The sequence below is a fragment of the Coptis chinensis genome, chromosome 1 (assembly GCF_015680905.1).
Source record: "Coptis chinensis isolate HL-2020 chromosome 1, ASM1568090v1, whole genome shotgun sequence".
NCBI classification, from domain to species: Eukaryota; Viridiplantae; Streptophyta; class Magnoliopsida; order Ranunculales; family Ranunculaceae; genus Coptis; species Coptis chinensis.
The window spans coordinates 20,256,115-20,328,203 of record NC_141456.1 but is presented as its reverse complement, the minus strand read 5'-3'; the positions used below and the strand labels follow the sequence as shown (position 1 = coordinate 20,328,203).

The following is a 72,089-nucleotide window of genomic DNA, read 5'->3' as shown; positions in this document are numbered from 1 at the left end:
TAATTAGTTTTCATTCCTTGTTTTAAATTAGATTATTGAATGATTGTTATTATTCATTGGATTAAATAAAATAGTTAGTCTTGATAATTTCGGTTTTGCCTTATTGAATTACTTAGATCTAAATTCAGTTATTAGTTGTTATTCATTTCTGAGTTGTTAATTTAGTTTTGAATTATTGATTAGAATCTTTATATTAATAAAGTTAGAATCTTTATGTTATGTCTTATTCAATTTCATATGGAAATGATAGTTTGATGAATCAAGGCTAAACCTCAATTAGAGGGGTTTGATGAAGCCTTGATGAAAACTTGATTGTGTAGTATAAAATCGTTGTAAGAGTCTATTCCACTCTAGAAGGTCGTTGATTCGCCATGAGAATGGGTGGACGTCCTCAAATGCTAGTTATAAATTGGTAGAGATGTCATGTATAATTAGGGATTAGAACGACCAATTCTTACCGTAAGAACGTAAGAATTGGATTACAACAATCTATGCTAGTTTCTTAAGTTGGATTCAAGGTGGATTCAATTCCCCCCTAATTCTTATTCTAGATTCAAACCTTAGTATTCCGTAGCATTTCATAGTATAATTCGTAATTCTCTCATTGACTTTGGTAGGATTGATAGTCGTAGGAAACTTGAATGCTAAAGAACTAGGAGTGGAACGAATCTTCTATTCCAACTCTACTTCAATAGTATCGAGAGTAGATATCTTTGATAATCACGAGTATAGTTCAGTTTTTAGTTTTACTTGCGTTTAGAGTTTCATCGCTTTATTTGTAAGTAGAACTATCAATTTAATTATTATCAAATGACGGCTGCCATCTTAGTTGCTATTAGCATTGTTTTCTTTAGAATTGTTAATTTTCCAAAGTCCCATAACCCACCCACCCTTGTTTGATTCTCACTATGGTTGTCCGTTTCAGCACTGAAAATTTTCCTCGAAAAATTACACGAAACGCGACCCGTGCCCAAGCGCCTGGAACTCCAATCTTTGGCTGAGCGTGACCTGCACCTTGCCAAGGCAAAACACGAACGCCCCCCGCGCTGAAGCGCCTGGACCTCGAGGTTTTCCCTGAGCGCTACCTGCGCCTTACCAAGGCTAAATTGAGCGTGCCTGCTTCAAGAGCCTAGAACTCCAAATTAACCTTAGCGCCACCTGCGCCTACTACTTAGGCCTATTCTCGAAGCTACCTGCCTCGTTGAAACCCCCGATTTCCACAAGTTTGTTTCAAATTTCCATTTCTTCATAGTTTTCAGTGTTTTAACTTATTATACACACTGAGCACGCGTAAACAAGACGCTATTTATAAGCGAAGCAAGGAGGCATTCAGCCATTCAGGTACTCTTTTCTTCCACACCTTGCATCTCCTGTTAGAGGTTCATACTAGCATATCAGGATTGTTTAGAGTGTTGTTGTGTTTCGTTAAGATTGACTTAGCCTTGCATGAGATTAAGGTCAGGTCAAAGAAAAACGCCTAACGTAATCAACCGACAACGTTAACAAGCACGCCTTTTTAGTATACCACTCACTATACCTCTAACTAATATATCACACACACCACCTGAAGTAATGGCTGAAGAAAGAGAGTCTCCTATCTCTAACTTTTATAAAGCCTTGAACGATAGCCCTAAATCTTGTATCGTTCTATCAGACCCAGCGGGGGATTTCCAAATCCCCCCAAATATATTTAATTTGTTACCCGTTTTTTATGGGTTAGACCATGAAAAGCATTATCAGCACATGCGTAGGATTGACCAAGTCCTTACTACATTCCACCATCTTACAGTTGGTGCTGAACAAATTAAACTGAGGGTATTTCCCTTCACTTTAGCCGATAAGGTGACATCTTGGTTAACACCCAAGCACCAAATTCTGTGGACTCGTGGGCTAAACTTGTTCAACTGTTTATGGAACATTTTTACCCACCACTGAAGACCGATGAAATGCTTTCCAAGATTCATTTCTTTTGACAGAATCCTCATGAATCATTTTCAGAGGCTTGGAATCGTTTCACCTATCTACTTATAGAGTGTCCACACCATAACCTCGCGAAAGACACGCTAGTTCGTGCCTTTTCAAGGGATCACATACACCACCACAAGGAGGTGCTTGACATAATGAATGGGGGTAGTTTCCTAAGTAAGGGAGCCTCGGAGGCTTATAAATTTTTAGAAGATCAAACTAAGCGTAATAATAACTGGGGAGTAGTGACGATATCTCCCGCAATGCTAGTACTTCTATAACAGTAAAGGCCGCCGGTATGTTTGAGATGAAACCCGGTCCGGAACTTAAAAAATTTAATCGAATCTCTAACTAAAAAGGTAGAGGCTATTTCTGTTTAACAAACGCCTATCCCTGTCATGAATGTCAACTCCAATCCATATAATTTCTGTTTGAGTCCAGAGCATCCCGACTCCTATTGTCCTTTTGCCTATGAACAACAACAATCACAACAAGATAATATTTGTTCCATTAATAGCGAACCTAACGCAGCTTGGCGACAAAACCCCAACTTCGGTTGGCAAAATAATCAACAACCTCCAAGGTTGTTTAACCCAAATGTTAGGCCAACAAACAATTACAACCAAAGTCCACCAAGGCAAGGACAAGGTCAGGGTAATTATAATTATAACAACCAAGCTCAAACACGACAAGGACAAGGTCAGGGTAATTATAATAATTATAACAATAATAATTATAATACTAATAGAGGTATCGTTCTGGTAAATAATAACTACCAAAATCAACTCATTAAAAATTAACGTGACATAGTTCCTGTCACACAACCAGTAGCAAATACTACTCCACAACCGGATCGTTTTGGAACCTTTATGCAATCTCAACAACAGATTTTACAAGCGATCCAACTTTCCTTACAACAGTTAGCTCAAGAGAAAGTGCAACCCAAAGGTGTGTTTCCAGGACAAGCGATACCTAATCCTAAAACACCAAACACAACCTTTGAGGTAAACGGTAATACTAGTAATGAAAATGCAAACGTAGGGGAGATAAATTCCATCACCACTCTCCGTTAAGGCAGAGTGGTGAATAACAAAGGAACTATGTCTATAGTTACCCCACCAGTAGTCCCTACACCAGATATTACACTAGATACCAAAACAGAAACTGAAGATCCTACCCCTATAGAGGTACCAGTTAAACCACAACCTAAGAAACAGAAAAGCAAGGTTAACCATCTTGTTGATCCATATGCTAAATATAGAGAGAAACCATCGTTTCCTTAGAAATTAGTTATGTTAAACAAGGATACAAATTTTGACGAGATTAGGAAAGTTTTTAAAAATCTAACGATAAACTTACCTTTTCTTGAAGCGATTAAAAAGTTACCTCACCATGCTAAGTTTCTTAAAGAGTTGTGCACTACTAGGCGTAAGACAAAGATTCCTAAAGACACCTTTTTAACTGAACAGTTTCCAACTTTAACGGAACACAATGGAATCGTTAAGTACAAGGACTCTGGTCGTCCTACAGTACAATGCACCTTAGGGGATACTCACACGACCACTGCTTTATTAGACCTCGGGGCGAGTGTTAACTTACTCCCTTATTATTTATATAAACAAATAGGTCTACAGGAAATGTAACCTACAACAATGACGTTGCAATTAGCTGATAGGTCTATCAAGTATCCTAAGGGTGTAGTGGAAAATGTGCTAGTTAAGGTTTAGGATTTCTACTATCCTACGGATTTTGTTATCCTCGATACAGAAGTCGCTAACGATTCTGTTCCGATCATTTTAGGGCGCCCTTTTTTGGCAACTGCCATCGCGCTTATAAACTGCCGCGATGGTTCGATGTCCTTGTCTTTTGGCCATCTTTCCATTGCGGTTAATATTTTTAAAACAATCAAACAGTTGCCTTATACGAATATCGATGGAGAGGTTAGCATGATCGAGAGCTTAGCTCATGATTATTTCAAAACCACGTTTCCGAATGACCAGATGCACAAATTCCTTTCCTTTGGAAGTTCCAACTTCGACAAATATTCCTTGGACGTAGAGAAAATTGAGGAAAATTTCTTTCAACTCTTTTGCAACTCTTCCCTGCTACCTCGCGAGTCCCACCCTGCCAACATCCATTTATCCCTTGACGCTATGACGGAAGATGAATTTTTCACCCTCTATCCCAGTGATTCTTTTGACCCACCTATTGAGGAATGTCTGGCATATCTTAAGGCTTCTAATGATCTAGACCTGATAGCTCTAGCTGACACTCATTCATCTTCCCTCACCAATATTCCCCACCTTCCACCCTTTCAAAGGAACCTGGAGTTTGCGCTTGACCCTGTTGTTTCTTCTGTACTTAATGATTTTCTAAATCCTATTAATACATTAATAATTCCCAAGGGAAAGGCACTTGACACCTTTATTTTTAGAATTGAGACAGTTTCCACCTACACCATGAATGAGTTTCGTGCCAAACCTACATTCTCATTTCTTCCATTCCTTACGTCTAAAATTCATCCATATCTACCATATCTTCCACAAACATCCATTTTCTCACGATCATTCACTTGGATACCCTCTCGTTCAAAGGCGAAAAAGAAGGTGCATGCGCGGTTATATTCTAGATCCATCAGACTTCGCTTTCATTTTAATAAGTTGCGTCGTAGAGAATCTTGGTGCTTGATTCTGTTTGGGGGGGCATTCCATGTTATTTACAAGTTATTTGTTAAAGTCTCGAGTATCTGACTATAAACGGCTCATTTTGTTGTTTGGTGTACTTCCTTTCATTTCCATATATTGGTAAGTGCACCATTCAGATAACCGGGCTCTCCTTATGGAGTGTGTGGCTGTAAGTACCGGATCCTAAGTCCACGTTAAACATAATTCATGTTTTCCACTGTCGGATGTTTTCTCGGATTTTGAGTCATGTTCTTCTATGGTGTGAATTATGCATTTATTGCTTTATTATTTTTCTTATATTAAACCTTATTCATAAAAAAAAAAAAAATTGTTAAAATCATTAAAATAGTAATTTAGGAAGTCTTGGGAATCTGACTTTAAAAGACCCGCTTTTAAAACAAATTTTCTAAACTTTATTGTCAAAAATTTGTTTTGGGGTGGGGTGTTTGTTTCTGTACTGGATTGTTCAACTTTTCATTTGTGTTGCGTAGGCCGTTTAATTGTATTTCGATTCGGGTTGACTTTATCTATGAAATTAGAGTTCATTCGTTCGCATAACTTACGTCACGCACACACTTCGAGGCATTTTCCATCTTCTTATATGTCATCCATGGTCAGAATATATTGTTTTATGGATCATTGGATTGGAAATTCTCTCCTGATCATTTCCATAACTCATTCGCAAAAATCAGACCGGTAACGAAGCGGCAAAATTAGTTTGAAGTTGCGCGAAAAATCCAAAAATTCGAAAAATCAAATTGGGCTTGGGCCCAATCTCGCGCACACGTGCAACGCACGTGCGTCTCCATCTTCAACATCACAGTCGCGATTTCACCTTCCAAAACCACCATTACCAAATTCAAACCATAACCTTAAAAAAAAAAAAAATGGAGAAACCTAAATACAACCACGTCCAAATTCAAAACCTTACCCAAAACACTCCCACCACCATCCCCAACATCGGAAATTACAGAAAAACCGCAAAATATTTGAACTGCCGCGCCACAGCTGTCCTACCACCATTGTTTTATTTATTTATTATTAAGTAGGGTTGTTTCACATCGTTTCCTACATCACATACAAACCCCCAAATCAGTTAAAAACTTTCAATAACTCTGACGAAGAATTCTACTGGAACAAGCTTTTACGACTGACCGCTTCGCGCCGTTTTTTCGTGACGAGATGATTAAGAGGAATTGAAATAGGTTGTGGTACTCGACAAATAATTTCTACCACTCCAACTTGGTCAAACAATTCTATAAGAAGAGAGAGTTGGATGGTCGGAAAGTTTTCATGAAGATGGCTAGGGTTAGGAGAGAATTATTGAGAGAGAAGTTGGCTGAGATTCTAGGCATTAGTGCATTACGCCTGAACGCCACCTCGACGCCACCATGCAGGAATCCCAGTATACTGGAATTCCTGCATTGATGAATGACACTCTCATGGAAAGTCAATACAATACAAATTCTCATTGTGTTCGACAGTCATCTCTGCGAACCAACCAATTAGTTGTAGCTCAGTGGATTGGTAAGTGAGCGACATCGGTTTGACATGTACGCATGTTATCTGGATATTGCAAGAGAAGAGGTATGAATTCTGTATCCTCGAGTTTTTGATAAATATGATTAGAGGAGTTGGGAAGAGTATTGCACTATTCCATGCTTTAATTACGAAGATAATGTTGTCTTGAGGGGGGGAGGGCGAAACCAAGAACTGAGAGGACGATGTTGAAATTGCATTCAAACGAAATTATTTATACGGAGTGTATCCAAAAGACTTGGATGTTGCCGGAGGACAGGATGGTTGATTCGGATGAAAAAAGGGAGGACATGACATGTTTGGATGCAGATGCCTTGGAGAGGTGTACGTCTGATTCAGAACGCATGTCAGTGTTGCATACTGGCGTGCGTTGCATTTATGCTATTTGTGAAAATATACGAGATAGGCAGATTAAAATTTGAACGAAACAAAATACCCTTCAGACGAATTTTGAAATGCTCGACAAAAGCCAGTCGGATCTCCATTATAACATGGAGACAAATTCCTGGCCGCCGTGTTTCAGATTATACGAGATGAAGGCAGAAAATGGAAGTACAACCCCGTTCCGAAAGTAGAGATTCTAATGACGATGCCACCCTTGGAGGTTTCTGTTTCAGATGAGTCTGAGAGGCATGAGCGTCATCGTCAAATGATGGATGGCTCGGGCCCTTCTTCATCCCAGGCCCAATCTCCATCTCAGGGTCCATCTTCATCACGTGGCTAGGTTTTCTAAAAATATGTGGTTTCGATGTTATTTAGTTTTTTTTATTGTTTTTCTTGGTTCGGATATTAAGTTGTTTAAATTCAGTAGTTAAATTTTGAATTTGGTTATTAAATGTTGTTTGAATTTCCGTTTTAATATAATACGGTTCTTTTTAAATTGTGCATTGTATTTATCGTTAATCCCACCTTCCTGAATTATTTGGGGGGTGGTATTATGTATTCTAGCATGATTTTTGATATGATCCTCCAGTTTAGAATGTGTTGGAGTGAGGGTTGAGAATATTGCCGATATGGGCATCACTATGAATAGATATTGTGATAGGATGAAATCTCGATGAATTAGGCAGTTTTTATCCTAAATTCAACCTAAAAGATATTAGGTTTGTTTTGGAATAGAGAATATGGGTTGTTTCCGTTTTCAGTTTTGGAAATTTTTGTTTCCGGCAATTGCCTTAAAACTTTTTGGTAACTTCCCGATTCGTTTTAGGAACTTAAAACCTATAAAAACTTCATTCATTCTACACTCACAACCCACACTACACCTCACTTTCATCTCTCACCTTTCACTCCCACGATTCCCATCTTTTTATCCATTTTAGCACTATCAGCAGCTCGGAGCGCGACCTGCGCCCTAAGCACTATCTGACAGAATTTCATCAAAGCGCGACCCGTGCCCTACCAAGCCCTAAGCGGAGCGCGACCTGCGCCCACAATACTGGAATTCCAGTTTTCATCCCGAAGCGACCAGCCATCCCCAGCAATAAAGTGAAGCCTCCACATGCAAGTGCTGGAACTCGAAAATCACCAAGGTGCACCCCGCGCCCAGAACCCCGTGGGCAAGAAAAATTCCTTCGCAGCTATTCTAGCAAGTTTATTGGGGATGACTTTCCCTCGTATCATACTGGAACAGTCTTTTGAAGACTTGTTCCAAAGTGACACCTATGGTGCGTGGTTTTCGCTGGTGATCATTCTAGCAGGATGGGAGCCACTAGTAGTAAGTCCTGATGAACTTTATTCTCCCGCACTTACATCTTATTTTTATGATAATTGTAAGTTCTTTGATAGACCAGATGGAGAACAAGTGTTCTCCATCACCATCAGGGATGAACCAATGGAAATTTCCAGGTTCTTGATAGCCTTTGTGCTTGGACTTGCTATGTCGGCCGAAATACAAGACTCATGGGCCTATTTGGTAGATAATATGTACATGTATAACTATGATGATTTACATAGGCATTACGGGGGAGGAATCTTTAGGATAGAGGACCAAGGGGATTATAACGTCGCCCTTGGTAGCCTGTCTATGAATGTGGGCACTGTTATATTTTGGATCATGCTAAACATTAGAGGGAATGGCGTTATTCTTCCGTGAATGACGAAACTTGTGATATTTTCCTTGCTTTAGCTGGGGACGACACTCTATGATATTCCCGGACCCTAATGTCTAGTTTAGCCCGAGCCCATAGCAAGAGGCATGAGTACCTTCTTATGCCTGCTTTTAATTTGTCAGATAATGCTATGTTTCTTCCCTCGCTTTTTGTGCCCGCTTCACACATTGGGTTGGGGGGGTCACATTGTGAGACCCACCAATTATATTATTCGATCATTCCGTGCAATGACTTGTCAAGGGTGGAGGATACAACCTCATCGTTAAGCCTTTACACCCCATCCATCCAAGTGGCGGCGCCACAAGTTAGCTATAGTAGACAATAAGTGGCGTGAAGCCTGGCAAATTACCATGGCGTGGCAGGATGCGAAGGAACCTCATTTCTTTATTAAGGATGAGGAGGGAAATGCTTAAACGGGAGTTAATGTTAGTTTTTATTTCAGTTAGTGTCTGCTTATGTCCCAAGCAATTTGTTTCTCATTAACCCCATTACGGGTGGAACTCTTATAGAGTTGCGTCAGTTTTTCTTTTCTATATTAGTATGTTTAACCTTATTTTGCAGATGTTCCAGAATTTAACGCGTTTCAATGGTATTTCTCTATCCTATTTATTTAAATACTTTGAGGACAAAGCATGCTTCTTGTTTGGAGGGGGGGGGGGCATAGACAAACATGTGTAATTAAGGCATCTGTTAGGATATAGATATGTATAATATGCATTTGTTTTCTAGTTAAAAAAATTCAAAAAATTTAAAAATATAAATAAAAAGTATGCTATACACTTAGGAATATTGGTATTGTTTTCTTTCTCTATGCTCTCAATAATCTAGAAGTCTCACATAGCTTTTACATTAGAATAGTTTTTAGAAACTTAGGCTAATATGTAGGTAATAATATTTGCATCTATCTATAAATATGTTACATGAGTATCTATGATTGTTGGCAGTAAGTTTCTGAAATCTAGGCTAGAGTACTTATTCTACAAATCCTGTGAGAATATAGCCTAAAGCCTTATATGAGTGAACATTTGAGAAATGACACAAGGGAGAAGTAAAATTCGGATAGAGAAATCACACGTCCACTTGCTTGATTACTATATCATATCCTAAGCGAGAATTTAGGCCCTCTTTGGATCGATATAGCCAGAAATTCAAACCTATGAATTATTTTCCGCTAGTCGCCCCTCTGAGCCTTTCTTGAGCCTTTCACAAACCACAAATCATTTACCCTGTTACAAAACAAAACAAAATAAAAAATCAACCTACCCAATTCTTTGAATAAGTTTGAGAATAGAGATGAAGAATAGAAAAGAGAAGAACCTTTGAAATCAAGAATTCATTAGTCGCTTCAGAAGAGAAAAGTAAGTTTCCATCCAAATAAAAAAAAAAAAAATAAAGAGTTAGAACTCCAAAAATATAATCAAGGAGTCAAAAGCCAAAGAAAAAAAAATATATATGGCTAAGGATGGAAACAAAGTGTAGAAGCAAAAGTAAAGAATAAGATTTTCTCTAGTTACATAATATGAAGATTCTATTATCTCAGACTTGTCCTCTTTGAATATCCATTTGCTTCCTTCTTAAACCATCTCCTAATCCCCGCAACACCTAATAAAGACCTCTAGCTCAATTAGGAATAGGTTAGTGTGATAGTAAGTGGTAGATGTGTTTGATTGACTCCGGCTTCCTTGTGTGTCATTGAGATTAAGGCAAAGTGTGCCCACCGCACACCGGAGTAGCTTAAATTTGAGCGAAAAATCGAGTGGTTTTGTCTTGACATTTATGTGAGGACCTATTTAAGGATGTTATTCCGAAGTTTTCATAAATGGACTCGCTAGTTCATCTCATAGTATTACTTATTGTATATATGTTTATTCGTAGATGATTGATTAGGGTTAGTTAGACTTACCCCATTAATAGTTACAATTAGTTTTACCCCATTTTCAAAATATTAGTGATACCCCCATTGCAAGATCCAACGACTACGATGATGATTTTTTTTCGATGAAGAAATCTCGACCGTTGGATCTTACAAATGGGGTAACAACACTAATATTTTTGAAAATGGGGGGGTAACACTAATTGGTAACTAGTAATGGGGGGGGTAAGTCTATCTAACCCGATTGATTATTATGCATATATTAGCTTAGATTTCGACTTGATTATTCTGTATTCATTGCTAGTGAGATGTATAGATAATTGAGACATAGATAAGGAAACAATAGTTTATTTCTGAGTTGTTGTAGTATAGATGAAGTTTGTGAGTACCTTCACTGGAAAACTCTCACAAGGCTATAACTCGTCCACTAGGGAATTTCTAGTGGTTTAAGGCCTTGTTGCATATGGTCAATGCAATCGCACTAGGCGAAACGAGATTAGTTAGAACTCCATTTTTTGGTCACTTATGCTAATTCTCATATTTTCTTGAGGACAAGCAAAATGCTGTTTGGGGGTGGTTTGATAAGAGCCCAAAACTGTAGTTTTAACCCTTTAACAACAATACTTTTAGACCAATTATGCGAGTAATAAATAAGAGTTAATGCTAATTACGTGTTTTTATGTATTTCAGGCATTGAAGTCAATTATGTGCATAAATGTGCCACTTTGGCAATATAAAGGAGCAAGGGTTGGTTGCTAAGAAGTTCTGTGATTAAAGGCCAAGACGGGCAGAAACAGCATACAAAAGTCAGTAGAACTTTCAAAGACCGTATCTTTGGACTCAGGCCTCAGAATTTGGTATATCTTATGTCAAAACGACCAGCTCGGAAAGAGCTTTCCAATGGTCCAAACCTTGACCCAATCAGAGGAGTAGAAGTGGACGAAAAACCTGTTGAAGTTAAAGCTAGTTGAAAAGAGCCCTGTGGACTGAAGAAATTGCGCTTTGGGCTCGATTTTCCAGCTCAAAACATGGACCCTCAGCCCATGCACGAAAATGTGGATCTGGTCTCCTCCATTTCCACACACAAGACTTAACTCTTAAGTATCAATTAGCTTAGGTTAGAAAGTAGCCATTAAACCTTAGTTTTAGATCTAGTTTTGAAAATTTTAATTAGTTTATTAATTAGTTTTCATTCCTTGTTTTAAATTAGATTATTGAATGATTGTTATTATTCATTAGATTAAATAAAATAGTTAGTCTTGATAATTTCGGTTTTGACTTATTGAATTACTTAGATCTAAATTCAGTTATTAGTTGTTATTCATTTCTTAGTTGTTAATTTAGTTTTGAATTATTGATTAGAATCTTTATATTAATAAAGTTAGAATCTTTATGTTATGTCTTATTCAATTTCATATGGAAATGATAGTTTGATGAATCAAGGCTAAGCCTCAATTAGAGGGGTTTGATAAAGCCTTGATGAAAACTTGATTGTATTGTATAAAATCGTTGTAAGAGTCTATTCCACTCTAGAAGGTCGTTGATTCGCCATGAGAATCGGTAGACGTTCTCACATGCTAGTTATGAATTGGTAGAGATGTCATGTATAATTAGGGATTAGAACGACCAATTATTACCATAAGAACGTAAGAATTGGATTACAACAATCTATGCTAGTTTCTTAAGTTGGATTCAAAGTGGATTCAATTTCCCCCTAATTCTTATTCTAGATTCAAACCTTAGTATTCCGTAGCATTTCGTAGGATCACTACAACAGAAGGGGTCTTTAGCAGCGCACCCTTTTGCAACGCCGAAAAATTGTTGCTACAAGTCACGATTCATGACGCCTTTTGGGGCTGCAAAAATTTGGCGGCTATCAATTTTCTTGTAGAGGGATTTATGTACAGCAACGCCTCTTGCGTTGTAAATGGTTGTAATTATATTTTCTAAAAAAACAGAAAATACAATTTAAAACGCGGCTGTCGCTGCTAAAGCTTAATGGATCATTTGCGATGTTTGTTTTCGTTGTAACAATTTTTTAGGAATGTACACGTTAATCTGGTATAACCTTCATTTAGATGCAAGTGGCGTTGTTGGTGGGCCTAGTTTAAATTGGCACTCGAACTAAAACTAAAAATTGAAATACCAAAATTAAAAACTCAAGTCTCAACTAAAACCAAAAATTGAAATACCAAAACTGAAAAACCAAAAAAACTTTCTTTATTTTCTCTAACCCTTACTTCAACCAAAGACTTCCCAAATTGGCAACGAATCAAAAGTCCAAAACACTCCTCAGTCCTCACATCTATTGACAAGTAGCTAACGATCTCTTTTTCACCCTCTCTCTCCTTTGATTTTGATAACCCAAGCTTTGATTTTTCAGGTTCGTTCTGTTACTCGGGCATAATTGACTTTGGTTCTTTTTGGGTTTATTTTACAGGTTGATTTGAAGTGGAAATTAGTTATGGATAAAAAAAAAATTGGAATTTTTAATTTTGTAGGTTGGGTGCTATTTTCATTAGTATTCTTTTGCATTTCGGGAAATGAATTAGAGTTTTGGTTTTGGCGTTGGGCTACTTTTGGTTGTTCTCTTATATTGTTTGCCATCTAATTCTTATGTCTATGTTTTTTTGGGTCATTTGTTGTTGGATTTTGGTTGCATCGACCTTGACAAGTGCTTCAAGTATTCTTCCTGTTCTTTTTTTTTAATTGACAACGATTGCACATTTCGAATTCTATTGCATCCCCAAAAAATTAATATTTTATTTTATAATCTAGAACTTGTGCTTGATAAATATGTAAAGGCATGTGAAAAGTTTCATCCAATTTGATACACTCTAGAAAGGGTCTTTATATTTGCAAAATAATACTCAATAGTATTCACATATGTACAACGAATAATAATTACTTAGATGGTTACCTCAACTTTTGTTATGTTTGCATGATTTTAGGGCTTAGCTTTTTTTTCGCTAATAGTTAAACTTTTTGCTATTTTTTTTCCCGAATAGATAGACCTTAAAGTCAAATACAATTGCTTGTGAGCTTAAGCTCAAAACAATGTTGATGTTTACAATCACACTCTTGCGACGATGACACTTGTGCAATTTGCTTCGCAGAAGTCCCCTTATTGAATTTTCTATTTTTTTTCCCCGAGTTCAACCCGAAAGTGAAGAAGTGTTTGGTTGGAAAATGGAGAGGCCTGATTATCTTACTGCCCCTTGACATTGCGATGGATATGTTAGTTGGGACTCGGGTATCAGGTCATAGTGTCTTAATAGGATGCTTAACCTGCAGTTGATGACTGGAGACATGGTGCTGCATCTTGCAGGTTTACAAGTCGATTTAAAGAAATTTACGCCATCGGGTATTTTACGAGGTTTGATTGATGAACAAATTAGGAAGAAAGAATGGATTGATTTTGACCTTTTAGTATCTTTTTGTTTTATTCCAGGAATACTATAAGGGATATGGTGGTTCATGGGGCACCTGCAATTGCTATATCCGCAGCCCTTTCCCTGGCTGTGGAAGTGTTTAACATGGAGCCGTTTGTTGGAACATCCGAGAATGCGCTTCTTTTCTTTTCCATAAATTAGACTATCTTGTCTCCGTGTACCTCTTTTTTTCTTAAGATGTCGTTTCATATCCCAACCATTATATGACTTATGAATTATTATTTGCAGCCGCCTAATCTGGCCGCCAAAACCCGCCGATGCCAGCATAAAAACTTAAAGATGTCATAACAAAGAGTGCTTTGCTTCGTGGGATTCTAAATCTGTTTTTTCGTAGTAGATTTAACTCTAGATTCTAGTCTTAGAATGATTGGAAAACTGTTACACTGATGAGAAACAAAAACGATGTATTATCATTCTTCAGGCTTACATAGAATCTGCTGAAACCATGGTTGAGGATGATGTTGCTTCAAATAAAGCTATTGGTTCATATGGAGCAAGCTTTATTAAGAATACTCTAAAGGATTCTAAGAACATTTCTATTTTAACTCATTGCAACACCGCAGTGTGCTCGGATTTTGCAATATTGTAGACTTTCGCGTTATTCTATCGATCTAGTAAGAGCTTATGTAAAATAGGTTCTGATACATTCACCCTGTACATTGTTTCAATAGTCTTGCAACAGCTAGATATGGTACTGCCCTTAGAGTTATCCATGGACTTCATACTGATGGGGTCCTTGAAAAGATCAACTAGTCTTGACATTAAGTTTTACACAGGCATGTCATACACTGAGAGTCTCGCGGGATGCGATTTATTGTCAAATCTCTCTCCCTCTCTCTCTTCTAGTATCCAAACGGGGGTCATTTTATTCTATTTTGCAGGGAACCTGGGGCAGAGCAAAAATTCAAGGACATTAGCAATGCCTATGAGGTAAGCAGTCAGTTTTTTGACTATCATATCCTGTGATCAATGTTTCAGCCATGGAAGATTTGCCTACACTACACCATTTGGGTGATTTTGCAACATTTGAGATTTCTTATTAGTAACAGATACTCATCCGTTAGGTAATTACTCACATATATTATCCGTTAGAAATGTTTATAACCGTTAGTACTCATCTATGCAAATACTGGAATTATTATGTAACGGTTATTGGATATTTTTTAACGCTTTGGAATGTGTTACAAACTAACATATCAAACTAAATCGGTAGAAAAAGAAAATAATCACACCAAAACTTAAGTGGAATTTATTTTTGTTCTCGCGCCCAGCGTTCCAAAACATAGCACATGCCTTAATCCCTAAAAGGAAAAAAGAAAAAGAAAAAAGAAATGAGTGAAGAGAGAAAAAGAGTGGTGTTTCGCTGCCGCAGCTAGGGTTTTGATTACTCTTGGTAAGTCGTCCTCTCTCACTCATTTGTTCTCCACCTTCTCTTCTCTCATCTTCAACAATCTATCTTTGGTTGTGATTTTAACTATTAGTTATTTGGTTTTTGATTTCTAAGATGCAATTTGGTATAAATTCGCCTCAAATATCAAACAAGCTTTGCGGACTGAGGGTTCAATTTGCTCAAGGTAACAAATTTATGTATTGATTTATTGCAAGTTTGGGTTTTAGGTCGTGGGTTTGGTTACACTTTGAATTATTGGGTCAAAGATGCATTCTTTATGGATGTATTAGTTGTTTGATTTGATTATTAGTAATAAGCTTGATGATGAAGATGAAAATTAGATCTGTTTGTGTTTTCTTTTTGATTTGATTAATTCAAAGTCAAAATCTGTTATAGTAAGCATTTAGATTCATAAAGTGATTTCATTGATCGTCCGATCTCTGTTTTTAATAGTGATATTAGTCGGTGATGTTTGTTAATACCGATCTCTGCTTTTAATAGTGATGTTAGTCGGTGATACTCCACCAATGCAAACTTATGAAAGTCTTTTATTGCGGGTTCCCAACCAATAAAGGAGGAAGAAGGGGTCTCTTGGAAGTTTATTTCTGTATAAAGGTAGACATGATGGGCTAGTGATCCATTTCAAGAAAGCTTTTGGTGGTGGCGACTTTTCAAAGGTAAACATGGCTCGTCCAATTTTATTAGTATTTGTTAAGTATATAAGCTTTTAATTGCTATATCTTTAGATGTATTTGATGAACTTGAGTGTAGGCATCGGGCGGCTGGGCCGTGTTATTATCTTTTGTTTCAAAATGGGAATGAGACTCAAAAACTATAATCTAATAAGAAAGCCACTCAAGCTAGCAGGTGACATTCCCTATCTTTTTTTTTTTTTTTCAGTTATTTGTTTTAGTTTTTATAAGTGGATGTGTTTAAGATTTGGTTTGGCTTCTTAGGTTCACTTTAGTTTTATTTTTTTTCGACATACTAAGCTTTTATCACTTCATGAAATTTTGAGAAGAGCCAATGAACTCATCAATCCATACAGCCAATTCCCAAGGACTTGGATTCAAATTTAGTATGGTTGGATAAAGGGGAAATTCTTTCTTTAAGAAAAAGGTAGATCAGGTGGGTGCTTTAATACTTACCTTTTGGTAAGGAAAGGAGGCTCTAGAATAGCGAGTAATAAAGGGAAATGGAGAGGAGCAGCTTGGCTAGAGGGAACAGACAACACCCATTTCCTTTATGCAAAGTTAACATAAAGATTTCGGGTAAGCATTTCCAAAACTAATTTCAAGGTTGTACCCATGTTACTTGTGAAGAGATAAGTGTCTTTATAGCATGAGCAAGGATATCCACTATTAGTATCACACATGATCGACATGGTACTTACATGTGTATATATAGGATGATATAATTCCAGCTACTTTAATATTTCCTTGCTCTAATTGTCTCCCTCAGACATCACCTTGTGATTGTACACAAGTTTCTCATATAGCTAGTTGTGATTGTTGTTAAGTGTAATGCGTTTTTGGATGGACTAGAACTTTGTTGAGTTCCCTCATTGCATCTTATCTCTTGGTCCCAACATTGGTTGAGGAGGATAAGGAGTTTTTAGAGAAGAAAAAAGTTGCGCAGGAATCTTGATCCGAAAGCAGGTAGTTTGTTTATTCTTTACTATTTATGACATCAGAACTCATACCTTTAGAAGCACTTTGCTAGATGTATATGATTGCTCTATAAAACTGAAGGTGTTGATCCGGCTACTTTAGAAATACTTGCCTTTGTTTTGGAAAGTAAGTAAAATTGCAATAATTCACTCTAAATCAACCTCTTGTCGCTCCATTCTCGTGTGTTATTATGTCTTTTAGCTTCTACTTTTGTTTGCAGAAAGCAGGAGATTTTCTCGCTTGGCCTCAATGCGGAAAAAATGAGATAATTCATACACTTGCATTCCTAGGAGTTCTTATGATCTGGTCACAGGTGTGATACAAGTGACTTCATTTCACTTGTATTCAAAGACAAAACCTTTACCTTCAAAGGAGTCTGCAAGAAGAGCAAAAGCGCTGCCTTGTGAAGGATTACATCCACTTTTTAAGAACCTACTAGAAGGTAGCGAGTTGACAGCTCTTGTCTTCTCTGAGCGATTGAAAGATTTCAGGTGAGTTAGAAATTAGTTTCTTTGGATTTGGAGTCCCAAGATATGTATTGTTGTATTTTTCGAATAGTCAGGGTAATTGTCAGTAAGCTTTTGTTCACGCTTATCCAGTTTGATATTCCTATTGATCTTATGAATGATGTGCACTAGGCCAAAGGCATAATTTTGGAAGCGGAAGGTGAAGCTGCTAGGTGAAAACATTTGCAAGTAATCTTCTCAACTGTTTCATACTTTTTATCATGAAAAGTGTTTGATGGATTCTGAGTTTCATTCCTCTTCCGAATTCTTGCTTCCTTTTAGCTACTATTTCCAAGCAGTTTTTATTTTATGGTGTCAAACTATCAAAGGAACTTAGATAAGCGCACTGAGCCAGTACTTTGGTATTACAGGGTTCATCTAGTCAATGGGTTGACGTCATGAAGAGGAAAAGAGCTGTTCATGAAGAAATAATGAATCTGGTGCATCAGAAACGATCTAGTGAACAAGCAGATAAGGTAAATATATGTTATATCCAAATCATGCTAATTATTTATTTATTTTTCATTATTAATTGCTTTATCATTATCTAATGTTGTCAGTTTACCTAGAAGTTGTCTAAACTGCAGAAAAAATATTGACTCGAACATTAGCATGTTATTTGCATGCAAGTTATAATTTTCTAGTTTTTCATTTAGAAGATTAACATGCTGATCTCGTTACTATTTTTCTTTAGGATGCCAGGGAGGAGGATGAAAAAGTAAACACAGTTTCTGAGGAGAAAAGGAAAAAAGGTCTTTTACATCATCCTATCTTTTGTTTAAGTCCAACTGGTTTTAAATTCTTTTCTCAATATTCTCTCCATTCCCTGCTCATATTTCTGTTGCCAATTATTGAATTATTTCTGTTTGAATGTTGAGGCTAATGATGTTGAAGTGAATGTAACATACTTGGGTTCTGATTCACTATTATTGTTGTTTTACTTCAATGCTGGAAGGTCGGGGATACAAAAGAAAGGCAGAAAGCTTCAAGGACGAGGAATTCTACATAAGCTCGGTCCCAACAAATCAAGTAGGTTCCAATCCTTTTATTCTCCTCGGTTAGAACTTCGCAGTGTAGTTGTGTAGAGTGTAGAATTTGGCAATGAATATCTTCTAAATACTTAAAAAACAACCAAAGTTGAAGAAGAAAATTTCATAGGTTTAGACGGAAATTAATCAAAATAATAGAGGTTGTATTTTCTTTAGATCTGCCTTTTTAGGGACACTTTAGCTGCAGAGCTTTTATGAATGAAATATTTACATAATCACTCAGTCTCACAATGAATATGACTTGTCCAGCATTACCAGAAGGGAGTGGCCTTCTTATATTCCTACTTGTTTCGCTATATTTTTTTTAAATGTTCGTTTCAAAAAGAAAAAAGGACGGAATTTCCTTTTTTAAAGGGAGCTACTGATTTCAGCCACCGCCCGGAGAGTTTGTAATATCATGTACTCACAAAAACCTCTCTACTAACTAGGTTTAACTATCTGCGCGGTATCTGCTACAAAGTGAATCGTGGTGTCCAAACACCGGGGTGATGACATGGGCACCGGGTGATGGCATGGGCACCGGGTGTGATGGCATGGGCAATCAGGGTGAGTTCATCATCATTTATCACTTGAAGAAACAGTCTCCAAATATCAAACGCTACTATCGGTTTGCATTTCCCACTCATAGGGAGATTTATATTAATTGCGGATTTCAAGAACCCCTTTGATCTTTTGAGTCTTTATTTGAGAACATGGGTGGTATGGGCGCGCATGGGTGGAGGAGGACGAGGCACTAGAACAAGAGCAGTGGATGGTGAGGATGAGGTGTACAATCTTGTCTTGAATTTCAAGGAAGCAGTTTTTGGGTTGAAAAAAGATTGAGATAACCTTGGAGAGCTGTGGCACTGTAATGGGTCCGTGCCAAACCCGGACCAAGGCATCCAAACGTAGTACCCGTGGGGGCAAGGTTAGGTCATCCAATCAGCAAGGACTCCTCCTCGGGTGTTTTCCAAACAGGTAATGACGCGCCAATCATGCACGAGGGATTTGAATTTTCCACCCCCCCGTAATACTTGTAATGTGGTGAAGAGTGAAAGCTGATTGAAGAGCTCGCCGATAAGACAAAGAAATGCAAGAAGATAGTTATTAAGGTGCCACTACCTTCTCATTTCTATTATTGACATCCCCGACCTCCCCGGCAAAAATCTTTGTTCTCTTGTAATGGGGCCCGAAAGGTTGTTCGATGCCGTAAGTAGTGGAATCAAGAAGAAGTCTCGAGTGGATGTTGCTCAAATTAGCATGCTATAGACATTAATTGTGGAATTTTAGTTTTGAATAATTCGCCTAAATTTAGTTGAACGTTGTTAAGATTATGTGAGATGGATGTTTTTCACAAAAAATAGTTATGTGAATTCTTTAAAGATCTTTTTATTGAATGATTTAGTAATGAAATTCAATTTGTTATGATTTGTGGTGAATTGTTATAGGTTACCGTGTTCTATAAAAATTGTTTTGGGGAGTGATTATGTAAATGAAAATGTACATGTATATGCATGAATTGCACTATTTGTAATGCTAAATCGTCCCCAAATAAAACGCGTGTGCTTTTATGGAATTTATATCATTCGAACAATTTTAGTGTAGCTAAAAGATTTAATTCTACCGTAACGTAGACACCTTTTGCCACACTTGGTGTGTCGCTAAATTTATGGACGTCTGTTGCCACGCCAAATGTACAGCTAAAAATTCAAACTTTCTGCAATGGAAATAGTGTAGCAAAAGGTTGCCTTTTGTGACGCCTAGTTGTGCAGCTAAAGGTATCACTTTTGCAACGCCATCCTAGTTGTTACAAGCTCTTTTTATGGCGTAAGCCGCAAAATAGTTTGAAATAAATTTGTAATTAATTTAATTTTCATAAATGAAGTAGCAACGGAATTAGTGTATTAGCAGCGCCCATAGGCGTCGCAACAAACTAGGAACATTTGCCACGCCACTTTTGGCGTTGCATTTGAGTTTTTGAGACGCACTTTTTAGCCACGCCTTTGCAACGCCATCTGGTGCGTTGCGACAGATCTTTGCCACGCCAAAGGCACCTTTAGCGATGGGGTATGGCTTTGCTAAAACATGTTCTACATTGTAGTGTATAATTAAGTAATTCTCTCATTGACTTTGGTAGGATTGATAGTCGTAGGAAACTTGAATGCTAAAGAACTAGGAGTGGAACGAATCTTCTATTCCAACTCTACTTCAATAGTATCGAGATTAGAAATCTTTGATAATCACGAGTATAATTCAGTTTTTAGTTTTACTTGCGTTTAGAGTTTCATCGCTTTATTTGTGAGTAGAACTATCAATTTAATTATTATCAAAATCCCTCCGCTCTCAGGTAATTTCCCTATCTCATCTCTTGTGCTCTCTAATTTTCTTTCTACTTTAATTGGTTTATTGGCGAACGAATTAAGAATGGCAAAAAACTGGAAGAGTCGATGATTACTCTAATTGAGTCATTTTGTCAATTGGCGGTACTATTTTGTAATCTATTTAAGTAATGGGAATGAGGTAACAGTAGATGATTTGGTGGAACAGAGTTTTTAGCATTGTTGCTGAATAACATTTAATATGGTGTTTTATTTTTATTTATTGCTTTGTGTTTAGAAAGGAAGGAAGAAAATAAAGAAAGACTTATTGAACCTCTTCTGGCTAATCTCGGCGAGTCAGTTATGTGTTATAGTCATATATATTGATATTTGTTTCCCATTTTAAGATAACAACAATTGAAAAACGCACCAATAGGAAATGGTTAGACAATCTGACCTTCGCTTCTGTATTTTCTCCAATTGAAATAGTTATATTCGAATACTCTTACATGTTTTTGAATATTCGATCTATAAATTATTGAAGCTTGCATGCAAGGCTAGGATAGCATCAGACGAAGTCCTACAAAAGTCCTACAAGGCTAGAACAAATTCGAACTAAGGTGACATTGGGTTTACCATGACGAAGTCCTACAAAAGTGAAGTAGCAAAATGATAGTTGGTCAATAATAGGCCTCATTCAGTGCGTTCAATGTATATTCCGATACCTTTTGAATAATGTTAATTAAATTAGGAGAATTACATTGCTTCTCTCTAGCCACTCAAAATTTGGCTTGACTACAACTTCTTTGTTGCTTTAAGTAGTGTAGTCGTGTAGCCTTTTTACTTGATTTTGTATATGAATTCCGAACCTACTGTTATGAAGTTAACGATTTCGGTATTTTCATTTTGCGCTCAACTTATTCTTTCGATTTTATATGCTTAACATGATAATCTTAATATCTTATGTTAACCACTCATTTTTTATGCTTATTTAACTTTGAACTTTGCTGATAGCAAAATTTTCATTTTGAGGAATCGAGATCTGAGGATAACTGATTTGGGTAATGGTCGTCATTTTATTTCTTGCAATCATTAGTACTCCATTCGGGGGCATTTCCAGGGAGGGTGACGTGTGAAACTTTGATCATATTTTCTAGGTTGCTTAACTTGTGTTTAAATGGTCGTTGCTACGTAGTCATGCTTCTTAACCAGGTATATGTTTGTATACCTTTTTTAGTAAGTGTCCAGTAACCCACTACTAACACCCACTAAATACTAATTTACTGTTCAATATACATTTTCATACATTTACATCTTATAACTATCTAAGATTGATGTATTGGCTACCATTTGGTGATACTAGCTCGGATGCTTTGTTGTGATTTTAAACTTTAGTCATTGAATGTATAGGTTCTTTGGTTACATAAATAATAACGAAATGATGTGTGGTACCCCTGAATGATGCAATAATATTATTGTTTGGACTTACTTTTGCTTAATTAGACTTAAATATATATCCAACCCTCAAAGTTCTTTCTATAGTTGAATTTTCTGGTGGTAGAAAACAAGCAAAGGGAGATAAGTTAATCCACGATATGAAGGAGAGCAAGCAGTAGAGCCTAGATGCCTTGCTCTACTTGCTCTCATTTCATTGGATTCTCTTTACTTTACTTTACATATTTGGATGGTATATGTCCCAGATTTACTCAAACTAAGCAGTCCTTATTAGAAGCAACAATATTTGCATGGTTAAACCATGTCTAAGCTAACATCATTATATGTTTTTACTGCAAGTTTGAAAAGGGAGTGTAAGTTATTGTTCGAGCTGTTGAAAACTTGAAATCATGAAATGTAGGCATAGTCGCTCATGGACTTCATGGAATAATAATAATTTGGTTATGCAAGCTGGTGGTACTAAAGAGAAACCAGTGGTTTTCTTATAGCTAGCGCTGTAATTGAAAGTTTGAAGATTCTTTGTAATTATTTTATCATATTAAAGGAAGGACGTTGTACCTATAATAATTTATTGTGATAATTGGTTTTTGAGAGTTGTAAATGTCTCTTTTATCATATGCATTGTTGTCGTGATCAGCTTGGTTGTGGCAGTTTAGACAACATTTTTTCTATGGGTTCTCTTTCAGTAAAGATCATTTCCCATTCCCAATGGTAAATCATTCTTTCTTTGGTATTACATTATTATTATGAGAGACTATTGTTAAAATTTGATTGGGATTAAAGGTTATTTCTTCTTTTCAATACTGAAGGATGGGTTGGAATGCGATCTATTGGGCATGGGTAGATAAGTACCTCCCAGTTCATTCATGGATGCGTAGAAACAAACAACAGAAATGATTACTATTAGTGCATCTGTTAATTGCAAGTTTTTTCTCAGTTTAAATTTTGAGATAATAGACCTCCTAAATTCTACTCACTAGCAGCCAGCTCTTAATTGTGAAGTACCTTGCTTAACTTCTCTGACCATGGTAGCTAACCTATTCAAGATCAGAATGTGTTTTTGGTTTTATAGAAGAGGGACAACTTCAAACCAACGCGTCTATCTAAGAGGCTCTTAGGCCTCCCAGCACTTTCAAACATCTACTTCAAATGGAAATGTTGAAGATTAGATTTTAAAAGTTTCATTTGACAATCAAACACCACATGCATGTAGTAGCTTATTTAGTCTACACAAATCCATAAAGAGTATTCGTGCATTTCGGCACGGGCAATCCCTAGTCTTTTAATAAAACAAGGCAACTAATAAGGTGAGAACATTCTCTCCTACAATTAGCTTAGTGCGCACTTTGCTTATAACCGTCCAAAAAGACAGCTCATACCCGAGTGGGATTTAAAACTAAAAAAGATATGACAAGGCAAACCCAACATAATAGAGTGGGGAAAACCCAAAAAATCTAGAGGGGAAAAACTTATGTTCCCGCCATAAGTTATCTCTTTTAGTTTTGGCAACTAACCCAGATTATTCGAAGAGATTTACGGAGATGGAAATTACAATTATTGATGAAGCCAAGGATGGTGTTGTTAAAAATTAAACAATATACATGGGTATCAAACTATTGAAATAGATGATGATGGAGATTATAAAGATGAAGCGGTGCTAGTAGTTCCTTGAATTGATATGAAAATCCAGTAGTTCAGTGGATCAGAATTGGCAACGAACAACACTCATCTTTTCATTTTCTCTTCAATTTCCCATACTCACGCTCTGTTTATTGCTGACGAGAGAGAAGACTTTGTATTTTATTTTCTCTTTTTTATTATCTGTAGATGGCTTGTCAGACTTTTTTAGTTTTCTAAGCCACATGGATTCTCGAGATAATACTCATCTCTATTTCGACGGTTAGTAAAAGTTGCGCTCTAATTCAAAAGAGAGAATGATCTCTCCTTATAAGGACTCTTCAATAAATCCGACTCCCGGTACAATAGTACTTAAATATTATTTTATGTGTGACTCTTAGTTCATTTTTTGTGACGGTTTTGCCTTTTATTTTATTTATATTTTATAACTGTTTTGCCTCTCTATTGATTGAGAGAAGGGTTTAATCCACAGTTGCACAGCACATGTATCATGCTAGTGTTGATTAACTTGTAAAGACATCTTCATGGTACATTCTTCACACCTTAAGCAAATGTACATGAATTGAATTTAAAAATAGGGTTAACTAGTATTATCCCCTCCCAACTAGATAAGCAAATTAGGTCCCCCAAAATGCACAAAAAAAAAAACAAGATCAACTTAATTTGATTTTGTTTTTTTTTGTGTATTTGGGAGGGAGACCCTAATTTTCCACTAGTGGGAGAAATCCTAATTTGCTCATATATAGGGAAATACTAGTTAACCCTAAAAAATATGCTCTTAGCAATTTTGTAGAAAAGCATTTTGTCTCAATACATCCGTTAAGCTCTAGCATTTTCTGGTGTTCGAGATTGTAGTGCCTAAATCGTGGTGGTGCGCTCAGATAAAAATACCATCTACCTGAAATCTATCGCATATATTTTCTGATTATCCGAGATATTTTTGCAATGCCAAATACTATAGCACAATTAGCCTAGTATCAATCCCATGTGGGTCTCGGGTAGGAATAACTAGATGAAATATTGCCAAAATAAAAATAAAAAAAATTACTTATATGATTTCAATGAAGCAATGATTAGATGATTAGTTTACACATATATTATTTCTTTATTTTTCTTTCTTTCACATTGGATATCTTCGCTCACATTCAGAGGTTGTTGCTTACTTGCTTTACAAGTTACAAACAAGAAACTAGAGAATAGGTCGGGGTGGAATTCGAGCACTAAGTTTAGCCTCGGCTCATTTATTTAAACAAGCTTTAATATAAGCTCAAGTTTGGCTCATATATTATATGAAGAAGCCCGAGCCGATTCCGAATAGCTCGGCTATTTACACTGTGATGATGGTATTTGAGCTTATTGAGTTGAGTTTCACCCTGCTTGTTTATTAAATGAGCTTTAATATAGGCTCAAACTTGACTCATATATTATATGAACAAGCCCGAGCTGAACTACTCGGCTCAAATTCCACCCCTAAGTAGGGATCAAACAACTAGCTTGCCTTATGCTCTTATCTACTTAGAATTTGCCAAAAAAAGTTGTGACGCATTAGCATTTCTGTCTCCCAAATACTATCATTGCTATGTTAAACACCAATTTTCATTTTATTCCCATTTTATAAATAGTTAACATGTGTCGTCTTAAAATATTTTCCTTTAAAAAATAAATTTTCACATAATATTTAGTAAGTTTTATTTAGTTTTATTTTCTAATTTAGGACGGCGAAACTTATCTAGAGAATCGTTAGCTAAATTTTAGAGTATTTTAGTTTGAATGCGGGTAATTAGTAAGGATGCAAATCACTGCGTTAGGAATCCAAATTCTCAAAATAATTACAATATCACCACATGGCAATGAGGCTTTTAGCAATGCCCATTGATGATGGTGAGGCTCTTCTGGGCCTCCCACCCACCTCTGTATCCTAACAAACAAGATCACTCCTGTAATGCTTTAAAATATATATATGGTTAAAAAAAAAAACTTTAAATCACAAACAAAAACCCAATAATTACACTAATAGTAAACTTGCTTTGCTGAATTTTATTTGAACTTGCACTTTCTCTCACAATTTCATTAGATACTTAAGTAAATTAATTCCCTTGATTCATTGGCACAATTCAGACCATGACTACTGGTGGATCTTGTTAATTTTGTCTGAAATGCTTCATGTTGTCAAGAGAACCACTACAAATACTACATGTTCTAATTATCTTAAAATCAATTCCTTGGCATTTATCCTTCATTTTAGTCATATATGCCACAAGTAATCAGTTTATGTCCGACGGTTACTAGTATCAATTTCCGTAAGGAGGAAAGTGTTAGAGCACTCAGTTAGTCAGTTATACACTTATACACTTCCACGTGTATAGTCGTATTATGCACATCGTAGATACAATTAACCAAAAAAGGCTAGTGTAAATGTGTAATATTAGAATACATCTTGTATGTCGGGACTCGGGACTGATACACATTTCGCAAATGACGATTAAACATGTATATAATCATAAGAACAAGGCGCGCGTCTTATCATCATTTACATTTTTTCTTGTTTTTTTACACTTTTAGCTATATGTGACACATCCACACTGGATCCAATAGTTATATGATACAAAAAATCATACAATTTTTATAAGTTTTATATTAATGTATATTCTAAATTTAAATTTTTACAAGTTTTTGTTAAGTTGAATGGATTGAAAGAAAGACAAAGATATTAATTAAATAAGGTTTTATGGGTTTCCAAAATTTGAATCATGTGTTATGTTTCGTGAAGTCCCTCTAATTCAGTTCAATTTGTTTGCTCTTTTAGTTTATTGAAGTTGAGCTCATAGTTCATGATTTCGACAGAATTCTCGGAATTCCGCACAATATTTTCGGCTTTTGAGAAATTCAGAATTCGAAATCAAGAGTCGAAAAAATAAAATTCAGAATGTACTTGAAATATAGCGGAATAAAGACCAGAATTCCGATTTTTGGATTTGTCGGAATTTCGAGATTTCAAAATCTTAGACTATGGTTGAGCTAGATTATTTTGAAAGATACAATTTTTATTTTGCTATTTAATTGTTGCTTACGTCTTTTTTAAAAAGTGATTACTACCTAAATGATTCGTATTTTTACGAGTGTTGCTCAATAGTTGATATGTTTACAATCCTATATATTTGATTTTATTGTTTAGCTATGCAAATCAGTAATAATTCATGTCATATTTTATTTTATTTATTTATTTTAATTAGGCACGCCTAAAACACAAAAACAGTGATACGCCTTAAGTGTGTGTTAATGTCTTGACTACTTTCAACCAGAACCCAACACAGTGGCGGAGCCACGTTCTAGTGACATGGGGCACGTGCCCCATGTGAAATTGTCAAAAAAAAAAATTATGTATCGCGAGAACAAAACACTCAATGCCCAAGCCCAACTGATTGAACCGAACATACCACTTTCTCGCCTTCTCGTATAGATAAAAAAAAAACGTGGTTTTCACTTTTCTATATTTTGATTCAAACCAGGTGCTGCTAGCCTGCTACTGTTACACTTATTCAAAACTTATTCTCTTCAACTTTCATTCTTCATTATTGATTTTCTATAGTGGTATATCTCTCTCTCTCTTAGTAGACATTTGTTTCTTTTTTTTATTTCAATAATGAAAAATCAGATAATCAATAGTTTGTTTCAAAAAAGAAATCGTGAAGATGTGTCTAATCCGGTGGCTCATATTCAAAATATTCATAACAATGAGGAAGTGGAGATGGAGCCTAGATCGAAAAAGATAAGTCTAACTTGTATTGAGGTTGATGTGTCGAATCCGGTGGCAGACAAGTGGTTGAATGATTGTCTGGTGACATATATAGAAAAATGTATTTTTGATAACATCAGTAATGAGGCAATCTTGAAGCGTTTTCAGGATGCGGATCGTAAAGAGAGTTTATAACTTTCATTTTTAGAATTGTTAGAGTTCAAAAGAGCAAAATGTACTTAACAACTTTAGCTCTCTTTTTTTGTATACTACAATGGTAGTCTTTTTGCAAAATAACATTGTGTGTTGACGTGTACACTAGTATTTACTTAAAATTATAAAATTATAAGCATATGAGTCAGTGAGTGCCCCAGGTGAGGTAAATTTCTGGCTCTGCCACTAGCCCAACGTAGTGAAATAAACATTGGCCCGAACTTGTTCAACTTGAGCCCAGGGTAACACATGGACCAAAATATCGCCGATATATCCGATATATCGCCGATATATATTGGTATTTTGGTATACCGACATTGATATTTCCGACATATATCCACCGAATATAGAACTTTTTTTTCCGATATATATCGGAATTTCCGATATAAAACGTTATATCGTTGATATAATCGATATATCCGATATTTACGATATATATCGGTTGACTTTTTGACCATTTTTTAATATAAATATGATATTTCTAATATATTTCCGATATTATATGTCCGATATATCCGATATTTTCGATATTTTAAATAGTTTGAAATGGTTACTAAAAAAATAGATATATCCGATATATTGGGCCTTGGGGTAACATTCACATTATGGATCCTCCCCTGCAGAATGTTTATTCAGAGGGTGATTCAGCTATAGCTTCAATAGAAGTGGAAATGTTGATCAACTTTGAAAGACATCTTCAAACTGTTCAAAGTACATTCTTCAGCACCATGAGCAAATGCAGATGAACAAAAAACTGTGCTCCTAACAGTTTCCAAGAAAGGCATTTAGTCTTAATACATCTGTTAAGCGCTAGCATAGTACCAAACTACCAATGCCGCAGGGCTATTCCAGCTAAGCTATTTGTACGGAGCAGATTAATAAAGTGTAGAACCAGCTGATGCATGAACGTTGAATTGGCTAACAAATCAGCCCAAGTAAAAATGGTCCACACTAAAAAGGTCCAGATCAAAGAGTTGATCATGATAAGCGTGTACGACTCTACCCGAGATGTGATAGCTCACGTGGCTACTAGGCCCCTTAACTCTGAATGCTGCATTACACGTGTGACATCATGCCAAGTCCGACATGGACAGTTCCTTGTCTTCGTTGCCAACAAAGCCCAAATAGACATTACCCCATTCTTATCTGTATCTAGTGCTACAGAACAAAAAATGATAAGCAAAAGATGCTTCAGGAAACTAGCCGGGTCCATTTTATGAGCTTTTGCTGGAGAGGAAATGGGACCCTACTTGTTTGACTTGCGTGGTTGATGAGGAATTGATAACGTGGCAGTGTTCTGATTAGCTGTCGTGAAGAGATAGGTTGATAGTGAAAGTCCTCGATCAGTGGTTCCACGTTGTGTGCTGGATTGTCTGATACTCTGATTGTTCTCTTCGGCAAAGGCCCATCACTGGCCCTATCAAAATGGTCGGCACGAGAATATCGCTTGACACGGTCTCGGAAGTCAGAATTACCTTTTACTATTGGGGCAGTTTTTGTACTTTGGGTGTGAATTCATTTGCTTAATTTTTTAATGAGGAAATCTAGCGAGCTACCCCTCTTGAGGGGCTACCTATAAGAAAACAGGGGTTTACTTTTGAAGGAACTTACCCCCCCCCCTAACATGTGGCACATTTGTTAGGTTTAAGTGTTTAACATATGTACCTAAAAAATGGTTCTATCAATGGTTTAAGCGGTTAGGTTCCTTCAAAGTAAATCCCAAGAAAACAACCAAAATTACCTGCTGACCTGCCTGACCATCTTTGCAGAATTGAACTTGGAAAACAAATATTTGAGTTCACAAAAAAAGTTGTATATCTCTGTAGATGATCAAGCTATTGATATTATCTTTATTTGGAATGATGATAAAACCAAGTTTTAACTAAGAAAAATGGCAAATGTTGAAACCCCAATTAATATGTGAGAATTGAATGAAATTTAAACAATTTAGATACCCCAAATTCCTTTCAAATCTATTTTGATATTATCTAAAACTCAATAGACTCTTTATTCATCTAGTTTTTTTCTCACGTCCAAGAAAAATTGTAGTTCTTTCCATAATCTTTGTTTTGTTTTTCTTTTATTTTTTTTTCTTTCTGTTTTTGCACATTTTGAAGAAGATCACTACTATTCTTTATATTTTAAGTCTTGTCATAAATGACAGATTGAGACGGAGGGACTTGAAAAACCATGTTCACCTTTTAATCAATTTGAAAATTTTTCTTGCAATAGCCTCCATATAAGGGAACAAATTAAAAGAGAGAGAGAGGAAAGAGGAAAAAGGCAAGAGAAAAGAATCTCAATGAAACATGTAACTTTCTTTTTTAATAACTTAAGGGTAACTCGCTAACATTTCTCTTTTTTAATAAAGACTAGTTTAGCCTCTTGGACGTGGCCAAGCCACATAGGGCCCACAAAAAAAACTATAACCAGTAAATGTAGAGCTCATGATGTTGACAAAAATAAAAAAATTCATTTTTTAAATGAAAATGACAATTTTGCCTGTACAAAAATCTAAAACAAAACTATTTTAAACAGTGAAATTATCAAATTGCTCCTCAGATGTACACCAAAATATTGTTCATCGACCCCTATATTTTTTTATATAGTAAAGATATTATCGGGAGTTTTCTTTTTAACTATAGAAGAAAAAAAATGCAAGTTCGAAATTTAGTGTAATTTACTATTAGTGAATAATTAGCTAATTATTGGGTTTTTATTTGTGATTTGAGGTTTTTAACCTTTGGAGTAGGTTGACACTAAGGTGGTTGCAGAAGAGCATTGTCAATACATTGTGAAAACCCTATTGCCATGTGATGATATAATAATTATTTTGAGAATTCATATCTCAATACATTAATTTGTATCTATCACCCATTGTCAGAATTCAAACTATAATGCCTTAAATTTTAGCAATGATTGGCTTGAGATAAGTTTTGTCGTCCCAAATCAGAGAATAAGACAAAATAAAACTTGTTAAATATGATGTAAAAAAACATTTTTAAAAAGAAAAACTTTAAGACGACATAAGTTACCCATTTATAGAATGAGAATAAAATGAAAATTGTGTTGGTGCTTAACATAGCAATAATACTGTATAGACCCCCACTTTGCGGCTCATTAAGCCCACAGATCCAGCCCAAATCAATGCCCAAGGGCTTAATCCTAGCTACATCCAATAACTGGTCTATTTAAGAATATGTCCAGTTTTATTATTGTAGAAATATAAGGATAAAAGTTCAAAGAGATAACAATTCTTTTGACAAACAAACAAACAAACACAGTCTTCTTAGGACTCAATCTCTACCAATTCATAAAAAACATTCTCTCTCACAACAAGAAACTACGTTGAAACTTGATCCCTACAGAGTAGATCTTGGGTACGTAGGCAACTATTATCTTGGTTCAGTTTCATCTCCCCCAACATCAATTTTCTCTGTTTTTTAGTGCATTCTTTATCATTTGCTCTCATTATGTTGAAGCAGGTTATTGCCGAAACATAATTGGAACCGTCTGTGGGTTTTTTAGAATCCATTATCACGTGAAGAAATCAAGATGATAAGCACAATAAGCAGACCAAACTATCAACATACTCCTCCTGCCAATAGGAATCACAACCCTCGAAATTCAACTCGGCCAATGCAAGAACCGTTGAACAATCGAGTTGCTCCTAATAGTAGGATTAATTTTCAACATCCAACTACAGCACCGCCGCCACCACCCCTAACAGTCTTGCAATAAGAAAACCTATAAATAGGTAATCCTCTACGTGGTCCGCCGTCCGTCTATGTTGATCCTTCAATTGACATGGACATTACTCTCACACCAACTAACGGAACAGGTGATGGCAACGGCCAATACACCCCTAATACAGTTGAGCGTGAGTTATGACGAGTCAACATTTTGAATAGGAACTTAAGAAGGAAGCTAGCAAAGAGACAAAGGCCGGTGGATGACGTTGTCAATTCAATTACATCAAGGTAACCACATAGGGATGTAGGCCATTCCAGTGTATGAGACTGTCTTGAAGATCCACTTCTAGTTCTCAGCAACGTGCTACTTCTCAAGCACAATCAATAATGCACGCTCTAAGAATAATGACCCCCTATTACCCGAACTTATGGGGAGATTCGGATTGGTAGGGATAACTACTACCCTAGACATGTCTCATTGCAGACAAGAGCAACAAAACATGGAGGAGCGGTATAATTATATCGACCATCCTGCCAAGGGTGACTACTGGCCTAGACAGTTCCGGTTCTGAATAGAAAAGACAATCACCGATTGGAGCTAATTGTGCGTACCGCCAAAGATCTCTAACTCCAATAAGAGACAATGGAAGGTATCATTCTCTACATGGGCACGACCGAGGGCAGTTCTAGCTGTTCAAGCAAATACTTTAACTCTGACGGAACAACAATTGAAATAGTTGATTGCAAAAGAACTTAACAATATAGTCAAGGGATGTCATAATTTAAAATTTGATGGTCAAGGAAGGGTACTTGATAAGTTATGAAAAAACGTCATCCCATACAGGTTTGACCTGACAGGGAAGACCGACATCCCAGACAAGTTCGACCTGACAGGAAAGGCTGACCTCGTTGATTTGAGGAAAATCATCATCCCAAATAGGTCCGACCTAACAAAAAAAAAATAGCATCACAGAAAAAACTATAAAGAAGACCATCATCCTAGACCGGACGGACTTGACAGGGAAGGCTGACCTCGCAGATTTGGGGAAAATCGTTATCCTATACAGGTCCGACCAGACAAGGAAAGAAGGTGTCACAAAAGAAAGTATAAGGAAGACCAATCTCCCAAACGAGACCGACTTGACAAGGAAAGGCCGACCTCGTTGACCTAAGGAAAATCGCCATCTTAGACAGGTCTGATCCGATAGGGAAGGAAGGTGTCACAGAAGCAACTAGAGGGAAGACCACGATCCTAGACAAACTACCGGCTTAGATAGGCTGGTTACACGCAAAGAAAAAGACAATCTCCAGTCGGACTCGAACGTGTGTATCGCCGAAAATCTCTAACTCTTGTAAGAAATAATGGCAGGTGTCATCCTCCACATATGCTCGACCGGGGGCGTCTGTTTGTTTAAATCTTCTAGATGAAATGGATTTCACCCTGCTTAACACAAAGTCCTTTTGATGTAACTTCCACAAATAATGGTCATGGGCATGAAGAGCTTTGTCGTTTCTCAAGGGGAATTGGGTCAAGGAGTTACCTATAATTTTGCAGGCTTATAGTACAACACCAAAGTATTCAACTGCGTTATCACCTTTCAACCTTGAATATGGTGTTGAACTTCCGCCAATAAATTTCGCCAATTATTTCAACCCATAATTTCCGTCATAAACTTCCCCCAATTATTTCCGCCAATAACGTCTGCCAATAACTTCCGCCAAATTTTTTTGCTAATTATTTCCACCCATAATTTATGTCAATTATTTCCGCCCATAATTTTAGCCAATTATTTCCGCCAATAACTTTCGCTAAATTTTTTTGCCAATTGTTTCCGCCAATAACTTCCGCCAAAAAATTTCACCAATTATTTTCGCCTATAGTTTTCGCCAATTATTTATGTCCATAACTTCCGTCAATTATTTATGCCAAAAATTTCGCCAATTATTTTCGCCAATTATTTTCGCTAATTATTTCGGCCTTCTTTCGCAAATAACTTCTGCCAATAATTTTCCTAATATCTTCCGCCAATAATTTTCACTAATTATTTCCGCAAATAATTTCCACCAATAATTTCCGCTAATTATTTCCGTCTTTTGTCGCCAATAATTTTCGTCTCCTATCATCACCTACTGTCGCATTTGACAATGAGATTATGTGCGCCAATATTTGGTCACGTTTATTCTATCCTATTTTTTTCTTTTAAATTGATGTTTTTTTTTTTTTTTTTTTTTTTTTTTTTTTTTTCTATATTAACTTCTTTGCCACATAGGCTATGCCCATCCACCAAAGAGAGGGCGATGTATAGACCCCCACTTTGTGGCTCATTAAGCCCACGGATCCAGCCCAAATCAATTAAACCCAATGGCTTAATCCTATCTACACCCAATAACTGGTCTATTTAAGAATATGTCTAAATTCATTATTGTAGAAATATAAGGATAAAAATTCAAAAAGATAACAATTCTTTTGACAAACAAACACAGTCCTCTTAGGACTCAATCTCTACCGATTCATAAAAAATATTCTCTCTCATAACAAAGAACTACATTGAAACTTGATCCCTAAATAGTAGATCTTGGGTACGTAGGCAGCCATTATCTTGGTTCAGTTTTATCTCCTCCAAAATCAATTTCCTCTATTTATTAGTGCATTCTTTATCATTTGCTCTCGTTGTATTGAAGCAGATTACTGTCGAAATAGATACCATTTGGGCGACAGAAAGTTGATGCGCCACATTTTTTGTTGGTAATGTGTTGATGATGCTCTAAGTGGATGAAAGTAGAAGCAAGCTAGTTGTTTGATCACTAATTTCTTGTTTGTAACTTGTAAAGCAAGTAAGCAGAAGCCTCTATATGTGAAGAGATCGAATGTGAAGGAAAAGAAAAACTAAAAAATTACCTATGCGCTAAACTTTTGAATTTCTATGACAAAAAACAAGGCGGTCTAATTTTTAGGACCAATCAAATGGTAATCAATAATTTGTGTTGTCAAAAACTAGACTAACCAATTAATGGTCCAGTTATATTAACACAATGCAGTGTTTTATTACATTTTTTTTTCTCAAAAATAATATTTTTTTCAAAATTTAAAACGGTACATGATTCTCTCTGTTCTCTTCTCTATCTTTGCCGCCATTAAACCTCTTCATTTTTCAATAAGAAGTTAGAATATCCTATTCATTTCCTCTTCATTTTTACATAAATGATTTATATAGGTAAACAACATATTCAACAACTTCAAAATCAAAAAAGAAAATTTGGAGTTTGTGTAGAAATTTAAAAATAACATTTTAATTGGAGAAAATATTTTTAATTAGAGTGCTTATTGGTTTGATAATATGAAAATGAGAAAAAGAGAATGGCTAAGTGAATAAGAGGATTGACTAAGAGAGAAAGAAGAGAATGGAGGTAGAGGTGAGAATATTTGAGTGAATTACTTTCCGAGTTTTCAGATTTGAAAAACGGTAAAGTTGTTAGTTGTTACCAAAAAATAAATAAAAGAAGTTTGAAAAAAATATTTGGAGAAGGGTATTTATGGAAAAAAAGAAATAATTTACCTTCTTTGTAGTATTTGACTAATTTACTCACTCAACTAATCACTAATTTACTCCTGTGGCGTGAACAAAACAGCAAGGGGGAGGAGGAGGGTGTTACAATGCTCATGTGGAAACAGAATTTGCATTCTAATCTTTTGCTTTAGTTAAGGTTAGACCTAATAAACTTTTTACATAAAAATTACTTTCTAGCTAGCATTAGAAGAAGGTGCACATCATTTACAATACTTTTCACTTCTCGAGAATTCAGTAGTATTAGGACGTTTGAGAACTCCATCCGAACATATTAAATTTCGTATCCCCTTCGTCGTGTCAGTTTTTCGTAGCAATTAAGAAAGGATTATGTGACCGGAAATCTGAATTGTTGGAGGATGATCTAAGCTTGAAATGATAAAAAGATTCAAAACATGTATGGAACTATTGTAAATTGCAAATTAACAAATCTATAAATCTCCGAGTGTCACTGATTCTGATTGAAATGGTGGAACAAATATCACTTATTTTAATATCAAGTGAGGCTGGCACGATTCTATTCGTGACAGCGAGATGAATAGTCAAAAGCATATCAGGAATGAACAATTCCCTCACCTGATAATGAAAGATGAGAAGGTTGCACCTACTTTCTAAGATTTTCTAGTATTCAAGTATAGACGCATAGTGAGATGCTTTGTAATTGGATAGTTAGCAAAACCTGTGAACTTACAAGTCAAACAATAAGACTATAAATACATATTTCATGGTTAATTAAGCACGCCACTACGTTATTCTAATGCACCAAAATAGTCTCGTGAATGACATGGGAATGATTAGTATATGATAAAGTCATATAACTTAGAAAACTTTAACGCCAAAGGCTGATTAATACTCGTACAATGCTCTCTTTATAAGATGAAAAAGATAGTGTGATTCCCTACCAAGGGAAGCTGTTCATGCATGTACGGCTAAAGTTTGAAAACTTTTTCTGAACAAGTTGTCCACCTGATCATGCATACTAAGAAGTGAATCCAGGTTCCATGGCACATTGCATTCGTTCTAAATGAATTGAGTTTACTGAGCATAAGCTCGTTTCTTATTTTCACAATATTTACACGCAAAATATGTTCAAAAGGTTCAATTTTCACTTCAACCAAATGTGTTGATGTCAAACTCTTGCCACAGCCGATTTCTCACTTCGATCGTCCAGTTATGTTAAAAGCCTACGAATTATTTCAGGTTTATGGCAAAATTGTAGGAACACGATCAAAGAAAGACTAAATCAAAATCCCACACTATGAAGATCTTATTTACATTCATAACAAGAGACCACTGACAGAGAAATGACGACAAAAGGTGCAAAATCTACCACTCCAAAGAGTAAACAAATCCCACCACCACATCAGGTTGGGGTGCCAATAATAGCATTACTTCTTATTTATCAGAATCCATAATTACTTGGAACGGAAAAGGCAGTGAGGACAAATGATTTACCAATGCAAACTCAGTATGACCAGAACCACAAGGCCTGATCCTCAACCGGGAATTCATAGCTACCACAATCTGCGGATTGGTCGGGATAAACAATCTCTTCGAGCTTTGGAAAAGTATATACTGGATGTACTAAGGTCTTGCTCAAGTTATCTTCTTCATCCTGTGAAAGATCTGACTGCTCAGGCTCAAATACATGAGAAGAATCACCAGGTTCTAACATAGAAGAGTGAACCCCATCAGTATAATGTGGGCTATCTGAATCATAGACATTGCTGTTGGCAGAACTGAGATCTTCCTGCTTACATATAATGCTTGCCACAGCGGATGGTTTCTTCTCGGAAACAGGCTTGTGCGGCGACTCCGGTTGAGATGGTTCCAAGGCATCTGATGTCTCTGAATTACCCCTCGCATCATCTTTGTCGCCCTGCTTGTCTGTCAGGCTAAGAACCTGTCAAAAAGAAAGTTGCAAGTTTATTAGTAACGAATTCTCGAATTGGCTAAGGACTAGCAAATACTTAATTTCTTGGTGCTCAGGGTAGTACCTCAGCTTTAAGTTTCTCCTTCTCCTTGAGGAGGCTCTCGTAGTTGCTCTTGAGGCTGTCGTAGCTAGCTTTCAGAGAATCATAATCCTTTTCTAACTGTTTTGTCTTCCATCTGGCTCGCCGGTTTTGAAACCATATTGCAACCTGCCGAGGCTGCAATCCTAAGTCCTTGGCTAGCTGCACTTTCCTTTCAGGCTCAAGTTTATTCTCCACCTCAAAACTCTTCTCCAAAAACTGGACCTGATCAACAGTAAGCCGCCTCTTCTTTCCAGGACGAGAGCACTCATCCAAGTCTTCATCGCCATTTTCTTCTTGATCGTGTGATTGGTAAAATGACATTGCTTGTGCCTTTCCTCCACGAATATTTTCGAAGTTCACTATGGATCTTGAACCTAAAATCCAGTTTCACCAGATATCAAGCCACTACCATATGATAAAATAAGCATTACAAGACCACTACCAACTTCTAACACACTTGATCCTACTTATACCAATACAGTAACAGAAGGTTCCTAGGCTTTTATTGATTCACCTACAAGTTAGTGAATCCGGCCTAGTTTGTTGCTTGTATTAAATGCTGGGAACTGCAAATGGGGACCTCAATGAAATAACTTTTTGCTTTTGTTTCTTTATATAAGTTCAATGTCTATATTAAGAGAAACTAACACACCTTTTCTGAAACATAAAATTGAATAACCAAACGACTTTCCTACCAGCTCCCCCTAAAGCATTACAAACAAAATTCCAAAATCAATTAAAGCAACAAAATTGTTTATACAATAAAACCTGCAAAAAAGACTTCAAGTTGAAGTCTACTATGAGGGGTAGTACTTGTTCTGCACCTGAAGCTACTCTAAACATATAAATGAAACAATAAATCACCTTTTTTCAGTACTAAAACTGAGTTGTAAACTGATATTCTGTGTCTTAATTAATGATTTATAAGGACAGAAACTATGAGTGTCAACTGAAAATCATACCCAAGTCCCAAAGTTGAAATAAAACATAATCACTACTTATTAAACAAGTAAAATAAGTATACCAAAGTTCCAAAGTTGAAATATTTAAAACTTTGTAACCAAAAAAACAAAAAATTACCATGGAAAGGAGAAGAGTTGGACAAGAAGAGAGCTTCAAGAGCTTCATTAGAACAAGAAAGCCCGTTGTCTTGAAGTAAAATAGAACCACCACCATAAGCTTTTCTACTACTCGACATAGTTTTACAGTGTTGTTTTTTGTTTTGTTTATATCTTTTTCTGTGGAAAATGAATTCCCCGGGAAAAGTTTTCAAACGTTCATTGAAGATGGCTTGTGACGAAAAAAGCTGGTGACTAAAATCTCAGTGATGAGACAAGTATGAGACCAACGGAAACTCACACCCATCACTCAGTAGAAGCTCACTTTTGGTTTAACCACCGTTATAGTTAACGGCGAAGCTTTAAGTCCGTCAGCTTTGACGGAAAATGTTAAGCAGAGGAGAGAGAGAAAGAGAGAGTTTCTTCTCTGGTTTGTGAGAGTTGATGGGATTTAATAAGCTAAGAGTCTTTGTTTGTGGGCCAGGTGTAGAGTTTAGTTGAAGTTACTACTAAACCCTTTGTGTTTGTTTTTTCTTACTCTCTTCTCTCTTTTGTTTTTGTAAAGTGGAACAATTTTTTCACAAAGTACATATTGTGGATCCCTTTCTCTTAGAACTTATGCCTTTGAAATATTAGCAGTTCTAGAGTAACCAGGGTGCACCCGTAGCATGATTTGGACATTTGTACATTACTTCGGGATGCAATACATCCGTATTTTTGGTATTATGAGTGGTCTATATTAATTATACCACTCTCTTTTTTTCCTGCACACACTAGATTTTCTATTGAAATATCTCTTTTGAGTTTGGATAAGTAATAAACATTGAGAATCTCAGTGAAATGAATTACAATGAGGATACACATACAAAGAATAATATATATTGATAAGATAAACAATGACAAGTACGAACTTAAAATTAGAGACATGAGTGTTGGAATATATCATTGTATGAAACCTAATGATTTAGAGTATTTTTAGTTACCATAAATAAAAAATAGTATTTATTGTTCAATTTTTTTTTCTCTCTTTATTTTAATTTTTTTCAAAAGAGGATGGCCTAAGGTTTAATTTGTGATATTTTTTTTTTCATATAAATTTCTATTTATAATTTTTTAGGGTTAAAAGAGGATGGCCTAAGGTTTAATTTGTGATATTTTTTTTTCATATAAATTTCTATAATAAAATATGGTAATTTGCATTAGATTTTATATGGACAAAAAAAAGTACTAAACATATGCTTTTGACAAATAAAATTCTGTAAAGCTTTGATGTGAACTTTATTTAAGTAGAACGAGTAATTGTTATGGAAAAACTCCTTCTAAATATTAATTTATTTTGTGATATCTGTCAATTGGAATTGTAGGTATACTAAATTTGTATTTAAAAAAAATAATATTCTTTCTATTATATGTATGTAAACAATTGACATTTTGAAATTTTTCTTGCTAATTTAATAGTAATCCACAAGAAAACGTAAAATCTTGAAGATATGAAAAATTAAGAAGCAACTTTTCAAATGCCTCAAAGGAAAATGCTTAATCAGTTGTGTTCCCTTAGATAAATATTGAATACTTGAATACCATCTAAGTTCTCATCAAATTGAATTGTTATTAGATGACCCGTTCAAAAATAGACAAACGTATTTAGATATCTTAGATAATAATAATATAAAAAAAAACAGTTTAAATCACTTGTGGATGAATTGGTAAATGAGCAGAGAGGTAGGGAAGATGGTGATGACACCAACGAGGGGTGGGAGGGAAGAAAACAAATAATTCAGTCAAATCAATCACTTTCAGTAGGGAGGCTCAGAATTTAGACGGGTGGTGAGTCACCCTGTTTATTTTGTACTGGAGTGTTTAATCTATCTGGCCTTCTTTTCAAGTGGTCTCCCATGGGCCCAGAACAACTTTGAGCGAGCCGTCGCGTATTCCCGACTGGCGCTTCACTAACTTCTACAGTTACTCCTATTGGCCACATCTTTGCACTCGTGGAAAATTACCCAGTCTGGGCTTGACAGCTCGGCTTCAGCTGTCCGTTTTATATTGGTGTACACCAGTGCTAACCAAATGTTGACACATTGTACCGCAAAAAACGAAAGAGGAAAAACCACCTCAGCAAATGACAACGAAATAAAAGTTGATCCTGTGTCTTGGCCCCTAGATATCGTTTTCGAAGCATCTAGTGAATTGTTTGATCACAAAAGTAACAGTTCATGGTTAATGGTAAATAGGGCAAGATTTAGGCAAAGGCTTTTAGTGCTCGTTTGTTTACTTGGAAAAGATGCATGGTTAGTAGTGCTCATTTGTTTACTTCAATGGACTAGATGTGTTCATCTATTTATCTATCTAATAAGAAGTGCAGTACGGTGGCTACATAACCACGCTTTAGTCATACGCTTCGTTGAGAATATTCGAACTTAGCATTTTTTTTTTTGTGAAGGAACTTAGCACATTTTGATTGAAAGAAACAGAATGTTTGAGACATAGATTACTTTCGTACACTAAGAGAGTTTCTCCGAAGAATTAAGTCCATACAACTGATACAAGTGGTTATGGTAGACGTGTATTTAGGCGCTTTCGATAGATATATCAATCAATGAAAGATTGATGTTTCTTATTCCTTGAAATGATAAGTTCTGTATTTTCACCCAATTAAAATGCGGAACGCTTTAATTAGCTTGGCATATTCTCACACTGTATCACCTTGTCAAAGGAAAATGCTATTTTGCAAGTATTCAAGATTTTGCATGGCGGCGCCTCTGTGCTGCATTTTCCAATGGAAATAAAGAGTTAATTAGTTAATACTAGGAAGAAAACACAAAACTAATTTCATTGCAAGTTTATGTTGGAACAGTCTCTTTGAAGCCCACCACAAATACAAAATTCATAATTGAGTTATCTTCATGTTTATGTTGGTGATTTAAAGATTTCGTTTGTTTTAGGGGTTATCGTGTTGGACATCTGTTAGAAGGAGATCTGGAGTGTGATGGTCCGTAATTGTGCACCAACTACGAAGGGTCAAGGTAAAGGGTACAGTATTGCATCAGTAACACATTGACTACTTGAAGAAGAGATTGTGGTCCATTAACTCGTGCCATTTTTGTCGTGGTCCATTCCATGATGGCCCAATCGACAACAACAAGGCCATTGACTGTTGTCTGTTGCACAAATTAAACTTACCTAAATTCTCTAGGCCCAAAATAAGCAAACTGCATTTTAAGGAAACGTTTTGGGCTTTGATGGACCTAAAAATCAAATCATAATTGGGTTATTTAGACTTTGGTACTTTTTTAGACCGATATTAGAAAATAGTATCAAATTTAAAAAAAAAAAAAGTAAATAATACTATTTTTTTCTTGACAATTAGTTGACCGAGTTGTCCATGGTCAATTTGGCAGTATTTTCAATATGACAATATTACCCCTCTCGTGTCTCTCAATTTTGGTAGCACTTTTTAAGTAATTTTGACTATTAATTTGTTTTTTGTTGATTCTAATGAATTAAGGAAAGAAACTCCCACACTTGCACATAAAAATTTCTCACTCTATCTGTAACCATCTTTTTCGTTTCTCTCTCACTCATTTTATCTTCTACTAAAACCTTTACATTGATTGATTAATAGTTATTTGTCATTCACTCACTCTCCCATCATTATTTTCAAATTTCGTCGTCAATTTTGAAGATGGTTATCGTGGACTTCATGAACCGTTGAGCACAACTTGAGTATGAAATCGTTATTTGGATAGTCATCAAAATTGAAGTTGGTTAAACTTGTTTACTATTTGCTAAATGTCTTCGGTTTCTTGACCTCTCAAAAAATTTTATTTACAGGAAGCGACATTAAAACTCAATGTGCTTACTTCTGATGAGTTTGACAAGTTTGTGGTTCCTGAGAAGATGATTGGTCCGTCCGACTAAACGATGGAAGATTTTGCTGGACTTCGATATTTCCCCTCTCTAACTTCAGAGTAATTATCCTGAAGTTCCATTTTTTTTCCTCCTGTCTGTCCTTTCAAACTGTTGGCAATGAATGGTGACAAGCGGTGCTCAATACTAGTATGCGTGTTTCATGTATTTTCTATAATTCTTTAGCTGATATTGACAAACTTGTCAGAGCTCATGCAAGTCATCCTTGCAATTGATTGGGCTAACAATGGAAGGTCCATTCACCACCTTGTAAGGGGAAAATGAACCAGAGGATATAGGGTAATAAATTTCCAAAAAAACTTTTGTTAAAAATGGGTAGTTGCAGTATACAAAAAGTATGAGATGATTAGAACAACTACAGTATTTATGTATTCAAGGATAATGGCTATACCACTACTATTTCCAGTTTGGCCTTCTATATCTCTTATTATTGATTAAATTTCAGCTTTTGTGATATGGAAATTGTGGTTGGGAATGCGTCTATACAATTGAAGAAAAAAGAGATACAACTAAATGCCCATCTGTCATTCTGGTACAAATGCTAAACTGTGTCATGACTCGTGATACTATTGGTCTGGTTCAAGTTTGTATTCCACTCAATATTTGTATGTCAAATAACCCAGCGGTTGAAGTTGCAGAATCAGGTTTCCCTCGTCCCATGCGCAGTCTGGTTAGTTGGCTAGTTGTTTTTCTGTGTGCTTTAACGAGTTAAATTTATAGGGGAAGGTGAAGAGGGAGCAAATTCATCTAAGGAATTTTGAAATCGTATTATGCCTACTCACGTGAAAACGTAGATATTATGAAAACTAGCATTTTGGGCACGCTCTGTGAGCGTGAAAATGAGAGTTGTCCAATTAATCAAGCCACGAAAGTAAGCTCAACAAAAGCCCAGTCCATGTGGCAAGCTAGCATTTTGGGCACGCTCTATGAGTGTGAAAATGAAAATTGTCCAATTAACCAAGCCATGAAAGTAAGTCCAACAAAAACCCAGCCCATGTGGCAAGATTGATTTTTAAAAAATTACAACTGAAGCCCACTCAAAATAAGCCCAACCAAATTGCAACCGAAGCCCAATAGTAAAAAGCCCATCGAATTTCAGCCCAGCCGCAATTGTTGACAACTCTAGTTAGAGTTGAATATTACATTTACACATTTACCCTTATCAAATATAATAAATTTAAAAAAAAATCAGATTATAGCATTATAAATAGAAATTATGAGCGAGGGCAAAATTGGAAAGCAAAAAATCCGATTGATGGAAATAACACTGTTGTTTGGAGAGTTTTCCTTATAGGTAAAAGATATGAACATATTGAAAAAGTTTGACTTCGGTCAACTGACAAAAATAGTACTATTTCATAATTTTTTTGAAATTTGGTCTATTTCTTCAGTCTAAAAAGTAATACGAAAGTCTAAATACTAGGGCTATCAACGGGCTGGACTTGAACAAGACTCACCTATGCCTAGGTCCCGGTCCAAATTATATTCGCATTTAGAAGGTCCAAGCCCTATCTAAATCTTGTTGGACATGATCGGATTCAGACTTGGCTTAAGTTCGATAAGATTACATGGAAATAGTTAATTTTTTTGTGATTTCTCAAAAAAAATTGAAATTGAGTATTGCAAGAGTCAAACCCATGTTTTATGTGTGGCACTACATCACCAATCCACCAAACCCCAAACTTTTTATAATTGAAAATATATTAGTATTTAATTGAAAAACTAACAAAACTACTTTATGTCCAGAACTGACCCAATAGTCTTATCGGACAATATTTAAGATATATATAAGTCTCTCTCTTATTGGTTCCGATTCAATCGGGCTTTAGCCCTCGCCAGCCCATTGAAAAATCCCCATAAATAATCGCAAATGATAAAGGGAGATTAGATTGATCTCCCCAAACCTATGAAGCGAACGTAGGATAAAATGTCCATATCTCAAGGTTGGTGAGTCGGAGAGCAAAAAAGGTTTTTGGTCCCTCACTATACTGATTCTACTGAAAAACATACCAACAACGAGAAAAACTTGCATAATAAAATCAAAAGAGAGAGGGAAGAAGACGAGGGCATTAAGGTCAGTTGTGGGCCATAAACTCTCCTATCTAACGGTTATTTGTAAATAATTGGTTGGGAGATACGAAGAGCTTCTGGAATAATATTCATTGATTATTTAACTTTTCGCCGTCTGCATTTCTATATCATCTTCTTTTATGCCATGAATGTACATTTATATGGATTACCATATTTTGCTAATGTTCAAAAATATCAAGTACAACAAGGAGACATGAGTATGGTGAGAGATGATATTTGGTTGTAATATTTGCTAATTAGGAAGTTACTTTTAGCTTTTTAACCTAAAGAAACGTTGATTTGCCAAACATGTTTTCCGCTTTTTCTTAGTTCCCAAACGCCCCCCATAAGCCAGGCAAATTCCATACTCTAGGCACTTAACTGATGAACCAGGCATTTACTAAATTTTAAAGCATTCATCTCTTCTGGTCAGGTTTGGTTCTTACAAGAGGATAAAATGGTAGCAGGTGGGCGTGTTCGGCTTAATGGGTGGCAACAGGCAGCTGTTGCACTGGGTTCTGCAGTTGGTGCACTTTTGGACCCAAGGAGAGCAGATTTAATAGCAGCATTGGGGGAAACTACTGGAAGACCATTTTTTGAGAGAGTTCTTGAGAGGATGAAAAAGAGCCCAGAGGGCCAGGTGTGTTTTCCAACCACACATGTAATTTTTTTTTGGATAGAGTTGCATAAGAAGTGTATGATTAAATTGCATACGAAAACCAAAACCTGCAACATTAATGAGTATTATGGTCGCTATTACTCTATTAGAATTGTTACTTGATGTTTTTTCTTTTAATATTTATGTTTTTTTTAAAAAATTGGTGGTGTATTTAAGAAATGCTAAAGTTACACTTTGTATGAGGATTGCAACTAAGGGAATCATATTACCTTTCATAAAGTAATTGCTCAATGTTGATTTGTATTGTTGATAAAATAATATCCTGACCAAAAGTATGCTGTGTGTTAAAGTGTTTGCACCTTGTTCATTGACATTTTCAAGAGATTGTAAACGATGATGCTTTCGGCAAACGACATACGTGAGACAAATGATTACAAACAAAAATAAAGGCTAGTTGTCAACTTGTCCGGTTCTTGATGTCAGGTAGACACATTCGCTTGAATTGTATATTTTGGACCAAAATATTTTTCAGCCTCGTGTGGAGTTGATAAGTTTACTGATTAGTTCATTTTTCACACTGCTCCCGCCTCCCAGTTATTCAGGTCAACTTTCTTATGGGTTCAATCTTTCTGAAAGTTTCTCGACACAAAGACCATGTACTTATTGTCACACTAATATGCTTAAGGCCATTGAAACATGGGTTGGATTCTATACTTAAACACTTGTAGACATATACATTTTTGTATCAGATTATGATATGACATAATTCATCGGACAGTCAAAAAGAGTAAAAACAAATTGGTCGTAATGTGATTTTATGCGAACTCTTTTCCTATTTTTTTTCCTTAAATTCACGGAGATTTAGATCAGGGAGGGAAATATTACTTGTTAGAGCCTGAAACCCTACACCTCTGATTTACTCGATCTTCTTCCTTTGAATCATGCAACTGCCAAAGTTTATCAACGTTTTTCAAGGTTACGTTTTGACCTCTCTTTAGAAACAATCACATTTTCTGATAAAATAGTCTTTTGGTGCACCAGATCATTTCATTAGGCAAGTCAGCTGGTTCCGGAATTGGAGCTGTAGTAGGAGCTTGAGTAGTTGGTATTGTCAGAGCCTGAATGTTTTCCTATTTATGAGAGATTCCCGTACATTCTCCTATCTTAAATAAGGCCTTTAGGTGGCATAAAAGCCTTGGAATGGCTGCCGCGCCTGATTTGACTCACCATTATTTGATTAGGCGTTCTTTGTCTGTGCATTACCCTACTTCCTTAATCCAAATAGCCATAGGAGAAGCTGAGCTAGCTAACCTAAGTCCGTAGCTAAAGTTCTCAAACAAGAGTTCCATTCCCCTTACTCGTATTGCAGGCAAATCCCGTTACTAGTAGTTCTGGTTAGCCCACTTGCCCGAGCACACTCTCAACTTGTAGATGCGCCTTCGCACACCCCACGAGAATAGAAAAACCAACAGACCACGAACACCAGCACGCATGAAAACAGCCCTTTTGAAAGCATACCCAAGGAGCGGGCATCCATCCAATCTTCACTTATAGACATCAAATGGCCTTATTTCCGTTCGTTAACTACTTCTAACGAGCAAGTTAGTAGCCTACCTCGGCTGGATGTTGGGACAAACAGTAATAACCGTGCTTATCCTTCTAATAAAGAAACTAAACCTTACCTAAGAAACCGATTCACCCACTACTGCTACTACTAGTATAGAAGAAGATCTATTAACACGCACGGCTACCTATATAACAAGTTGCCTCTGACCTCTGTCTCACGACCGCAAATAGAACCTGTAGCTTCATGCCCTGACCTGACCTGAACTACTACTGCCTTAGCTGCCTAGCTACTAATAACTTGGCACCCGTCCTGCCAATATAGTAGAAAGAGTATAAGTAGGATTCCACTCAGGGCACACTTGTTAGCTACAGTTCCCATCTGTCTTGTAAAGAACTCGAACTGCCCGCAGTTACGGGACTAGCTCCCCTGGCCGTAGCAACTACAGTTACTCTTGCTCCTGAGCTTCAAAATCCTTACTTCAGGGGATTAAGGTAGCGTTAGCTACTTACTTGTATTAGAGTAGGACAAGGCCTTTATCCTTCCTATTTCATATCATACTTGGGAACTACTATCTCTAAGTCCGGAATAGTGGCCTTGGTTCAACTCCTAGCTCGAAATGCTCCCAACTCCTTACTTAGATTTCAGGGGGTTAAGGTAGTTTACTTGCTGGCTGATAAGCACCCCATTCCTAAGTTACTCAACAGAGAAGAAGGCGTTACCTTAAAAGGGGTGTCCAAACTTTGAATACAGCTCTTCTTGAATCTGTTGCAGCACACCCTGCTATTCGTTTTGCATGGAGGAAATTCAATTGAGCATCAAGAAGAGTGGAGTTACGGGATGAAGGAGAAGAGACACTTTCCTACTTATGAGGGTTCGGGAGGTGAGGTTGAAGCATCTGAGCTAGTTTCAGCAGCAAGGATGGCAGCAGCAGTGGATGTTGAATAAGTCGATTTGGTTGAACAACTTAACCCGGCAGCCTGTTTAGTCCTGCTCATGGGTAAAGACAGCACACGGGTTAAATCTGCGATTATGCCTATCTAAATTCAGTTCCGGGTTCTAATCCTGGGCTATTCATTATATACGACTAGGACTAGTTAGAAGGGAATCTAAGTCAGCTTTCTTAGCTGCTAAAGCGTGGGTCCTGATCTAAACAAGCTCCAGACCCGCCGATGCTAGCTGGGTTTTGAAGCGAATGAAACGCTAGTTTAGCACCGCTTATGGGTAAACACAGCACCCCGGATATAAACATGCTATTATGCCTATCTAAATTCAGTTCCAGGTTCTGATCCTGGGTTATTCCAGCTAGGACTAGTTAAGTGGGTTTCTAAGTTTGCTGCTATGGCTGCCATGGGTGAACTGCTTAGGAGATTCAGTGCCTGAAGACTAGAAGTTACAAGCTAGTTCAGGAAGAGTTGCTTTACCGAGAGTTAAGGAGCTAAAGCGTGGACGTTAAAAGAAGACTGATCTTTTCTAAGCAAAGTATGGAGCCAAAGCCAGAATCTGATTTGGATAAACAAGCAAGTGCCTAACCAATCCAATAAATAGAAAACCTATCTCATGGTTTAGATGCATTTACCGGGACTTTGAGTAGGTTGATGGGTAAACACCCCAGGGCAAGGTTAAACAAGCGATTATTCCTATTTAAATTAAGTACTGGGTTCGGATCCCTTGCTTTTAGTACCTGCTTCGGATCCCTTGCTTTTACTGCTTTAGTAGGTGGGTCAGTAGCTCCAGCTCTTGAGTGAAGTAGTTTTTGATAACCGCTAGCCTAAGGTCAATCCTGTCATGTCAGCTTCTAAGTTGATACTCTGGTCTAATCGAAATAGCCTATCCCGGGCCTGGGGAAAACGTATCTAACCGGCATTTAGACACATTAATCGGGTCTTTTAGTACATTTTAGGGTAAAAAACAAACACCGCAGGGGTTGGTTAAACAAGTGATTATGTGCATAGCAATTCTGTTTAGGATTCCGATAATCGCTAAGGGTAATGAATTTCTGTTGGAGTGGAAGTCAATCCTGGTTTAGAAGAGTAAGCTGATCTTCTCTTATCCAGAGTTCTTTAGGTAACTAAGTTCCGGGGCAGAAGTCAGCTTCTATTCCGACGATGCTAGCTGGCATTTTAGGCTCATTAAACTATAGTTTAGTACCGCTTATGGGTAGGCTAGGTGAAACTCAGATTCTGGGCATGCATATAGAAAGAGTTTCGGATAGAATCCTAACTCGCAACTGCAAAGGGAAATGAATTCCTGTCAGCTATCCTTGGAATAGAAGAACTAGCTTATCCTGCCCGGGGAAAGAGGGCTAACAGGCCTTTTAGCAGCTTTTAGGGTAAAGACAGCAGGGCTTGGTTAAACAAGCGATTATGCCTATCTAAATGGAGTACCGGGTTCCGGTAGCCTAAGAGTAATGGATTTCTGTCCGCTTCTAAGGCGATCCTTGGGTCAGTTACTTCAGTCGATGCTGCTAGTAGATATATCAGAATTAGTTAATAATTCAGAGAATGGGATTTAGGCGAGTAATTGATATTACATGGCAAGGAGAGCTTCAATGGTTTGAAACTGTAACACGAGGTAAAGGATGCGAACAAGATGGAGACAGGCTTGTGTGGAATGCGTTCATGTATTGGATATGGAAGACAAGAAATGATTGAATTTTTCAGAACAAACACTTGGATGCACACCAGGTGGTTGATTCAGTGTTGGGAGATGCCAGAACACGGTTACTGGGGAATGAACATTCGAATGGAGACAGGACCCGATGCTTAGAACTTTATGGATAAATGGAATATAGAGGTTGGCTTTAAACAGAGATAACGAGAGTATTGCAGGTGGGTGCGCGCAGAAAAAGAGATTAATAACCTTAACACAGACGGGACTTTGCAAGGTACTGAAGGGGGATGGGAAGCAGCACTACGCAATGACAAGGGAGAAGTAATAGCTGCAAGTCATGGCAAATCAAATATGCAGGACATTGTGCTGATAGAAATGCTTTGTCTTTCAATGTAGTTCCTTTACTTGGGCTTCTTACCGTGACGGAAGAAAGTAGGTTCATAATGAGAAAGGGATTTGCTCAAGCTGTTTCCATTGCGGTCGGTTCTACTGCTCTTACCACTGCTGCTGCACCCTTATCCCAACCAAGTAATACAAAACCCTTCTGCTCAACAGCTATTCTGATTTCCGAAAAGAAAAAGACTATCTTATGACAGAACTTCGAAACGATCATGCCAAAGGAATAATGGAAGCAATCGTCCCTACCATCGTAAAATAAGAGCACCTGGCTCTGCCCATTCACAAGGACTCGATTCTATGTCCAAACATCACATGCCAGCAGATGTGGTCACCATCATAGGTACTCAAGATATTGTGTCTGGAGAGGTAGATAGATAGGACTACTAGTTGCTCAATCAGGACCCTAGCATTATTGCGAGCCAAAAACCTTTATGGATTCCCCTTCCCCCTTCTTTCCTCAACAGAGACTCTTGCTTCTGGGAGATCCAGAGATGGAAGATTCATAGAAGACGACTTGACCTCAGAAGATGTTGGAACTGCTTATGGCCTTCCGAACAGTTCATCGGAGCCAGTGAAAACAGGGAACTCCCTAGCTAGTGGTTCCGGAGATCTTGGTCCCTACCTCGCTGAAATGCGAAGATTCCAGAGAAGATGTATCGGATACCCATTCCATAGAGGTCGACCTTGAAGCAAGTATTAGTCGTTCATCCTCTATTCGAATGCGTGTTGAGATATGAGATATCCGGGATGTTAAGCCAAGGACCTCCCAGGCTTCAGAACCGCCCATTCAGGAGTTTTCTTTTTACCTGTTGCAAACCCAGCCCCTAGCCCGGAGATGAAAGCAGCAAGGATTTTACTACTATCTGAGGTAGGCTTTCCCTTCTGTTGGATCAGGCACTAAATACCCGGCTGGATATTTCATAACCTGGACTGCCAACCCCTCCCCCTCTCTTGAGCTTGCGTCCAAAGTTAGGAAGACTGGAGTTGGAGGAGGCTGAATAAAAACTTTTTCTTGCAGATCTATGTGGAGAAAGGAATTCTTCACGTCACATTGAAATAAGGGCCACTTTTGCAGCCAAGGCAAGCATGACACGAATAGTGGTCATTTTAGCAACCCGGGGCAAATGTTTCCTCAGTTTCGACTCAATATTCTGGAAGGAATCCTTTAGCTACTAATCTAGCTTTGTATCTCTCTACCAAGCCTTCCGCTTTATGCTTGATCTTGTAAATCCACTTGCATGCTGCCAATGGCTTGTTTCCCTGCAGGCAATGAGAAAAAGTCTTATTCTTTTTTTCCTGGGCATTGATTTCTCACTGCATAGCATCTCTCCAGCAAGAATGATTGAAGGCTTCAGCAAATGATTCAGGTTCATGAGAATATTGAACTGACATGAGGTAAGCTTGATGTTTTGGGGAAAACGATTCATAACATAAGACAACAATCCTTCAATGGGATAAGAAACTTGAGAGGATCGATGAACCTGAGAGAGGGATCCAGAATCTGAGAAAGCGACTGGAAGGGAAGCAACTGGGCTAGACTGCTGATCTTCTGGAGTAGTCTTAGCCTGGGAAACATAATGTAATCGCCGCCGAGAATAAACATGCTGTGCCGGGTGACTGGAATCCTCTGAGGTCAGCTGAACAGGCTGACAATCGGCAGAAGATGCTGGGCAAAGTTGCTGGCCTGAAGAGTGAGGCTGATCCGTAACATCAACTGCAGAAGAATGAGGTTCAAGTTGATGAACAGGAGAAGGCCGCAATACATCTCCATCACCATTGTCCCCCAGGGCTGATTAATTAGGTTAAGGAAAATATGAGGCGACCTCATTAAAGAGAACATTCAAGGATACATGTAGTCTCTTGGATTTCACGTCATAGCATCTATACCCGGACTGAGCATATCCAAGAAAGACACAAGTGATTGCCTGGGTGACAATTCCTCTCTTAACTGTGCAGGAATATGAACAAAACACGTGCATCCAAACACTCGCGCCTATAGGATGGTGCTGCCCCAGTAAGAAGTTCGTGAGGTACCGCTGCAGCTTATCCCCTCCCTCCCCCTCCCCCTCCCCCCCCCCCGACGCAAGCCGAGGAAGGAACTATAGATATATACCTTACCTCCTTGTGCCCATAGCATAGCTTGACCTCCGCCTTGAACTACCTGCACTCAAGAACACTAAGCGATCCAGAACCTGACGGTACGGAATAAGACTAATCCCAACAACCTGACTTGGCCAACCCATGAATAGGAATGGCATGTTTCGCTTCTTGTAGTTTACTTTCATAAGGCTGTTCCCATTCTCCCCTGAAATGAGATCTCCCCTGCGAATTGGTGCCCCACTGGCTGACCGATGAAAAGAGGCACAGGCCAGCCCCTTATAAGAGTCAGTGTCAGCAGCTCTCATTCCAGGTAGGGTAGGTGGGAGACCAAACCACCATTCCACTGTCAGGCCCTCATTCATACCTTCCTTTTTCTGCCTCTGCTTGCTTCATTCTCATTATCCAGAATATTTTTTCTAGATAGAAAGCTTTCGCTGTGCTTGCTTGCTTCATTGGTATTATGCTATTGTCACACATAATCTTAGAGATTAAGAAAGCTAAATAAAGTAAATAAAGAAAATAAAGGTTGAGAGTGCCACATTTCATTAAAGGGTGTAAAAGACTATTAAAGGGAAATATTACTTGTTAGAGCCTGAAACCCTACACCTCTGATTCACTCGATCTTCTTCCTTTGAATCATGCAACTGCCAAAGTTTATCAACGTTTTTCAAGGTTACGTTTTGAACTCTCTTTAGAAACAATCACATTTTCTGATAAAATAGTCTTTTGCTGCACTAGATCATGCTCTTTTGCGGCCATATTTCCCAATATTATTATCTCCGTTAGGTTTTACAGCTTTTTTTATCAGCTTATTCCGATATGTTCTTCAAATAGAGCATAAGATTAATAGTATTTCCTGGAGACTGAATACTAGTCTTGGAACCTTCTCAAACTTATAGAAAGGTCAATGTGAGACGTCCACCATTATTCCCACTATGACCACCAGTGGTTTCTTTATTTATTTTTTTTATATAAATATCTGAGAAACAATTGATGTATCTTGATGGTCATAGGAAATGTGGGTGGAGAGGATTAGCATCCTGCTGGTGTAGCCTTTGGGGGAACGTCCTTATTGGGCTGTTGAAGTTAAGTGGTGCCACAAAGTTGCTGTGAAAATTACAGAGTTAAGTGCTGAGCACCAACTTTTATGCTCTGTCAAGGCTATTTGGGGTAGCATTAGGTCGTTGGCCTGATACCTTGATAAGTATGTGGATCAAGTAGTTTTCATTTCTGTTTCTTGGTTTTTTTTCGGCATAATATATTGCAGTTGATTTACCTTTGACACTTGAAACTCATTCAGTCTGGTTGATATTTACCCCAGTTTGTTTATTATCATGATTTTGCACTTGACTGACGCTTGACACTTGAAACTCCTTGTACACTAGTACTAGTGCAATTCTTTTGAGGCAGCTATGCTGTTATAAGGCGACTGCTGAAAGCATGATATGTGACCATTATGCTTGAGCATTTTCTTTTTTTATATTTAATCTTATTTCCTTTTCTCAGTCTGTATTATTATTAGTACTATTACTACTACTACTACTTCTTCATCTTCTTTAATTGTTTCTGGTGGGAGTAGGTGGTTCGGGGTACCCTCTTCGTTTGTTGGTAATTTTCTTGCCAGTTGTTCTTTGGATTCTGGTCCTATTATGATGAGAATATGGTTGTAAAGTATGTAAGAAGTCCATTGGAAAGTGTACTTCTGAGACTGGTATTCATTTGTCAGAGTAGTGTTCTAGGATAAGAAATTTTCTCAGGGAGGAGTTGTGCCCGAAAAGTAGCTCAAGCTACCTCTCTAAGGACAAGGTTTAAACGGAAAAAGAGAGTGTAGAATGTTTTAAGTCTTAGGTTCCCGATAAATAGGCCTTGTTTTATCCCTTTGCAATTCACTGGTATTCTGAGTTTCTTATCTTTGGAGGCGTGGTACTCTTTGGTCTGATGTACCTCTTGCAGATAGATCCTAAATGATGCCTTTGGCCGGAATTTAAGTTGTTTATAATGAACTAGTCCAAGGATCATCAAGATTCAGGAAGCTCTAAAGAGATCGGCAGGCAAGCATGCTTGGTTTATCCGGTTTTTGTTGCTGTTGTATTCTTGTAAGTGAAGATAGTACGGACTAAATATGCCATAGAATCATATCCACATTTATTGATAGTTCCTCTGTTTCTCAGTCTAACAGGTTTGAAATGTTAAAAGTGGGTGCAACTGTCTTAAGCATGAAGATCTCAGGAACAGATTTGAGGCACAAATGCATATTATCTTCCAATTTTGTTTTTCAATAGCTGCTCTGTAAAATCATGCATTTATGTGCGTGTTGGAGGGTTTGTGACTTGATGGTATTGTTGTCTAATCCCACGTATTAACCAATTGTGCAATTTTCTCCACAGGCTATACTCTTAGAGCGCCCCCGTGTAATATCTGCTAATGTGGGGCATGCATGGGACCTACCAGAGAATACATTTGGTGCAGCGTACGCGAGATTCATGGGATCAAGGAACTTTTCCCCTGATGACCGCCCACCAGTGCGGTTCATGGAAACTGAAGAACTGGCATATGTTGCAATGCGAGCTCGTGAGGTGCATGACTTCTGGCACACCCTTTTTGGTCTCCCTACCAACTTAATTGGCGAGTCTGCTCTGAAGGTGATAGAGTTCGAGCAAATGCTCCTCCCCATGTGTCTGCTTTCTGTCATTGGGGGAACAGCTAGGTTCAATCAGAAGCAGAGAGCACTATTTTTCCAGCACTACTTCCCTTGGGCTTCACGGGCTGGTTTACAATGCACAGATCTCATCTCTGTATACTACGAGTGTCATTTTCATGAGGATTTGGAGGACGTGCGGAGGAGATGGGGGATTGTTCCGGCTCCTGCACCTCCCAAACCAGATGGAATGTGATGTAAAAGGATTGTGGTTTGGGCAAAATTCTATACTCAGCTGGAGATTTGGTTTGATCTGTGTACACCAGCTAGGCCAAGTAGTTGCTGATTGTTGTGGACTTGTGTTGCCTTATCGGGGTTTCTTCTTCGTATCCTTGCATGTATATTTCAGAAGTAAGAAGGAACTCTAATTTTTGGGTTTTTCTTTGTTCTTTCTGGATATAAAACAAACACAATTTCAGCAGGATTGTCTCCTATATAATCACTCGCTTCCCGTACAGGTTAATTTGGTCCGGCAATTCCCTCCCATAGACATTTTTCTTTTCTTGATTTTTCTTAATCTGCCGATACAGTTGTTGACATATCAGTTAACGATAAACACCGAGATTTAGAAACCTTAAAATCACTTTCTGCTTCAACTTCCATTCCCAGAAGTACACGATCCTTTTATAAGCTATAACTTTTAACACAAGAAATCTGATGGACAAATTTTACTCAAGTCATCCTTGCTTGCAGTGTTGTGTGTGATATACACGAGGGGATGTTGCATTTCCAATCCATGAGCAAGGTATTGTTATTTTCTTGTTTATGCTTGTACTTGTAACGTATTCCATTTTACGTTCTTTTGATCGTTTATGGAAAAATTATTACAACTCGTTCTGTCCTAGCAAACAGACTATAACTGCATGATACCAAGTTAAATAGCCGCTTCATTCAATTTGGCTTGCTCTCGAGGAGTTTGAAAATGCCGTCATCCTTCTTAGTGAGGGGTTTAGGGGTTTAGCGAGTTTGAAAATGTCGTCATCCTTAACCAACTTTTTTCAGAGTGAACATGTACAGCCATGAATCGTCAGGACAGTAGAGATCTCAAGAAATAATCGGTACTATCTAGCTACAAAAATGTGATGAGGAGAGACGTCTAACAAACAATATATCAAGGAGCATTTATAAGCTATAACTTTTAACACAAGAAAGAAGAGAAAAAAATTAAGGAAGAAGTTACCAAGAAATAACACCAGCATTTGTAATAGTGCTAGTCGTGCAATCAATTGAGAAACTCAAACACAGGCAACTCATACAAACTGACTAATCTAGCTCTACGAATTGGTTAAAGTAGGTCAAGAACCAAATCTGTCTGATCATAAAAAAAAAAAAAAGAACCAAATCTGGTCTTGATGCAGTTCTGGGGGTTTGGCGAGTAACATGATACTTTTGCAGAGAAGAGTGGTTACGTCTAGATTTGGCGATGTTAATCTGGAGTGGAATATAATACTGGTTGAGTGTCAGGGCCTTATGGGGGATCCTTCTTGGAAAGGTATCAGTAAGAGGTTGGCTGGATTTTCAGGGAGGATTAGGGACTGTTAGGAGATGGGACTAGGATTAGGGTTTGGGATGATATATGCATGGTTGTAGGGTAGACGAAGGTTTCTACTTTTAATACTCAGATTCAGTCACAAGTGCCTTCCACAGCATGGTGATCAATATAGGCGACATTAGCTTCTTTAGAATCTGGGAGAGAACCCTTGTTTACATTGTCATCTGCAAAGTATCTATATATATATATAAAAGCTTGCGCACATTCTCTCTCCTCACCATATCGCTCTATTTTGCACCTAGAGGAATATGATTGGCTCCTAAAAAATTGGATAGAATAATAATTAGTCACACCTCCCCAGATTTGTTTAAATCTCCCTAATCTATTTTTAATTTTCTATGGACTCCTCAAAGTAAAAAAAAACAATAAATTAAATAAACCTTATACAACCTCCTTGTATTTGTTTAAATCTCCTTTCTCTATTAAGTAATAATATTTATCTCCCTAACAAAAAAACCATTAAACCCCACACTATCGCAGAAAATTGGAAACCCGAAAGTCAGAAACTCCGAAAAGTGATCAAACCTAAACCTAAAAAAACTCTGCGATTTAAACCAAAAAAAAAACTTTGATACAGAAAAATCCTTCTTACGCTCCGGCCTCCCAACTTCTCTCTCTTTCATCTCGGATTTCAGTTTAGTGGGTAAACTTGCGTAGAACTGGCTATATACCTCAGGTGGTAACCCTATCTGAAGACAAAATGGGGTTATTAACATTCCACCACCAATTCCGAAAAATCCCCCAAACATTATTCCTGCTAACAAGACCATTCACGGGGAAAAGTAAGCTTCAAGGTCCAAGACTTTAGTTTGAAGATGTCCGTCCTTCATGAAAATACCAAGCATACTTCCATTTTCTCCCGGACCCTACCAAGATAAGTATCACTGATAAGAAATTTCCAGGTCTTGACTTTTTGGTTTGTTATTCTTTGCTTTTTTCTTCTACACCGTACTACACACAAATTACACAACAAACAACACATTTCAAGCTGATTTCAGCATCCGTATTTCATCTATATCCCCATTGTTGGCTGTTACGGATGGCTATGGTGGTTGAGCACTCGGCAGCTTTCCCACCTTTGTCTTCTCTGTCTAATCCAAAATCTTTCATCCAAGAAGAACTTGAGAAACTAGATGACAAGCAATCAAGGGTCTTCATCATTGTTCGGTCTTCGTTAGAACTAGCCACCCAGATAATTACAGAAGCAAAAGAAAGCGATCTCATGGGAAGGGATTCAGCCTGGATCACAGCAGACTCGATTACAAACCAATTTGACACGGTTAACTCATTAGTTATGTTCAAGCTCGCGCACATTCTCTCTCCTCACCATATCGCTCTATTTTGCACCTAGAGGAATATGATTGGCTCCTAAAAAATTGGATAGAATAATAATTAGTCACACCTCCCCAGATTTGTTTAAATCTCCCTAATCTATTTTTAATTTTCTATGGACTCCTCAAAGTAAAAAAAAACAATAAATTAAATAAACCTTATACAACCTCCTTGTATTTGTTTAAATCTCCTTTCTCTATTAAGTAATAATATTTATCTCCCTAACAAAAAAACCATTAAACCCCACACTACTCATCGAAAATTGGAAACCCGAAAGTCAGAAACTCCGAAAAGTGATCAAACCTAAACCTAAAAAAACTCTGCGATTTAAACCAAAAAAAAAAACTTTGATACAGAAAAATCCTTCTTACGCTCCGGCCTCCCAACTTCTCTCTCTTTCATCTCGGATTTCAGTTTAGTGGGTAAACTTGCGTAGAACTGGCTATATACCTCAGGTGGTAACCCTATCTGAAGACAAAATGGGGTTATTAACATTCCACCACCAATTCCGAAAAATCCCCCAAACATTATTCCTGCTAACAAGACCATTACGGGAAAAGTAAGCTTCGAAGGTCCAGTACTTTAGTTTGAAGATGTCCATCCTTCATGAAAATACCAAGCATACTTCCATTTTCTCCCGGACCCTACCAAGATAAGTATCACTGATAAGAAATTTCCAGGTCTTGACTTTTTGGTTTGTTATTCTTTGCTTTTTCTTCTACACTGGTACTACACAGCAAATTACACAACAAACAACACATTTCAAGCTGATTTCAGCATCCGTATTTCATCTATATCCCCATTGTTGGCTGTTACGGATGGCTATGGTGGTTGAGCACTCGGCAGCTTTCCCACCTTTGTCTTCTCTGTCTAATCCAAAATCTTTCATCCAAGAAGAACTTGAGAAACTAGATGACAAGCAATCAAGGGTCTTCATCATTGTTCGGTCTTCGTTAGAACTAGCCACCCAGATAATTACAGAAGCAAAAGAAAGCGATCTCATGGGAAGGGATTCAGCCTGGATCACACACACTTCGATTACAAACCAATTTGACACGGTTAACTCATTAGTTATGTTCAAGCTCAAACTCTCTCCTCACCATATCGCTATATTTTGCACCTAGAGGAATATGATTGGCTCCTAAAAAATTGGATAGAATAATAATTAGTCACACCTCCCCAGATTTGTTTAAATCTCCCTAATCTATTTTTAATTTTCTATGGACTCCTCAAAGTAAAAAAAAACAATAAATTAAATAAACCTTATACAACCTCCTTGTATTTGTTTAAATCTCCTTTCTCTATTAAGTAATAATATTTATCTCCCTAACAAAAAAACCATTAAACCCCACACTACTGCAGAAATTGGAAACCCGAAAAGTCGAAACTTCAAAAGTGATCAAACCTAAACCTAAAAACTCTGCGATTTAAACCAAAAAAAAACTTTGATACGAAAAAATCCTTCTTACGCTCCGGCCTCCCAACTTCCCAACTCTTTCATCTCGGATTTCAGTTTAGTGGGTAAACTTTTTCTTCTGGCTATATACCTCGGTGGTAACCCCCTATCAAGACAAAATGGGGTTATTAACATTCCACCACCAATTCAAAAATCCCCAAACATTATTCCCGCTAACAAGACCATTACGGAAAAAGTAAGCTTCAAGGTCCAATACTTTAGTTTGAAGATGTCCATCCTTCATGAAAATACCAAGCATACTTCCATTTTCTTCCCTACCCTACCAAGATAAGTATCACCGATAAGGAAGAACTTGAGAAACTAGATGACAAGCAATCAAGGGTCTTCATCATTGTTCGGTCTTCGTTAGAACTAGCCACCCGGATAATTCTGAAAAGAAAAGCGATCTCATGGGAAGGGGATTCAGCTGGATCACAGCCGGACTTCGATTACAAACCAATTTGACACGGTTAACTCATTAGTTATGTTCTCCATGGCCCGGAAGGCGTTATAGAATCGAAACCCCTTTCTCCTAAACTAACTCTCCTAAACTAACCCGTCATTAAGACTTCTCTATAAAATTTTAGAATCTTTTTTCGATCTATGTACCCTCAAGAAGACAACTCAACATCAAATATATGCTCTCCATTCATATGATACACTTTCCACTCTCCTCCACTATGATAATTGATTAGAAGAAACAATTATCTTGACTACGGTCACTATTTCACTAAGTCTTTCTTGAGCCTACCAAGAGAAGTATCACCATCATCAGAAATTTCTAGGATTGACTTTGTTGTGACTTTTCTTCCTCAAAGACTTTGCCCAAACCGATGTTACTAAGGTATGTTTACAAGGAAATTACACAACTAACAGCACATGAAGCTAATCTCAACATTTTACTTTCTTCTATATCCAATAATCTCAAAATAAATTGACTGTAATATGTAGAAAACTGGCCTGGTATTCTATCCATCAGAGTTGAGGTTGAAAGAGAATCCCATCAAACTTTGTGTTTCTCTCTATTATTTTTATGAGATGTAGGTGAGCAAAGGTATGTGCTGTCTTGGAGGTGAAAGTGCAGCATTGAGCAGAGTCAATGAGTACTTTTGGAGTAAGGTAACAAATTGCTCCTTATAACTTTCTTGGCATGGAATTGCATATTGTTTCTGAAATTAAAGATGCATTGTTGAAAAATTGAAAATATATGTACAAAGTGTAAACGTTGCATTACATTTTAAGAAAATGAGATATACCTTTCAACTTATCTAATCTGACCAAGTCTCTCCGTTGGATTTATTTTCAGAAGACCAAACTAAGTATGAATAAAAGAAAAAGAACAAGAGAAATTCTACAGTCTTCCCTTCAATGTCTCTTCAATGTCGTAAAAGGTGGTCTTCCTTTCCCTTTAAGAAATTATGGAAATCTACAGTTAATTTTTGGCAAGTAGGAAAAATGAAATAATTTATTGTATACTTTTTGATGAAACATAGTTTTTAGTGATGAGTGTAGTGTTATTAGGAGAAGTATACATGTTGTGGTAATGTCCCCGCAGAAAGCATACATGCATGAACAAGAGATCCCACCCTTTACTTGCAAAGCATGTATTAGTGCACCAAAGAGTTGAGTAACTTAAGTTCCTCTAACTGTGAGTGCCCTTATACATCCAATATTCATTTTCTATCTTTTTTTGTTCATAGAAATTTCAGCACCAACGCTTTTATATCCAAGATGTGTCTTGGCCATAATCTATATCGTCTTAAAATTTGGTAAATGTTTATGAAAAAAGATTACATGATTATTAGATTCTATTAAACTCTTCATGTAGGATTTGATTAGGATTTACAAAGAGACAAGAAATGGAATGTTAGGACCTGATTATTCAACAAAATTCTCTCTTTGGCTTGCATCGGGATGTCTTTCTCCACGTCTGGTGTTTGAGGAGGTAAGAGATGTCTTGGCAATACTTGCTTATTACATATTTCATTTCTTAATGATTTTAATCCAGCTTATGAATCCCACAAACTGATGATTCGTATTATTCTCTCATGAAGACGGAGATGATATTTTAACCTCTTAACCTGTGCAAGCGAAGTTACTCTTAGTATATATTACTAACTTATTTGAGAACTTACGACAAGGATTTAAGGCTCAGTCTGTCGGCTGTCGCTGTAAAATTTCTAAACATTGAAGATCTTCAAGGACACCGAGAATGGCTGGTAATTGTTTTTACTTTGCTTTCTAATGCAATGCAAATATTATTCAGATAGTTTGCCTATTTTCTTTTGCGTTCATCTATCCGGTTAACAAATTATAGATTTTTCTCACTCTCTTATGGGTAAAATAGCTTTAATACGCAGGATACTTGCATCTGCACAAGGTCAAACCTTATTAGCAGCTCAGTTTGGTAGTCAGTTGCAAGAGTAGTAGCATTGAGTGGTGGAATTCCATGACCATCTCTAAGACCACCGAACCGGGGTGCTAAGGTTTGTCCTTTATCTTCGTTTAACAGAATCTTAGTATTTGAGCTCATATATTGGATTGAAGCATTGCCTGTTCCACCAGAACGTGATGAATTGGTATATCCTTCTTGATTAACCCCTCCTTTGTGTGGAGCATTCTGTGTTCCAATTTGAGGTAACGTGGTAGATCCTTCTGCATTACCCGTTTCAACAGTAGTAGCATAGAGTAGTGGACCTCCTTTACCTGCAGTGAAACCACCACTTTCTAGGATGTGGCCAATAGTACAAACTACAGAACTGTAAGGATCACTCCTAGAGCCTCCGGGTTCAGTACGAACTACAGAACTGTAAGGATGACTCCTGGAGCCTCCGGGCTCATTACGAACTACAGAACTATAAGGATGACTCCTGAAGCCTTTGGGTTCATTTCGGCGTGGACTGGTATTTTGAGTACGTAAAGGTCCACCAGCCCCTTGAGAATATGTTGTGGGCGGTCTAGGCGGTCATCATAAGTCCTCTTCTATAATTGTGGTTTCTCTGTGATGTGTTGTTATTAATTGCATCTCCAGTTACAGATTCTTTTGACCTATCCATCCTTAAAAACAAAGAAATAAGCTCTAGAGCCTCTCAGCACCTCTTTCCAGACACTAGGAGAATCAGCCTCAAGTAGGAAGAACTCTGCAATCAGTGACATTTGAAAGAAAAAGGAAAAATAAAAAACCATCTAATGGAAACTAGCATAAGGTGTTGCAGTAAAGAGATTATAGCTCCTTCAGCTTTTTGATTCAAAATATACTCTTTGATTCAAGACTAATTGTCTGTAGCATTCTTAATAATGGACACATGATGACCTGACCCATCTAAAGCTAAACTTGGATCTGAAGTTTTAGTGGCGAAAATATGAAAACTAAGAAAGTATGAATTTGCGATTGTAGAACCTCTCTTAGGTCCAAGCATGGGTTCTTTACATTTGATTTGTATACGGTTTCTAAAAAGCAAGTGTAGTTCACGGGTAACCTGTTTGGTTCATTTACTTTATTTTTATTTTCAGTTTTCTTTCCAACCAATTGTTCATGTAAAAAGCTTCAGGTTATGATATGTTTATTTTTATTATTTATTTTTTGCTTCTTATAGAATTTGTATTGCGAGGGAGCCCACAAGATGCACAACATTCCAAGGGTGTAGGCTTAAGACAATGTACTTATGCATAATGTACTACTTGGACGACCGAGAATCTGTTGTTTGACTACCGCTTTTGCAAGACAGGGGGTACTTGATAATGTCAAGAAGGATTGGAAGAGGGTTGCTATCCTCAAAGATCATCTTTCTCATCTTCATCATTATTAGTCATTACGACAAAATATTTGCAAGTATGTCTTCCATTACTTTTGTTCCTGTCACAAAATGATTACTTTATCCTTATTTTCAATTCATAAACAAAACCTTTTCTTTTCAATATGTTGTTTATTTTATTCAGTATTTATATATGTTTTTGCAGCTGATATCAAGTTTGTATTGGCAAGAACATCTAGGGGACTATTTCATGCTAGGTGTCTTATAGTCCTGACTCCTGTGTCAACTATTTGTTTGAGAAAAAATCTTAAGAGATGTCTAAAGATGGGTTTCAATTTTGACTTCGTGACTGCAAAAAGACAAGGTTATTGGGTGAGATTTTATTTTTCTTTTTAGAAATTCCAACACCACTTTGTGTAGACACCAAGTATATCAGTCTCACATGCATGCTTTTGTTGTTTTGCCAAATCAAAAGTTCGTTTATAAAGTGTTCCCTTTCTCTTCATTTTTTTTTTTTTTTTCTTTCTTTCTTTCTTTCTTTCTTTCTTTAGTTTTCCCCCAGGACCAAGGATTATATATTCAACAAATGGATTTAGTATGTGCAATAAAACTGCATTATATGTGGGCGTCAAAGTTCAGACACAATTTAAAAAAAAATGCAACTTTCTAGATTACACCCACTTCTCTCCGCGACTTTGACATACAGGTTTGACTACTTCACTAGACCTCTTACTTTGGTCTTCCACTCTGACTCTCTATTTCCTCTATTGAATATATGATTAATCACTTCAACGCCACCTGCCTACTTTTGTTGTTTAATATATGTTTGTGTTCATTTCTTGGTTTTGTTGATTTCTCAATTTTCAATCATTATTTATTTTTGAGTGTTGGAAATTGACGTGAACAAGTGATCCTATTTGCAAATGGTTGTTTTCCTCATAGACTCATCAATTATTTATTAAGGTTTTGTTCCACACTAATGAAACTAATGAGTCACTTCATGTGATTTGTTGGTTAACGAGTAAATGGTCCATTTGCAGTTCGTATTATCTGACCTATAAATTGGACTTATCAGATCAAAGTTTAGTCGTTAGGTTGTTGTTTGCCTGTTTGCTAGCCTATTTGATTTTTGTGTGTAGTGAGACCTTGCAAGTGGAAAATGTTTCTGAAGTGATTTTTGGCTTTAGTTCTTTAAGATTTAGGATTTATTACCTAATAGTTGTGTACCCTTTTTGCAAAGAGAGAATGATGAGTACCTGATGCTAGCATTATCAAACTGCAAAACACGATCTCCTCACTTCTCTTAGAGGCTTTAGGTATTAGTCGTGATTATCTTTGAACACATTGAATAGATGAAAAGTGGGTCATTGCTTGGTAACTACTATCCTACACACTCAGAGCCAGATCCTACTTTAATCACTATTCTTCTACAGTTCTACAGATTCATCATCAAAGTCAATCGGTGGATGTTCCTCCTAGGCAAGGAGCTCTAATAGTGAAAATTAGGGATCTTGTACAGGTATGATTGTACATAGATTCTTGGAACCTTTACATTCCAAAACTTACCTGTTTGTTGTTTGTCAATTATGTTCTTAATTAAAAATGACAAGTTCAAAAGTGTGGAGCATAGAGTAGTAGTTGGACACTTTGTTGAAGGTTTTCAGTGACATCCTTTTCTTTCGAATGGCACTTGAATCATAGTATGGGGCTATATATGGGCAACGGGCCAATAAAGGAATCTCTTTCGTAAGATAATCTATCAGAATATAGGGAAAAACAACCCTACCTGATTTTAAGATATGTCCACACCAAAGGTGAGAATAGCCGGGGAGGATATACAAATCAATTTTTGTTGTTCTAAACATTACCTGAGATAATGATTTTTGTTTTAAACTTTCTTCATAGTAATAGAATTTGAAAGTGGTTGATCAGCCAAAAACTAAAACTTCGAGTACAAGAGTATAACAAGTAGCTAGAATATGAGAAGTTTGAGTTTGCGATTAGTTGATCTTGGTACACACATTGGTAAATAGATTTTTGATGCTCCCTATAATAATTAGCAGGGAGGAATGGGTCGTGAGAAACTAATATAGGTCTTTTGCATGAATGAGATGGAAATTTTTGGTGCATCACATGAAGAGATGATTGTGAACTTAGTATGTGTTGGCTTTCTTTTACAGGTGTTACGCATGACATGCAACCACGAGGAAAGAGCTTTTGTAAAGGCTTTGTTGTCACGAGAATCGAACATGCATGACGTGAGAAACAGGGGTGGTTGTGACTTCTATTCCAATTGCCCCTTTTAATTTTTCAAGGTACATAATGGAATTCATATAATATAACGATTCAAATGCGGCTCATCAACTCTTATGAGTGACTGAACCAAACCTCAATTCGTTTAGGTTTGGGGTTAACAAGTACTTAACCTACCATAGTTATGAAAAACAATGACTTAATTAAAGAATTGGTTTGCCGTGTACATGAACAAGATGAAAGGGAAAATCATTTTTACATTCTAGGTACCCATTACTCGTACATGAAATTACAAAGACTAACTCGATGGGTTATATGATGTTTTGGCTCTCCATATTGAACATTTACCTTACTAATTAAGAGACAAGTGAATGGATGAAAGTATAAGAAAGTTTGTGCAATCATTGAGCCATGTAGAATATGAGTCTATCTCACTAATACATTGAAATTGAACTATTTTAGGTGGTTCAAAGATGAAGGTTGTGATTGGTTATTTGCTTTGATTGGTGGTACTAGAACAAACTACAAGCATTAAGTTATGCAACTTAGGTGGTATTCAAAGGTACTTTGAATAATTGTGTATATATCTGCAATCCATATAATTGATACTTGAAATAAGAAAATCATTGTTACAATGTAAATGATGGTAGACTATGTAGTGAGAATCTTTTAGGAGTTTCAAGGCACAAACTAAAACTTCATGTTAATGAGTTGCTTCTTTCATCATCAAGAACTGGTGGTTAGTTGCATTCTCCTTTGGCATCTAAGCATGTGTTCTTGGCCTTTTTTCGACACCACAAGAAGAAGAACACATCATTCGTCTGAAGGCGATGCATTACAGTTTGGTGGTGATGAATAGTGATGGTGAGATGGTAATCGTCAATAAATGTCCATTGATTGATTAGGGTGACAATACTCTGGGAGAATCTCCACCAGTGCTACATGAACTTAATGTGAAGTTAAGAGATATAAGGCGGGAGCAGCTAAAGAGGATTCGTGAAGACATAAATATTCTATGCAGGACATAAATATCCTTACTTCATTATCAACTATAACCTTTTGTTTTGATTTATGTGTTGTGCCGACTGAGATTGTACCTAAAATCTCAGCATATGCCGACATTGACTTCTTAATTGTATCAACTCTCAACTAGACTCCGGTGAGATCAGGAAATTTAAGTCTCACTTTGAGGCTAGGGAGCCAATTCTGCTAAGGTTATTGCAATAAATTAAATCTTGAGCTGAGCTTTTCCATGAAACTATGCTTTTGTTTTTTGATGTATATTAGATTTGACTTAGAAAATCTCTGCCTAAATATCCTTGCACTTTCATAGAGTTGTGGCTTAACTGAGTTGCGTGTAAGTGTGTGTTTGATTAGGATTAGAGTAAGTGTGTGTTTGATTAATCAGTTTAAAACAGCAATTTGATCGAGCTACAGGATTGAGCAGAGAAACATTCACCAGGAATACTTGGCTCAAATCAACAGTATGATTACATGTATGTACTATCTAATTTGATGTAACAATTCCTGGCCTCTGGCCCTGTGAGTAGTTACTGATAATCACTGACGATACATTTGAGGACAATGAGAGGCAGAAGAAGTCATAGATAAAATTTGTCAATGCAAGCCAATGATCTTCAATGACTTTTGGTAGCTACTTTGACTAAACCTTGAAGTGGTGAGAATTGGATCCATAGGTCGTAAACATACTGAGAACTCGCACAAAATTATTTCAGAGTGTTCCACGTGGAAAATTACTACATTTGTTTGCAAGTGCACTTGGTAGGGATGAATGACTAACCAATAATTTTTTATTCTTTTACATATATTTTTCACAGGTTCTAACTTCACTGAAACACTTCTTTAACTTTAACAATTTATTAAATTTCTGCACCAATGAATGTGCAAACTAAGATCCTATATGACTCTAAACTCTCAATGTGTAAGTTTGAAACTTCTCATTTTCTCCTTGCAGACTTTGCCCGACAATTCTATTGAGTGTATACTGCAAATGCCTCACACCTGTATAACTGAATTTCATGGATATCCCCAATTAACTTAATCGGGCTTTCTCATAGACTCCTAAAAAAACACCCATTCATACGAATCCTAATAAAATAAATTTTTTAAAACCTACTAAACCAAAAACTCGACTTCTTATATCAAACTCACTCTTCTCAAAACTTAGCAAACAAACTTTCTTAAAACTCTGAAACCTAGCAGCCGAGTTAGATTTTGAAAGCTATCAGCATTCAGAAAAACAAATTATCAGCCACCTTCCTATTCATGTAAGTTGTTCTTTAACACATTGTCAAGCTAGGTAATAGGGAATACACTTTGGTAATATATTGAAAGCTACTTTTCAGTCTCTCACACCACTAATTAATTGATGTTATGCCATATAGCAATTTTAATATGCACACATATATATTATAATTGTATTATGAGGCTGTCAGGACACTAAACTACGAATAATGAAATCCTTTTCATTTAAATTTGGTGGTGATTTTATAGATGTACAATACAAAACAAGACAAATTCAAAGCATACCAGGGGGTAAAAACGAAGAGTCAAATCCCAAAAGATGGTATACCCACCCATGGCTCAAAGATAATTTTTCTTTTTTCTTCTAATGTAATAAATACCCCACCCATGGCTCAAAGATAATCTTTATTTTTCTTCTCATGTAATAAATAATTGACCATCCGGAGGGGGGAACACCAAAGTTATATTCACTAACTTTATCCGGTTAGATGGAAGACCAGTAGTGGCATCGGGGGAAAAAAAGAGTAAGAGACAATTGCCTCGGCAGTTCCATGAAACAAATCCCAAAAGACGGTATACCCACCCATTGCTCAAAGATAATCATTCTTTTTATCCGTTAGATGGAATACGGTGAAAATGAATTTTGCCTACCATCGTAAATGGGACCTTTAATGTTGAAAATAAGCAGAGACCAAACCAAAATTACATAGCCCATTTCAAAGCTCATAGACAAGTGTTTACAATATGTCTTATTTTCAAACCAAGAAAAAGTTACACCCACCCACTAATTTAACATTTTGACCTACTATTTAAATCTATTGATGTGTCAAAAGTCCTAATCATTGATTTACATAGAGATACATGTCCGTGTGTATTGCAATGCAAACCAACATTATCCAAATAATCACGCAATAGTATGTCTAAAAGGAAAGTCTCAGTAACACTACTCCATTAAAAGAACTGTTGAAAAAAAAAAATTCCAAAAAATATCATGTAACAAAAAAAATGGAAACTGGATCAAATGCATTGAACTAACCTAAAAACTTAATTAAAATGGATGCAACTATACTTAACTTAACTCAAAAAATAATTAACTAAAAATCGGAAACTTTATATAAATGCATTGGGTTTTTTTTAAAATAAACAATGAGGCCAAAACGATTTTATGGACAACTCGATGTTTAGACGACTACACCATCACAAAACTCCAACCAATTAATGGACCATGGGCCAAAGTTTGGGCTTTAAGTAAAAGTACATACATATTTAGAAGACTTTGGGCTTTTGACGTTATTCAGATATTTTTGGGCTTAATACACTATTCATACATACAAAATACACTCTAACGCTTTGTTCAAACAATGTTACAAAGATATTCAAACAACATTATGCAAAGTTGCATACATGTTTGTAATATTTTAACTATAAATTCCACAAACGTTGATAAATAGTAGCAGATAAATAATACTTGGTTAATACAAGTTTTATCGTTCCAATTCTTTGATTCTTCTTCCATCACAACTTAACGATTCAATAAGTACAAGTTTATATATCAATAAAAAGTTCTTAATAAATAATACTCAGACCAAGGACACATTTAAAAAAAAAAAAAAAAAAAACTCAACCACAATTAAATGAGTTAACAAACTTTATTATAGGCTATGTCTAAAATGCAATATAGCCCTAAGAAGTGCACTATGGGCCTAAGCGATAAAATTGGATTGTATGCATCAATTTAGTTCGTATTACAGATTACCAAATGGGCTTATGACTTAAGTACACATTTGTATACAACCCACATTTTAATATAGTTTTAAAGTAATATTTTTTATACATAATAATAAAATGGAAAAAAAATCATATAAAAATGGTCCCCGTTCGTTGAACGGGTCCAAAAATCTAGTTACTATAAAAGTCGATGATCATTGCTAATGTCTTCCCGCTTTAAGTAACCAAAGCGTAAAGCAAGGCCATCAAAGAGTCCACTTGAACACACTCCAAATTTAGCTCCCTTAGACTACTGAGATCCGACGGTTTTTTTTTAATCTCTATCACACTCTTTTAACTCTCAAGTCATGAAGGTATCAGTAAAAGGGGTGTTGTCCTTACAGGTCCATGCAATAAAACCCAAACCTGCATCTTGTCTTGGGGAATAAAATGATGCGTCGGATAACACCAACAAATAATTACTGTCCAAGAGGGACTGCAGCTTAGAGGAAAGTTCAGTAAGCAATGCTCCCAAAGGTGTAGGATTCCTATCTAAAGTGATCTTGGAATTTTTGGCTCGCATAAGAATTGCCTAGATAGACTTGTCATGTCCTCTGAATGTAACGAGATTCCTGCTTAACCACACAAAATAGGTGATAAGAGCAAAATCTGATAGAAGAGAGATAAACTCAGATTTTATCTGAGAGGATCGCTTTATACGTTGCACTATCCCATGTAGAGAGATGCCTTGCTGCCAAAACTCAGGTCGCCAATTAAAAGAAGATGCAAACCAAACTCGACTAACGAAAGGGCAAGTGAGTAAAGCATGAAGAATACTTTCACTTTGACGAGAGCATCTTGAGCAGATTGTATTAGTAATAATGTTCCTAGCTGATAGCAACTCTTTTACTGGAAGACAATTGTGGTGTCTTCCAAAGGAACAACTTCACTCTATGTGGGGCCTTTATTTTCCAAATGTGCTTCCAAAGAGGTTGCAGACGTTGGGAATATGATGGAATGATGTTGGAAGAGAGCCCATTATATGCTGCCTTTACTGAGAACTTCCCAGTTTTCTCCGAGAGCCATACAAGCTTATCAGGACATCTTGAACTATTGTGAGGAAATTTAATTGTTAATATAGCTTGAACTTCATGTGGTAAGAAAATTGTTCGAATAAGTGCTTCATCCCAAGTGAAAGTATTAGTAATGAGATCACAAACATACTGAATACCAGGCTTAACTTGTTAGGATTTGGACCCATAGGTCAACGATGATCAAGAGACGGGATCCAATTTTCATCCCATATATGTATATTTTGCCCTGACCCAATTCACCAACACATGAATGTTTGGATCTCATTCCTAATAGTAATCAAGTGCTGCCAAAATCGGGACACAGTTTGTTTCAAAGGTGCTTTCATAAAAGTTTCATGTGGAAAATACTTATTTTTCACCATAGTGCACCATTTACTCTGTGATCGTTCTACAAGTTGCCAGCACAGCTTGGACAGAAGAGCTATATTATGAAGTCTCATACTTCGAATTTCCAAACTTCCAATGCTCTTCTTAGAGCAAATTGGGTTCCAATTGATCAAGTGAAGATCAACTACGATTTTTTCCGGGGTCTGACTGCCATAAGAACTTCCAATTGAGTTTATCTAGGTGGTTGCATACTCCATTTGAGAGAAGGAATGTTGATATGGAATAAGTGGGTATGGCTGAAGACACGCACACTCTTGATAAGCGTGACCCGGCCAGCTTGCAAAAGACACTTGTTATGGCAACCCTGGATTTTGGATGACACTCTGTCAATGATGTGGGTGAAGGATAACTTGGAGGGTTTCAGAGAGTTGATAGGAAGGCCGAGATACTTACTCTCTGTAGTAGAAATGGGAATTCCAAGAGCATATATTGCTAATGAGACATTAAATTTATCTTTTCTAGGCAAGTTATGGCTAAAAATGAGAGAAGATTTTCAGTTGTTTATAGACTGCCCCGAAAAAGAACAATATAGATCTAGTAACTCCTTTATGTGGCCAACTTTTGAGATGTTAACTCTAAAAAACACAAAAGAGTCATTAGGAAACAATAGGTGTCATATTGGAGGGCACTTTCTACCGACTTTCACTCCATGAATAAGCCTTTTTTCTTCAAAAAGCAAGAGACTTCGGGATAACAACTCAGTGCAAATAATAAACAAGACTGGAGAAAAAGGGTCTCCTTGTTCGCGAAGGCTTAAAGAAACCTTGAGGACTACCATTTACCTTAACTGAGAATGAAAGAAGCTGAAGATATGCAGAAATTAATCCAATCACACCAAGTTTGGCAGAATCCTAAACTCCACAGCGATGTAGTAACAAAACTCCATTCAATTTGATCAAAAGCTTTGTTCATATCTAATTTGGCAGCACAACACCCATATATGCCTTTTTTCTTCTTAAAATAATATAAAATCTCATGCACCATGATAGAATTATCTGAGATTTGGCGCCTTTTCACAAATGCATTCTGGTGAGGAGAAATGAGTTTGTCAAGGAATGGTTTCAGACAGTTCACTAGAATCTCGAAGATGATTATGTATGAGGTGTTGCAGAGATTGATCGGGTGATAGTCTTTAATAGATGTTGGATTTGGGATCTTAGGAACCAAGGTGATATGAGTGTGGTTCAACTGAAGTAGAAAGTAACCTGTCTGAAAAAATTGTGACACCATACGATGGAGGTCATCTTTAACAAGATGCCAACACTTCTGGAAGAAAAGAGGGCCAGGCGACTTATAAGGACCCATATTGAAGACTGCAACATGTATTTCCTCCATTGAGATTGGTTTTGTCAATACCTCATTGTCTTCATGTGTGACAAGTGGTTTAATTTCATCAAAAGTTTGTGGAACTATAGGAGTTGTTGATGTAAAAAGATCCCTGAAGAAACTCACAATATGGTTACCAATGTCTGAATGATTATATAACCAGTCACCATCCTCAGTTTTTATGCAATGGATACCATTTTTCCGCTTCCGATCAAGAGTTGAAAGATGAAATTTTTTTTTTGATTGGTCACCACACTTCAAGTAACAATGCAAGCTCGGGACTTATCACGCCACTTCATTTCCCTACAAAGCATAAGTCTGTCTAATTGGAGCTGCAGACAAGCTTCAGAGACAGAGTTTTGAGGGTTAGGAGGGAGAGACTGAATTAAATTAAGTTGAGTGAGAGTGGAAGTCATGGACTCCTGTAACCTCTTGAAATGATGTTTATTCCAAAGCTTGAGAGATTCTTTCACTTTCTTCAGCTTTTGACAGAAGATAAAGGATGGAGAACCAGTGATATGAGTGATCCAAGAGTTTTGGATAGTAGGCTTACAAGAGACATCCTCTAGCCAGGAAGACTGAAAGTGAAACTGATATGGTTTTTTTTCAATGCACTGGATCAGTGTTCAGAACGATAAAACTATGATCGGCCGCAGCATCTTCCATGTATGAACGTTGCGCTAAGCATAGGCCTTGGTGTAGGCGAGTCTTTGTAATCTAATTGCATTTTTATGCAATGTTTCTTTGATTTTTGCCTATCTAATTTGTTGCAATATATATGGTAGTAGTAAATTTTGTAAGCTGTTATTTTGCAACAGACATATGGCATTGTTCCATTTATGGAACATTACGTGAGTGTATTGAGCATGTTGGGAAGTGCGCAGGTTATATGGATGAAGCCATGGAATTCATTGAAAAAATGCCATTTGAACCAAATATAGATGTCTGGGAAACCTTGATGAACCTTTGCAGGTGATAAGCACCCAAAACTGTAATATGAAACCCCATTGAGATATATAAATTTGGTTAATTATGTGTTTAATAATCATGAAATGAGTAT

General features: G+C 36.9%; 2 protein-coding genes and 2 long non-coding RNA genes across 6 annotated transcripts; 3 read left to right on the top strand and 1 right to left on the bottom strand.

Annotated features, from left to right (window-relative positions):
- The first annotated feature begins 17,333 nt into the window (after positions 1 to 17,333).
- Positions 17,334 to 18,219, top strand: LOC147522783 (uncharacterized). The gene is made up of 4 exons (XR_015195603.1): positions 17,334 to 17,379; positions 17,562 to 17,666; positions 17,885 to 17,942; positions 18,146 to 18,219. It is a non-coding gene; the product is annotated as an uncharacterized LOC147522783 (long non-coding RNA).
- A 17,856-nt stretch (positions 18,220 to 36,075) lies between these two features.
- Positions 36,076 to 38,520, bottom strand: ATHB54 (Homeobox-leucine zipper protein family). Of its 2 annotated transcripts, XM_086595043.1 has the most exons (4): positions 37,932 to 38,343; positions 37,504 to 37,555; positions 36,834 to 37,225; positions 36,076 to 36,739 (listed from the first exon to the last, which is right to left on the bottom strand). In XM_086595043.1, exons 1-4 carry the CDS (start codon positions 38,025 to 38,027, stop codon positions 36,302 to 36,304), a joined length of 978 nt encoding a protein of 325 aa, XP_086451169.1. In that variant the 5' UTR covers positions 38,028 to 38,343; the 3' UTR covers positions 36,076 to 36,301. The 2 variants fall into 2 exon arrangements, with proteins under 2 accessions (XP_086451169.1, XP_086451168.1); XM_086595042.1 differs by lacking the exon at positions 37,504 to 37,555 and having other exon boundaries at positions 37,932 to 38,520.
- Positions 38,521 to 43,611: 5,091 nt separating this feature from the next.
- Positions 43,612 to 54,357, top strand: LOC147522781 (ubiquinone biosynthesis protein COQ4 homolog, mitochondrial-like). Of its 2 annotated transcripts, none has more exons than XM_086595041.1 (3): positions 43,612 to 43,913; positions 44,343 to 44,549; positions 53,592 to 54,357. In XM_086595041.1, exons 2-3 carry the CDS (start codon positions 44,367 to 44,369, stop codon positions 54,096 to 54,098), a joined length of 690 nt encoding a protein of 229 aa, XP_086451167.1. In that variant the 5' UTR covers positions 43,612 to 43,913; positions 44,343 to 44,366; the 3' UTR covers positions 54,099 to 54,357. The 2 variants fall into 2 exon arrangements, with proteins under 2 accessions (XP_086451167.1, XP_086451166.1); XM_086595040.1 differs by lacking the exon at positions 43,612 to 43,913 and adding an exon at positions 43,993 to 44,132.
- Positions 54,358 to 59,283: 4,926 nt separating this feature from the next.
- Positions 59,284 to 61,203, top strand: LOC147522780 (uncharacterized). Its single transcript, XR_015195602.1, has 4 exons — positions 59,284 to 59,361; positions 60,071 to 60,187; positions 60,297 to 60,461; positions 60,590 to 61,203. It is a non-coding gene; the product is annotated as an uncharacterized LOC147522780 (long non-coding RNA).
- The last annotated feature ends 10,886 nt before the right edge of the window (positions 61,204 to 72,089 follow it).

Bases quoted from the DNA above. Each gene is read 5' to 3' on its own strand.
- ATHB54 (XM_086595043.1), bottom strand. From the start codon at position 38,027: ATGGTGGTGGTTCTATTTTACTTCAAGACAACGGGCTTTCTTGTTCTA. The intron at 37,556-37,931 runs GTAATTTTTTGT...GTAATGCTTTAG, and splicing joins CAACTCTTCTCCTTTCCATG to GGGGAGCTGGTAGGAAAGTC. The intron at 36,740-36,833 runs GTACTACCCTGA...TCTTTTTGACAG, and splicing joins AGGAGAAACTTAAAGCTGAG to GTTCTTAGCCTGACAGACAA.
- LOC147522781 (XM_086595040.1), top strand. From the start codon at position 44,055: ATGAATGTACATTTATATGGATTACCATATTTTGCTAATGTTCAAAAA. The intron at 44,133-44,342 runs GTGAGAGATGAT...TCTTCTGGTCAG, and splicing joins AACAAGGAGACATGAGTATG to GTTTGGTTCTTACAAGAGGA. The intron at 44,550-53,591 runs GTGTGTTTTCCA...TTTTCTCCACAG, and splicing joins AAAAGAGCCCAGAGGGCCAG to GCTATACTCTTAGAGCGCCC.